Genomic DNA, 60,948 nt, shown 5'->3' on the forward strand with positions numbered 1-60,948 from the left:
TTTTCAAAAGGAAAGGTTGACACTACATTGTTTTTAAAGCATAAAGGTAAAGATTTATTAGTAGTTCAAATTTATGTTGATGATATAATATTTGGTTCTACTAATGATGTTCTTTGCCAAGAATTTTCTAAGCTAATGCAAAGTGAGTTTGAGATGAGCATGATGGGGGAGCTCTCATTTTTCTTGGGACTCCAAATCAAGCAAAGAAAAGATGACATCTTCATTAATCAAGCTAAGTACGTCAAAGATATGCTCAAGAAGTTTGGACTGGAAAATGGGAAACCTCATGACACTCCAATGAGCTCTTCAACAAAGCTTGACTTAGATGAAGGAGGTAAATGTGTAGATGTTAAATTATATAGGTCAATGATTGGCTCTTTGCTTTATCTAACTGTAAGTAGACCGGACATTATGTTTAGTGTTTGCTTATGTGCTAGATTTCAATCATGTCCTAAGGAATCACATTTACTAGCTGTTAAGAGAATCTTTAGATACCTTAAGGAAACTCCTAGTTTAGGACATTGGTATCCTAGAGACTCTAGCTTTAGCTTGCATGCCTTTTCTGATGCGGATTATGGAGGATGCAAATTAGATAGGAAAAGCACCTCCGGTACTTGTCAATTCCTTGGAAATATGCTGATTTCTTGGTTTTCAAAGAAGCAAAATTGTGTTGCATTATCTACCACTGAAGTGGAATACATTTCAGCCGGTAGTTGTTGTGCACAAGTTTTATGGATGAAACAACAACTTTTTGATTATGGAATTGAAGTAGGTACCCTTCCTATCAAGTGTGACAATACTAGTGCTATTTGTCTCACTAAAAATCCCATCCAACACTCTAGAACTAAGCACATTGAAATAAGACATCACTTCATTAGAGACCATGTCACTAAGGAAGATGTAGTTCTAGAATATGTTGATACTTTGCATCAATTAGCGGATATCTTTACAAAACCCTTATACAAGGAAAGGTTTTGGACACTTAGAAGAGAATTAGGTTTAACTGACCTATCTTCACTTAATGTTTAAAATAATTTAGCACTTTTAATAAAAACTGAAAAATGCTTATAATAATAATTTTTGATTGCATTATTGCTATTAGTTAGGGGGAGTTTATGATTCTTAGTGAAAATTAATTTTATGTTCAAATAATGTTTAAAGATTAATTTAATTGATTGAACATAATTAATTTTTGATATATGAGTTGCCAACACCACTAGAGCCTATTAATTTAGCATTTTTAAGCGTTTGAAACATAATTTTCTTTTGACATTTTTGTGCTTAATGCATTGATGCACTTAACAATGCATCGATACATCCCTTTGAATGTGCATCGATGCATCCGTATGATGCACCGATGCATGAATATGCATCGATGCATAAGACCATGCACCGATGCATCCGTCGGGTTTTAGGTTAAAATACTTCATCTTCTTCATTTTTCTCAAAACCTAAAACACTAAACACACGGCCGTTCGTCCCCCTCTCCCTCAAATCTCTATTTTTGCTCAAAATCTTCGGGAAATCATCGGATTCTTCAAGATTTTTATCCTACAAACCTGCTACAATCATTAAATCGCTCAAAACATCTCCACATTCCCCTCAATCCGAATTTTTCAAGGTAATTTTTCAAAAACTCTATTTTATTAATTTTTGAACTTAGGACTCGTTTAGATTAGTTCTAGTTTGAAATAATTATCGGGCATTGGTTATATGATGATTCTAAACTAGTTTCTACAACGAATTTCATCAAAAACACATAATTTTTCAAAATTAAAATTTCGAAAAATTAAAATTTCGAATTAAAAAAAAATTAAAATTAAGTGATAGTTTTGATTTAATTGTGTTGTTTTCATGAAAACTATACATATTATGATATTATTTTAAAATAGTTTTCAAAACTTTGCCCATTAGGATTATGTTAGAGAACCTTGAATTATTGAGGACTCATTTGAGTTTTGGGATTGATTTTTGTGCATACATGTGTTTTTAAATTGCAGGTGATATTTCTTTTCCGATTTCCCTAACCATGTCTAATCCCAAACGCCCTAGGTCATCCTCGAGTCGGTCTCACCAAAACCGTCCTCCCGCTCCTAGACCTCAAAATCCATCCAATATTCCTTCATCCCTCATTAGTACTTGTTTTAACATGCCTGAAAATCGTAGGGATGAATTGTACTCTAGGTACATGAACTCATTCCAATCCTATTGTATTAGGAAAGAGCGTATTCCTTCTCTACAAGCTATGATAAAACTTGAATTTGAATACCTCTCAATTCTTCACCGATGGAAGTTTGATAAACTCTTTTCTCTTCAACCCATCGTCTTTCACCAACTTGTCCGTATCTTTTATTCCAATGCGGTTTGTATTCAGAACACAACTCAGTGCGGTACTATAGCGATTAGATCCTATCTTTTAGGACAATATATCACTATTACTTCTGAATCTATCGCATCTCATTTTGGTTTAGATGACGAGGGTTTATTTAATGAGAAGGAAGATGTGGAATATCCATATCTCCCTAATGCTAGTATCAGTACCTTTAGGTCTCACCACGATCTATTTCTTCACTTAATGATCTCTTGGTGGTTTAGACCATCCGCAGGTCGGTACTCCACACTATGTACTACAGACTTATGGTGGATGCACTGTATAAAGAACAAAAAGAAAATCAATTTTCCACATATTGTCTTTAGCGCGCTTGTCGATATCATAAACATCATTCCCTCAAAGCATGTAGAAACCCTACCTTATGGTTGTCTACTAACCAATTTGTTTATCAAACTCGGCCTAGATGTCTCCCTTGACAATCCTATCCCACTCCAAAACCCAATCAATATCACATCCTTAAAGAAATCGGATTGGAAATTGGATGAGAACACCGGACTATGGTCTTTTCGACCCGGTAAGCAAACCCCGGGAGCTAGTTCTTCATGAGCTGCTCCTAGTTCTTCTCGTGCTCCTCCTCCTCCTCCAGCTCCTGACGCTGATGATGATCCAGAGCTTCAAAGGCTTATGAGAGATATTGACGAGGAAGTACCAGCTCGGCAAGATGATCAAACGCCACCTTATTTTCGATCTTTTCTAGAGTCGTTTGATCTACGTTTTGCCTCCATTGAGTCTACGATTTCTGAGTTTCAGAGGGAGATGCTTGATCGTATGGATGCTCTGACTCTTGAAGTTCGAGCTCATTATCCTCCTCCTCCCGATCCTCCGATGAAGTAGACTTGCTTGTCATGTTTTCTTGTTTTTAAAACTTGGATTGATTTTGATTTTTGTGCTTTGTTAGTTTGAGGATGCTTGAACTTATTATATATATTTGGTTTGACATTTTAACACTTTTTGTTTATTAATTTTGCATCATTAGAAATTTATGACCAAATTATGCCATTTCACATTTTATTATGAATATTGTTAATGAAAACTAATGGCTAATCTCTCTTTTGATTGTGATCTTAGCAGCTTATTATTAATAAATCAATTGGCTAACGTTTTATAGAGTCTTTTTTATTTAACAAAAAGGGAGAGAAAATTTAAGATGTGCTATAGTAAGGGGGAGTAAGTTTTTCAAAATTAATTTCAAAAATATTTTCTTAAACAAATCTTAAAATTACTCAAATGTTTTGTTATATCAAAAAGGGGGAGATTGTTGAAAACATTTTTTTTGATATTTCGATATAACAAATTAAGTTAAATGAATTTTAAGATTTTACAAATGATTTTACAAATTATATTCGATTCAATTAATCGAATATCAAATTATTACTCCAAGTTTTTCAAGATCAATTTTAATCATTACTAAATGTGTAAAAATTGTGATTTGTACTTAAACTATTTTTGAAACAATTTTCACAAAGTATTTTGAACCAAAATCAAGCCTTAAATCAGTTTTTTCAAAGGCATGCACTGATGCATTCTCCATGCATCGATGCATCAGGCTATTTTTCAAACATCGAATGCATTTTATGCATCGATGCATCCTTAGTGCACCGATGCACTAAGTGTCCCAACGGTCAAAATATTTGAATTTTACACGAATGCTCCGATGCATCCTTGATCATGCATCGATGCATGAGACGCTCCACCTAGAAAAATTAATTGCTTTCACACTTAAACGGCTATATGATCTTCACTAATCATCCCCAACGTTCAGAAGTGATTCAAGGTGTATTTAAACAAGTTCTGAAGCCCTTGATCAACAAGAAATCATAGAGAAACAAGAGAGAAAGCATCAAACACCAAGTTTGTGCAAATCAAGCCAATTTTCCTTTCAATATTCATTTTGCTTTCAAGAACACCATTTGTGCTCATTTGTAATTATCTTTGAGTGTTCTTTTCTTGTTCTAGAATTGTGCAAACATCTTACCTTGTGAGGTTTTCCTTGTAAGTTTGCAAATTTGTAATCTTCTCTTTGGGAAAAGAGTGTTCTCAAGAATTGGGGTATATTCTTGAGGGTATTGTAAGGTTATCTCTTTGGCCTCAAAAGAAAGAACAAATTAGTGAATTTGTTGGAAAATCCTTAGTGTGGATAGCTAAGGTAGTGGACGTAGACTTTGATTGAGAAAGTCGAACCACTCTAAATCGCTGTGCAAATCTTTTCAATTTTCTGCAAAAGCTTCCACCGAATTTTTAATTGCCAATTCACCCCCCTCTTGGCTAATTCCGTCGATCGATTAACTCAACAGATATGATAAATAAATTTGACTAGCATGGAAGATAACAAAAGGTGTCTTAATCCTCAACTAACTTCTAAATTAGGCTTAATTTTGAATGCTAATCTAATAAGTTAATGAATAAAATACTTTAAAAAGATGTGAAGCGAATGTTATCTCAATGATATATATATGTTTACTGCAATAGAACAAGATAATGAAGCAACCAGACACTTATTGTAGGCTAACTAAGGTAAGTTAAAGCTAAAAACTTTGATCTGATATACATGTACATATATATATTTGGCAATGTTTACATTGGAGTTTAAAGATAGAGATGAGAGTTTTAGCCAAAAGTTTTCTCAATGCTGTAACACATGTAGAGAAACCCATCTTCATTTTTGAAAGAATTATAGACAGACCCCATGAGACTTGCTGCAAATGTTAATGGTCGAAATTATAAAACGAAAAAAGGGTCAACAAGTTCCGATTAATCGATCAATAAGCAAGAACCATCCATGAATACATATGTTCTTTTACCTGTTTGAGGCAATGTGTTGTTCACAAACACAAAGAGAGCTTTTCCAAGACTCAACTGCAGCCTCCTAGTTAAAATGTGAATGAACTGACCCACCGACATGTCTCAAGGAACCATGAACCTTGGTGTTCAAACTCTATTAACAAAGAAATGACAAGAAAAGAAGAATAAAATACTTATTATTCTCTATATCTGGGAGGTTTGTCCTTGAATATCTTTCAATCATCAACTGGAGATATAAACAAACACATGGCAGACAGGCAAAAGGTGATAAACAATCACTTTGGGTGTCATTGAGCCGAAGCGCAACTCTTTAGTAGTCAACGACATCCGAAGAGAACAATTCCTAGCTCGTGTGATGTTACATACACCAACAAACCATTTCCGGACCAAAATCTGTTCGATCAGAGATTCCAATAGACTTGACCATATTGCAGTTCATATGCTTATCTTAATTACACATAGTGTAATACTTTGGGATGAATTAAGACAAATATATAATTAAAACTTACAGGAACTCGATCTGGGTATTTGGTTAAAATAGTTTTTGATTCTTCTTGTCGTTGCTCTGCAAATATTAAAAAAACAATCAAAATGGTAAAAACCTAACAAAGTTTACCATTTTTTAACAGTCCAAAAGCTTGTTTTTCCATTTAAAAACACAGACCCACGATAAAAATCCGTGAACAGTGAAACATAAGCTATATAGACACAATGGGAGAAAGGTAAATTTTTGTTCAAAGTTTCCTCACGAATCATGGCTAAACGTTTAGTTTCCTCTTCAACGCAGTATAACTGAAGCTGAACTTTCTCTCGAACCTCCATCTAACATGCATTTTATATTCAACTCACTCACGCTTCTCTACCAATAAAAAGAATACAAAAATATTGTCAAATTCAAATAAAAACCAAAACCTCGCGAAATTTAAAACAAAAAAAAGGAAAAGAAGAGAAATTAAGCAGTGAAATGAAAGGCGAGAGAGAAAGGTTGGAAGGGAAGGGAATTGGAAAGGAATTGAAGAGAGTAAAAGGGTAAAAATGGTAGATCATAGTAAGTTCGAGAGAATTCTAAAGCAAGCAGAAGCAGAAAGCTGGAACTTTTAGGTGTTTCTTCTTCTTCTAGGGTTCAAACAGAGGAGAATGACGAAGCGAATAAAATTTCCCCCTTTTGTACCCCCTTCAGGTTTTTGAGGGTCCGTAGCTTGGCTTATTTCGCTGGATCTCGAGGTTTCATCTTCTTGGATTTGTATTCTAGGTCCATCTCTAGAAAAAAATGAAAAAGGGTTAAAAAGGGTGTGGGACTTAGAAACCGTAACCTTGCGTGGTTTGTATTTACAAAAGCCACTAATATACTGATAAATTGTGGCGTTTATTCAAAAAACGCCACTAAAGTATGAGTATTTGGCAGCGTTTGTATAAAAACGCACTAAAGTACGAGTTTTTGGCGGTGTTTGTATAGAAACACCTCTAAAGTACGAATCTTTGGCGGCGTTTGTGCTTAAAACGGCACTAAAGTATAGTATTTAGCGGCGTTTATACAAAAACACCGCTAAAGTACAAGCATTTAGCAGCGTTTGTGCTTAAAGCGCCACTAAAGTACAGTATTTAGCGGCGTTTATACAAAAATGCCACTAATGTACGAGCACTTTGCGGCATTTGTGCTTAAAACGCCACTAAAGTACAATATTTAGCGGCGGTTATACAAAAACGCCACTAAAGAACGAGCACTTAGTGGCGTTTGTGCTTAAAACGCCACTAAAGTACAATATTTAGCGGCGTTTATGCTTGAAATGCTACTAAAGTACATTATTTAGCGGCGTTTATACAAAAATGCCACTAAAGTACATTATTTAACTGCGTTTATATAAAAGCGCCACTAAAGAACAAGTATTTACCGACGTTTTTTCAAAAAACGCCGCTAAAAACCCATTTTGCTAGTGATTTTGATTATTGAAAATCTTTTATCGATAACATTCTTCTAACTCAAACACAAATCTATTGATTTATATAAAAAAACATTTTGAACATTGAGCTTTAAAAGCTTAGTGGTACACATATACTCTACTATACTTCATATAGTTCATAAATATAAGCATGTAAGTCAAACATAAGCATAGAGACCTAATATATACCATCAAAATTCGACAAGATAATATTCATGTGCAGAGTCATATAAAAACTTATTTATCTATATCAATATATATACATACAAAGGGTACCATATTTATAATACTCAAACTACTGACTCAGAGAGTATCTCGAATTGACTAATTACACATATAGAAAAAGAAAAGTTGATGAGAATAGAAGTGAGCTCATGTGTTGATATTTTGGTCTGTAAAGACTAATGTAGAGATCGATGGAATGCAATCTTGTTTTTAAAACAAGGGCTAATTACTCCTTTAATTCTTCCTCCTTCGTTCTTAGCTTAAAAATCTCATTTTTTTTAATAATTGGAATCAGTTTCCATCCAATTTAGCCCTTTTTTAGACAAATGATTCCAATTACACTTACTAATTGATTCTTTCATGATTCGAATCAACATACGAGGGTCTACTGATAACTGTCATTTTCGATGTCAAATAAAATTCCTTCTTCTCGGATAATAAATAAGGAAATTCACAGTATAGAGAAGTAAGGGTCGATTCCATAGGGACTTAGAAAATTATAAACTTTTGTTCGGTTTGTTTACATTAGGCATGAAATTAATAAATAGGGGGTTTGATAATGAGATATTTAAATAATAAAAATGATTAAATAAATAAAAGCAATTTAAATAAAAATAAGAGAATAGAGTTTGTGAATAAATACAGTAAAATAGCCTCAAGTCTTGCTTTGACTTAATTTTCTTATGATCATCGAATAAGATTTTCTCTTCGGGATTCACGTCGGGTACTTTGTCTACGAGGGCAATCCCCGTGACTCTATCTTGTATACCGAATACCCAAGGCAATCTTTGATTCCGGCTTCGGGAATTGATTCTAACTACATCAATTATCGTAGATCAATTTCCGTTTAAGTTTGTGGCGACCGACTCGGATTGTTGCTTCAATAACCGTCTATTCCAATCTCAAATCCCTCTTGACGAAGCTATCTCGCCAAATGTGTTCCCAGGAAGTCGAATTGTTTTCTATAAGCCGAATCTTCCTCCCACACGTTTAATCGCAACAAACTCTTGACCAAAATCAATCTTTGATTTTGAAAACTGTTTTGATTTTGAAAACTGTTTTGATTTTGAAAAATAAGCGCAGAGATTGAGAAAGATATTATGAAGATATTGAGGGTTTGTTTCAATTCTCCCGTTGAAATTGAGTCATCGCGTCAGCTCTCAGCCCATGAAAAATTTAGCTAAGCATGACAAAAGTCATACTTAGCATTTTGAAAACAAAGCTTGAAAAATAAAAAAAAATAAAAAGAACTTGAAAAGTATAAAGAGAAAGCTTTTATAAAAACTAGAGAGAAAAGATAATTGTAATCTGAGTGATGAGTTTAGGCTTACCCCAAGTGGGTATTTATAGCCTCTCAAAGCCTAAGGATAAACAAGAAAATAAAATAAAATAATCCTAAGATAGTTGTTTTTCAAATTTAAATTCAAACTTAAACTAATCTCCTAATGCAACTTTGCTCGTCTATCTTCCAGAATGAGTGCGGAGAAAGTCTTCTAGAAACCGTCGCTGACTGGACCTTCTAGAAACTGTCACGTCACACCGCGTCGTGCCTAGAGTCGTGCCCATGTCTCCAGCCGTGACCAAATAATAAAAAAAATGCAGAATTCGCCCGTTTTGTCACTGATTCTGAAAAGTAAGGACATACACAAAAACAAACATAACACGACCAATTAAGTAGCAATAATTCCACAAAAACGAAGAAATAACGAGCAAATATTGACGGTTCTAAACACTCATCATCTACTTAAAAAAATTGGAACGATTCATTTTTTAAATTATTTGGAGGTGAATAGAAAATGTTGATAATGGAAGCTAAGATGAAATGTCAATGTCCCATCAAAAGTGTTTATGGATGAATTTAAGATCAATAATATCCGAGTCTCGAATATCATGATTAAATTTGAAATTGCGTGCAATGAGATGGTATACGGTCCCAAAATGAACTCAATAATTAACATAAAAGAGGTGGAGGAAGATCCTACCAAATTATAGAAGCATTTAGGAAAGGAAAAGATTCTCCAAATAAGTGATGAAAATTGAAGTGAAGATCCCCCTTCTTTACTTAACTTGTGATGAATAGTCAACTTCATAAAAAAGCATGGTGTGTAGTGGATTTCATTATATGAGTTTATTTTCATACCACTTGTTAGATGTAGTTAATGTTTTTGTGAGCTTTTTGCCTAAAACAAATTTTAAAAGGTCGTGGTAAGGTCAATCCCATCGGGCCCCCATTGTTCTAAAGGTTATTTGGATGAGCAATGAAAAACAAGTTGAATGCTCGTGTGTCTCTTGCATTTGACTTAACGTGGGTGTGTATATATATGATTAATAATCCCTTTAGAGATTATAATTAGGGATGAATTGAGTGGCGGGTGGGAACAATCGTTCTTTTAAAATTTTCAAATTCTTTTATATTTTAAATATTTTTTTTATGTACTTTTTATTTATAATATATTTTTGCCCCTTAGAGTTTTATAGGTTCGCTCACAATATAATTTTTTATATTTTTAATCAAGTTTCATTCAACTATAAAATTGTTGAGTAAATGATGATTGAATTTAATTAAGTTGATATTACTATTTTTTTTATGAAAAAAGATTATAAACTAAAGCTTAAACATCTACTACCAAATCACAACCAGCAGAGTTCTAATGTAAGCGGTGGTGTGTAGAAGACCATGTCAACAGCCCCTCTTGTTGCTGCCATCGTCGCTAGTTTATCGGCCACCTAGTTAGCAGCCCGGTTAATATGACTCAAAGTAACATTTCATCCCCGATTTATCAGCTCTTTAACGCGGTCCATAAGAGTACTGATTGAGCCTCTATTAGAGCTTTTCTGTAGCATCCGAACAACCTCCAAACTATTGATACAATATATAAAGGAATATAGGATATGATAGAGATTGCATCAAATTATTCAATAAAAATTCAAAATAAATTTTAACTTGTTAATAATATTAAATTCATAATTATCTTAAAATTCTAGATTTAAGTCTCATTATATATAAATATCTTATATGAATTTTCAATTTATTTCAATTTAAAGTCTATTTGTATTATGTCTTAATTTTTTTATCTAATTTTTAATAATCGATATCTCAAATGATCATAATTAGAAAAGTTTTATGTTTGATTTTTTTTGTTATTTCGGTTTCAAGGTTTCGCTTTGACTAATCCGGATCGAATCGCGTCCAGGGACGGAGTTTCCTTAGGGCCCAAAGGGCCCCGACCCTTGTTAAAATTTATATATTCGATATAATTTTGGTTTAATAATATTTTACTTCATGTAAAAATAAATATTTAAATTTAAAAAATGTAAAAATTTATTAAATATTTAATCAAGTAGGGGTCGAACTAAAGAATGATAAGTCTATGTTCTCAAATTTTTGGTCTAATTACAATTTAAGTCATTGTAAGTTTAAATATTAGAGAAATTAGAAATTATCTTTTTAGTTTTGAGTTTTTTTTAATTTATGGTGAATACAATGTAATATTTGTACACAAGCTTTCAACTATTTGACAATGAACGCTCATACCCCTACATACGTGCTTGAACTCGGGACCTCAATGATAACAACAATGTCTAAATCATTAAGGCCGCTTGTTTCATGATGAATTTCAAGTTTAAATACCTAATAAGTCTTTATATTTTTCTTAAATAGTCTAATATTTCGGCCTCTACAATATTTAATTCTGGCTCCGTCCCTGCTCGCATCTCACACTTGACTTTGGTGGGTGAGTCTCTCAACAAGGATTTCTGCATACACAAACTCGAACTCGAGACTTTATTTAAACGATATCAAACTGTTTATTACTTGAATCTATCCCGTTGATGCCATAATTATGTTTAAATTGAAGAATATTTAAGTGAAGGGGATATATAATTAGATTTTAGAGTTGATGACACATTTTTTTTCTCAAAAAATCTTTTAAATAATAATTAAATCTCTGAAAATTTGATGTGAAGTGCTACAGAAATTTTAATATTCTTCTTATCCAAATCTTCTGATGTTGCCCAACACTTCCATTTTGGAGGCGATGCCAACAATTTTATCACTCACATGTTTCACATTCAAAACAAATTCTCAAAACATATATTTGAATAACCTTTTTTTTGTAAAAAGAAAAAACAAATAATAAATTAAGAATATTAATATAGCATAACGTGACGATATTTTTGTTCATCTTATTTTTTTGAAATAAAATAAAATACACTTATAAAATCAAATCAATTTAGACTATAAGTCGTCAAATTATTTATTTTGTCATTCTTAAGAAATATGAATGACTTGAAAGATTAATCTAAAACAATTTAAATTAACTTTTAATTAAAATTTCCTATTTAATAATTAAAATTAAAATTTCCAGGTCATCTAAATCTGATTGCACTTGATCCAATCTACGCAATTGTGATTTCTAAAAGATAAGTGTTAACTAGTAGCAACAAGCTGTGTATTCTCGATTTTTTTTAATGCGTAATATTCCTTTTTAAAGTATTATTATATTCATATTCATATTAACTATTACCGTTTCTTATTCTCAGTGGATAAGACTTTCCACAATTAGATTTCATTTTAGGGTTTTCTATCCAACATATCTTAAATGGATGCTTATCAAACCTTTCTTTTTTATTCTTTGTCACGTGATCAAATCTTAAAGAAAATAGAGCAGGAGATACGTGACCGATTGATTTTATTACATTCGTGAAGAACCTACTCCATTTTCATCTATGTATATGTATATAAATACGAACATAAAACAGGTTAAACAACAATTTCTAATTAAAATTTTTTTTTCACCAAATGAATCATATAATACAATTTTTAAACTAAATCAAATTACGTTTTTTATAAAACTATTTTACAACTTATTACAACCTGTTAAAAATTCAATCACCTTTTTCACACATTGTTTTGCTGTGAAAAGATATTTTTAAAAGTGGCAAAGGAATAGATAAGTTGAGGGGAGTGGTGCAAAATGATCCATCTTCACCTTAAACAGACACTGCACAGTAACATCCACGAATACAGAACTTGTTGAGAAACAAATAAAGTGGTGGCATGCTGTTTACATCTAATCTCAACACTGATCAACCTATAGATTAGATCGTGAATTTTGAATAGCATAAAAATCAATAATTTATCAGATAAAACTTTTGCTTCTTTCTCTCACCCAGTGCCAATGTCAAGCATATCACCAAAGCATGCTGACAAGACAGCTCTTCAACTTTAATCACCACTTAGCTGATTAAGATGAGCATTAATAATGCTACATTAAGCCAATAAATGTTCTGCTCTCCAAGATAATTAACAAAGTTTATCCATCCACTGTGGAAACACATGCAAAATGTATATGAAAAAAGTGATGATTATTTGTGGCAGCAAGAAGATACAAATAGAGGGGCATCAGGGCAGACAAAACGAACCCTTGAATGCCATTGGATCTGTGTTACCATATCAGACAGAAATTCAACCCAAGCATTAAGACAGACAGCGTGCCATAAAAATAAGCACGAGTTGCGAACCTTTATACGGTATGAATCCAGAACCAATCACATGCCAACTTTCTGATAAAGACAGGCAGTGCAACCACCACACAGTCATCACATCAATGAATAAGAATGAGCATATATGCAGTGACAGTAACTTATCCCCCTCCGAGTTCCGCCTCTATTACCAAACGTATACTGCAAAAAAACAGTGACTGAAGAAGACATTATGACAAGAACAACATTAATTATAGTCACCAATTGGAGATACATTATAGGGGCTCTGACTGTTGAATGAGCAGCGCACGTTAGAGCACACGAGGTGCAGTGCAAGTTTGCCCAATTACCAGCAAAACCATAATAATTTCTTCGTGGAGGAAGAGTATCAAGATAAGAGTAGTTCCAGTCCAACTATCAAGGAACTAGCCTGCATTAGTGAAATCCCATCTATTAACAATGCATCATGGTTAGTGCTAAACTGAAATCATATCTGAATTGAAAGTTTATTAGTGGTATAGTCAAGGTTGCAATTATGTTCTATATTTGACACTCCAATCTGCAAATCTTGGGTAGGTAAGAGTTGCATTAAAGCCGTAACATATTCAATACCGGGTTAGTGACTAAATTGTAAAATTTCAGAATTTGGGGATAAAAGTAGAATAGTTCAATAGTTCAATGATTTATGTGGAGATATTTCTTGAAAGTTGTTAGTAATTATTAAAAGAATGAAAGGGAAAAATGGTCATTTGACTTGGAAATGATAAAAAATGATATATATGTAGGTGGAGATAAGGATGAGGAGATATTTTCTCCACTTCATCTTCTTCTTCATGTATGAGAGAAAGAGAGAGCCAAGCTTGCAAAGGTAAGTTTTATAATTAGTTGATTATTTGTTGATTTAAAGGTTGGGTTTTGATCATTAGATGATAACTAAGCTTAAGGAAAGCTTAAGTTATCTTAAAATCAAAAGATGAAGAAGTTATGAAAGATTAAAGAAAATGAGTTTTTAAGTGAATTTTTGGAAAAGAGTTGATAAGTTGAATTTGAAACTAAATTTGACTTGTCATCAACTTAATTAAGAGATTTATGAAGTTAGAAAGGATTTATAACAAAGTTGAAAGTTTAGTAAGATTCTTAATTTTAAGAATCATGAAGAGATATGGAAGATAAAGATGGTTTATATGGATATAAGTTGGTTTAAGTAATGGTAGTTGAGTTTAATGGTATGATATGGGGCTTAAAATAGAATAATTGAGTGAATAGATGATGATTTTCGGGTTTAAACAGTAAATTCTGGGTTTTAACAGATTATGCAGGGGGTACCGATACCCTATGGGGGGTACTGATACTACCCTAAGAGAAAATAGAATTGAGTTGTTCTTTTACTCTAAGAAATGAAGGATCGAATCATAGTAATTGAAATGTTGATTTGAATATTATATGTATAGATATCAAGCACAAGCAAATTCAGGAAGAACCGTAAAGTTAGGATCGATTCAAAGAGAGAAAATCATAGAAGTGGATTTGGTAATTAAGCAAGGCTAAAGTGAGTGCAATTTAATTTGTGCTTATGTTATAGAACGGACATTGGCTTGCGATGAACCAGTGATGGAGTTACTATGGTAAGAAGTAACTCTTAAAATGTTATGATATGTTTGACATGTTGTTCTATGTGTTGTGTGATATATATATATATATATATATATATATATATATATGAACATAAGTAAACAAGACATGACATATGTGTTTACATAAGAACATGAGAAATAAAATAAGTTATGTGATAAGGATATAGAGAATGAAATGAATGACATGAAATGTATGTATGCTTGATTATATGAGTGGATATGTTATTGTAAATGCTATGTGGCTTATGTAAATAAATGGAAAGGTGAGATAAAATAAGTAGTATTTACTGATAAGGTAAAAGGAGATTATATGAACATATACTATTGATAGGGCACATAAGACTATATGTCTATCTTTTAATGTAATAAAGTGAAATAAGTCAAATGATATTGAAGTATGTGAATATAGTATAGGTGATATGAGATTATGTGACAATAAGTTATATGAGGTGAATGATATAATAAGAAACTATGTGATAAGAAGATATGAGTTTATGTGATATAAAAGTGTATATGTGAAATAACATGATAGGTGATAAAACCATGAGCCTATATGATTATGTGATATATGTTACATGATATGACATGCGAGTTTACATAAACAAAAGAGAAATGGTATAAGCCATATGAAACGATCTACGTGAATACATGCACTTGTTATACATGTGATATGACATTAGATATATGATTACACATACATGTGGTATGTGACATAAGAGAAAGAACAAGTGATATGAAATGTTATAAATGATAATGCCCATGTTATGTAATATGAAAGCTAGTGGTATAGTTGGCATGCCAAGAGTTGAGGGTTTACCTATGTTCTACGGAACATATGGACAGAATTACCTATGTCTTTCGGGACATATGGACAATATATCTATGTTCTAAGGAACATATGGAAAGTTTACCTAGGTTCTTCGGGACCTATGGACAGTTGTCGAGGTTCTTTATGACCTCTGGATAGGTCCTTCGGGACGTTTATACGAGCTGTAGTGACAGCATAGTGGTGCACAACCTCAATGTACTCACATACCTTAAGTTCTTAAAAGTATACATGGGATTTAAAGAGAGTATAAATCAATTGATATGATACTATGTGTGCTTTGTTGTGAAATGATATATGTGTTCCATGATGTGTATAGAAATGCTTAGTATATGCTTTTGGTGATATGAAATGTTACATGAATTATATGATGTTATGTGTGTTATATGATATACAAAAATGATAAGTACAAAATCATATGATAAATAGAGATTATGATGATGAAGGTATATGTATATGTATGCATTTTGTTACATGAAATGTTCTATAGTTTTATTATATGTTTTATATGTCTCACTAAGTCAACGACTTAGCGTGTGATTGTTTCACACGTACGTTCCGAGAATAGGAAGATTGATAAAAGTTATGCAAGACAGATCAGTTTCTCCTTTCCAAAGATCAAATCAGAAAATAAATGTATAGTATGTATTTTGTAATAATGATAGTGATTGACATGTAAACAAAGATTTGGATCCGATATGCTCTAATCGGTTTTGTAAAATTATATGATTGAATTTTGTAATGTTTTTAAAGTATATATGTACATGGTAAATGTATAGTAATGAACGGTTAAATTTTTACGAGTTTTATGAACGTTTTACGAAAGTTACTGTAGCAGAGTATCGGTACCTGTAGCAGAGTAGGTACCTGTAGCAGGGGTATCGATACCCCTACAGCATTCTTGAAAAATTTTAGCATTAGGCACTGTTCACGGTACTGTTCATACCATATATTACTATTCATAAAAACGTATATTTTCTTAAAATGGTTATAACGAACACAATTCAACAATATATTATCATATTTTCTTAATATAAGTCCAAATGATCTGTATTTTATTAAAAATATTATTTTAAAAAGTCAATGTGACATCTCGGACTCGTATCCGGATCGGGTACGGATTGGGGTGTTACAAAAGCCCTTCAGTCTTGTGAAATGAGGGAACCAAAACCTGAAAGCCCCAACTCAGGATCATTACGAATAGTGCATATGCATAGGCACAAGCAATTCAACAGTCCTAAGAAATATCAGTATACCAGTTCTACCATTGAAAATCATCCACATAGATCGAACATTATTGTCATGTCATGTTATTTAGATTAACATATTCATGTAGTCTTTTCATGTTCGTGTACTTTTTCATGTCTTGTCGTGCTGTATGTCCTATATTAGTTATTTATTTTCCTGTGGTACCAAAAATTGCTAGATCTAGTTTCAAACCCTTTGTGCAATGAATGTAACCGAGTTCAAGAGATGAGGAACGGTGCTAAAGATAGAACAGTAGAAGTTAAACAGATATCCACTAACACCTAGTCAACCTACCAGTCAAGAGCACTAACAGATATCAGCAATGGGGGGCTACCATTTATCATAAACTTTCTCAACTGATAAGGAAGCATTTCCCCCTTTTCCTGTTGGATTTATTGTTCTCCCTCCAAACAAATGCTTTAAAAGTTTCTAGAAAGAATATGATATAGGCAATTAGAATAAAGAGTTTGGTCCAATTTAATTTAATATAATGGACAGAAAAACCTCGATGGTAGGAAGAGTGGTTTATTTGCTGAAGTGCTCGACAGTACTTCTAGTGGCTTCCCTCAGCTTCAGGTGGATCAAAGACAGAGAGACCATGTTAGCTTAATCACATTAGGCCAACATATATATGTGATAATAACCAAGTTAATCACAAGAGTTCCTAAAGAACATTATGCTTCGACAAATCCTGTGAATCTTAACTGCTGCTACGAAATAAAAAGATTTTTCATTAAATGCTAAGGAATGCAATTAAACCCGGGATTCATGCTTCAATATATTCTTTGTTCCCATGTACAAGGGCATGCATAGAGGGACCATTTTCCTAACATCATAAGTGAGTTCAAGTTTCAAAATCAGAAAAAGTTGCACTACAAAGAATGAATTTCTCATTTAGCAAAAGAATGATTACCTTGTATCAAATTTAACAGTCTGAACTTGCTCGACTTATCTAACTCTTTCACTGGAATCATGTATAAATATAATTATGCTCGACTTATGCAACTGATTAAACTTAGATCACCTACTACCAAGCTCCCTGATGAAATAGAACAAGCTATATGGCCAGCCTGAGGCTATATGTTCAATTTTTCAAATCACAAAGGATTATGCGAGGAAGATGACGGCATCTCAAAAAGATCAATTTCATAAAATAAAATAAAAATGCCCTGCAGATTTTGGAGAAGCATTAGGATCAAAGATAAACAACATGAGTGAATTTGGGGTTTTAAACAAAGGAGGCTTCATATATGGAATTAGATTAAAGTTGAATGTAGAAAATTCAGGAATTCACTGATTGTTTTTTCCAGGATGGGGCTGTTTGTTGAATAGTTCATGATATGCAACTAATAGTCCTTTTTCAACACTAGCTGGAGAAGAAAATATAGTTCCTTCTTCAAGAACCAATTCTTGCATGAATTTCAAGACAAGAACTGCTTATTATACTGCACAAGTAGCAAATCATATCAATCAATATCCTAAGTATGATCAGTAAAAGTTTTAGTAATGATCTGCTGGAAAATAAAATTAGCTATATATTAAATGCATTTCAGCTCTATATGTCACCAGCAGAAACTTTTAGTACACTCAGAAAACTTTATGCAGGTCCATTATGCTTTTAGGATCAGGTTCAGTATTACCAACTAGCCATAAAATCTGAAGCCTTTCTCTCTTTTTCTTGCCACTTATATTATTATATTATTCCGTAATCACTATCATAGAAGCAAAGAAATTTTAAGAACACTGCAATATCAATTTATAAAGTCGAGATAACATCCAATAAGCCTTCATAATAGCTGCTAGAGACGATAACATCCCCAAAATGTCAAAGATCAACAATTCAAAACAAACAATAAACGAGACTATTGTGGTATAAAACCATTATGATACAAGCATAAGCAGTAAAGTGTAAGTAATATAAAAACCGAATGAAGCGTCTGGTCAAGAAAACCAGCAAGGAAGCTAATGAAGTTGCATTTTATGAGGGATCTAGATTTAGGGAGACAGTGCATTAAAAACAATGTGGCCTAGCAATCTATCATTTTGGACATCTTGCCTGAGGAATCTTGCTCATAATGGCAGAGTTGGTGTAGTAGATATGATAAGAGACATTACACTTGCTCACTCAAATATATATTTAGTAATAAATACGTTATTTTTTGTAAAAAAAATAAATTTTAAATAACTTAATTAAAATATTATTATAAATATGTTAGTGATAGTTAATTATCGATGAAATAACGATATAACTTGACATAATAATAATTTTAATTCTAAAAATTTATATAATCTATTAGTTTGGTTATAATTTAAAATAATTTAATAAATCTATTTTTCATTTTTAAAAATTATAATCACTTTAGTCTTTATTCTTCTCTTAACTTGTTTATTTTTCATTTATTTTTTAATATAATAATTATTTAACAATAATTTATTATTTTTTTCTGATAAAATCTAATTATACAATTACTATTTTGATTTGATGGACTCACTCGATTAAATAGTATTGTAAAAAAATGAAATTGATAAAACGTACAAATGAATGTTTCAATTTATAAATTATTTCGAATTTTGAAGAAATTAAAAAATATATATAAATTTTAAAATTAAAAATACCATTATAGTATACTACATTAGACGTATACTTTAATTTTAATGATATAATAATTTATTTATAATAACAATTTAGTTGAGTAATATGTTTAAAGAAAAAGAATTGGTTCGCTTGTTATCAAATATAATTAAGATTTTAATTGTAATTTACCCGTACCATAATGGGTGGAAATGTCATTTTCAAACCGGAAAACAGTGTACACATTCTTGCAAAGTCCTTAAATTATAGAAAGATATTTGAACAGCAGTTAGACAAACATAAAATTTCCATAATACCATCATCATCAACTCCTCAGCTCACTGTTTATCTAACTATATTTACCCAACAGATGGCACCATAAATATGTTTTCAAGTTTTTCACTTCAATTAGCCACCCCTAAAGAAAGCTATCTAAATGCCATTATCACCCTTAGAAAGCATCATGTCAACAACCTATCTAACGACAGTGACCAACTTACAATTTTTTTTCCGGTGACCATCCATGTGGTTTATCCTAAAATATAAAATTCAGTTCCTCAAACGTGGTTGTATTTTTTTGAAGGGCAAGCTGGGTGGTAAAGTAAGTCCCTTGACCTAATTCTGATCGTATTATGAACAAGAATTTAGAACTGAATCCTAACATTTTCCTTTAGAAACACACAAACACATGATTCAAGATTCACACAAACAATGACATAAACCAGAAAATTTTTGAATGTATATCAAAAGAGAGAACTCTTGGACCATCATGTCTCCTATTAGTTCCTATTGGTTCAGCTCTTTGCTTCTTCCACAGTTACTCCAGAAAAGATTAGATCCCAATTAGTTGATCACAATCTATGTTCATTCAGGCTTCTCACACGCACCTTATCAACACTTTAATGTTCCGATTTGCAATTGTGATGCTAGAAGCAGAGCTTTTGAGAGAAATGCAACGGAGTTAAGAATAAGTATACTTATATGAGTAGTCATCGTTTCAGCCTTCTATGATCCTCTCGTAGAAAAGTAAGCTGGCTTCTGCAGCTAAAACATCCTTCTCTGAAACACTACATACTTGAGAATCTGAAATGCAGAACCACTTGGTTGTAGCAGGATCGGGGCATTCAGCAGAACCCTCCTCATCAGGTTTAGTTCTCATACTTCTGTAAACAGTATAATGACCACCTCCAGATCTCCCAAAGTGCTCCACAACTGACACAAGCCGGTATAATTTAGTTTCTGGAGGAGGTAACTTGCCAGCCGAACTTACCTGCATCAAGAAATTAGATGCACATCCAAGATAGACAGCCGTCAGCCCTCAATCCATTAAAAAACCAAACATGTGCCCAAATTATGAATCCCAAATCTACGGTAGTGTAGATATCAAGTTGGTAAAAGTTCTGAAATTTAATCTAAGAAACAGATGCATTTATAAGGAATGGGTTATAACTTTTCAAAAAAACAGGTTTAGAGTGCTAGACTGGGAATCTTGGTCCATGTAACTGTTAATAAATTGCCATTCGTGATCACAAGCAGCAAAAGATATCTGAGAAATTGTTCTCTTGGCACTTCCTTTATGCACCAATAATCAAATTTGATAACAATTTCACAGTTTTTCAATGATGAAAAGCGCAAACATGCACAAAAATAGCAGAGCAAGCAATGCCAAAAAAGAAGGGTGGAAGACATGAGGAAACTGCTAGTTTAGCATTCATCACACAAATGCCAAACGCAGAAAGGCACAAGAGGACCAAGGCAAGAAGCTTATAAAGCTCTGCCACCTTAACACAATTCACAAGACGTGCTCTAAAAACATTAAAACTAACCATTTAGTGGAATAACAAAAATAGTAATTAATATATTTTGCTCGAAATTACGTAACAGCCTACATATGTCCAGATTAGAAATTGTTCAACCAACCTTGTCATCACGCTGCTCATGCGATTTGGAGGCCTTTGAACAGCAATCAGTTGGGTACAGCTTACTCTTCTTAGGAAAAGAATCTCCAAGGGAAGTAGTACATTGAGAGTCATCAGCAACTAATATTTCCGAAGAAACCTTTTCTCCCATTGGTTTTCTAATGTGATTGAAAATGGTTTCATATTGCACATTGATAAGGTTGAGATGAGGCCTTGGCTTTTGATTTTGCAGCTTCCGTTGCCCTTTACGGACCCCTTCCCAGTTTGTTATTTCCACCTCAGTAGTCATGAATGGTGACAGGTCTAAAATCAATGGAAAAGAAATATGACCCTGCATCCATTAACAGATAATTTACTATTATGACAACCATTCTCATAAAACTTCCAGCAAAGAAGACGTACAAGCAAGAAATACTTTTCTTAGAGAACTACCTGAAGTTTGATTAGTTCCCCGAATTCATTCATTGAAGCACGTTGTAGATGAAGGCATAGAATCTGCAAGTGTACAATTGAAAAATAAGCATCATAGGAAACAAAATTCTCGTGCAGATAGTCTACAAGTATAGTCTTTACCATGACCCTAAACAGCATACATATACTTTAAAAGCAATTTGGACTTTGGTACAAGTAATTGATACATTAATATTAATACCTTTGGACAACGAGCAATACGTAGCTGCTTTAGAGTATTGGAGAAGTTATTTGACCAGGGTAGACTTTCTAGACAACTTAAATTTCGACAATCACAGGAGTCTTCTGCGCTGCATCTCATCAACTTTTCAATCTCAATCTGAGACAAAGTTTATAACATTTTTGTCATCAAGTAAATAGAAAACAAGCTAAAGTTTACATTATTGTACTAAAAAAGTCACTACCTCGTTTTCTACTTTCCAAGATAAGTACTTTATTGCAGCACTGTGCCAACAATGGCTGCAGTAGTAATTCTCGAGCTTTTCAGCAAGGACAAACTGCCATAAGCAATCCTCCAAGGTACATCCATCCATCTAATGTTGCATTGAAGAAATTTGCACTAGAGTTAAGAGGAGGGTCCACAATTTATAAAAGAAATTTTCAAATAAGTTACAAGCTTAACCATCCATGATAAAACATTATGAAAGGGCAAAACCTTTAATTAACATACAATGGTAGAAGCACCATAAAGCACCGGGAAAAGGGGCAAGCTGTGAAAAAATTGAAAATCCAAAGAAATCTGAGTGGGAAACACCAAAATGAAAATGAGAGGTTAGATAAAAGTTTCATATATTTGAAAATGTTCAAACGTAGCTGAACAATGGTTTTGCTTACATGAACAAAAGCAAAGGAAGATAAATTGTTAAGATGCGTTCTATAAGGGAATAAGAACCTGATATGAGCAACTCTGACATGTTAAAATGCTTCCAATAATGCCATCAAATGGTCCAAGATAGTGTTGCTGCCATCTTTTCTGCTCATTCTGATCCTCCTTCCTTTCTGGAGTCAGAATCCTACAACTTTGAGAAGCAAAAATATCTGCTAGAGTGCTTTGACTGGGAAGATAGACATCAGAAAATTCTTCTCTTAAAGAAGACAAAAGATGGAGAAATGCTTCAGCTGCATCCTGCATGTAGAAGTGACGTAAGAAATAAATTACACTCTAGATGGTGTTAACTTTATTGATAAAATATAAAAAACACAAATGCACCTGCTGACTTGTTAAATCAAAATTTTGAATATAAAGCGTCAATGCACGCATGACTTTATGCGGGCTTAATGCAACTCTGCTTTCTCCAGTCATGCCTAATTCTGCAAAATTGGAATATACTCAAGCAGTGATGACCACATTGAATACAGGCTCTAAGGAGGTTGACAAGGTCAAAAGTGTATTTCTGATCCTCAACTAAACTAATCATTGGAGACACAGCTGAGGTAGCATATTATATACCTTGGTCATTGGAGAAATAAAAAAACACACTTACAGACAACATTTGAGTGCATTAAAATACCAGTGATGTGGGAAATTTAGGGAAAGCAAAACACTTCACAAAGTTCTGATGTTACCTTCTAAGAGATCAGATAAAGTAATCGTAAGTGGCAAGCTTTCACACTGTCCCTCAACTAGTGTGGACTCGCATTTTTCCAGTATCTTCTGAAGAAAAGGCTGAAAATGTGAGCAGCTAGCCAGAGCCTGAAATATTGCAGATTCAAGAACCCAAAATGAACAACGTTTTCCCCATAATTCTCCTTAATGAAAAATGAGCATCAACTAACTAATAAAAGCAAAAGGAAACAAGACTCGAGACATAACTAATTTTCATTGTCCTATTTTTTCTTCTCTTTTTCTTGGCAACCACAGAGTCTAAACATAAACAGAAATACCCACTTGCTTAAAGGAACCAAACCTGCAAAATAACATTCAAGAAGCAGTTGTTGCCAAGATTTTGCAACCCAGGAACCAAGCATATTTTCTCCAAATGTTTCTTTCTCTTCTTCCTCAATTTATCGTCTCTTATTATAGCCAATACGATGCCAACAACTCCCACTAAACCAACCACTGATAAATGGAACCCAAAAGCAGCCGCCCATCTCATATGCAACAAAGCTCTATAACCATGTTTCCAATTGCGGATTGTTTCCCTTATACTTGTTTCTTGTTCCATTTTCATTATGCTGCTGACAATAAATCCTGCAAGAAAAGGTTGAAAAGAAAAAAAGAAAAAAAGAAAAAAAACTCGATGAATAAATGGATGAAAAACAAATTTCAACAGAAACTGCTCCATAAACTCCAATAATAAGATTCTAAGCTATGCATAATCGAGGAAACAATTTTAGAATTATCATAGGGATCTGAATTCAGATATGAAAACATATACATAAAGATGCCTGCAAATCATGGATTGATTGCAACTTTGCTAGTTACATCGAGAACTAAAAGAACCTGCAAACTTTGTTAAACAAATCTGGAATTGCTCAAATTCAACAATAAAAAGAAACAAATTTGTTTAACCAAGTACAGCTAAATCCCTTACTTTCCTCCACTTCCCTACAAGTATTCGGTATCACTTCAATCAGTAAATTAATAGCAAAGAAAGAAACCCTTTTGCAAAATAAAAAGGAAAGAATGATAAAGAAGAAGAAACAGTTTTAAGCCAAAACAATTCCATCAAATCAGTTTTAAGTCAAAACCATCAACCAAAACTATAATAAAGTAGAAGATTTTTTCTTGCATTTAATGAGGAAAGGTTCAATCAAACAGGAAAGAGACTGTACCAGTAGTTCATCAATCACCAAATTGGATACTTTGGGAATTGAGTTCTTGTAACGAATAAAAAACAGAGCTTTGAAATACAGTGTGGGGCAACGATTACAAAACAAAAAAAAAAGGAATCAAAGAAGGAAAAAAATTAAAGCGAAATAAAATAGTTATAGAAGCTTTGGTAATGGCGACCGAAACGGAAACATCGGGTCCCGATTGAGCGGGAAGTAAGACCGTCGTCAAGCAACGAGTTTTGGCTGTTGGGTAAACAGTAGGGTGAAAAATCATTTCCTTTTAGGTGAAAGTACCTATAGAACCCTCTATTATAGTGACGTACTCAAATTAGTTCCTTTGTTATTAAATGGATCAGATTAGCCCTTTTATTATATGGATCGGTTCAATTTAGTCCTTTTATTTTATGGATCGGTTCAATTTAGTCCTTTTATTATATGGAATGATTCAATTTATTTTCATCTGAAGAAACAAAATCACAATTTTTAAATATAAAAAATAAAAGCTTATCCAATTTCACAATTAAATATTCCAAAAGATAAAAAAAAGTCTACTTTTTTATAATAAAAGATTAAAAAATAAAAAGTCCTACTGATTTTAGTTGTCGAGTAAGGAAGACAAACTGGTAGATAGGACGAGGCAGCTTCATCTATCTGATCCCACCACTCATAAAAACCAAAACTCCTAACATCAAAGTAATCATTTTTCCCTTTTTCTAGTTGATCCATAAGCATATCCAGATCCCAATCAAAACTCTCTAAAAGAAAGAGGAAAAAAAATGAGCAGTGACGAGAAAAACACAGCTGTAGTTGTAGATCACCAGCATAATCAATATGGAACTTTCCAAGGAGTGGCCAACTACCCTCCTCCACCTCCTCCTCAGCACCATGGCCCAGCTATTGGGTTTCCCCAGCCTGTTCCGCCGCCTGGCCTCCATGGGCCCTCTGCTCCTCCTCCTCAGTATTATTCCCAAGGTTATCAAACCGTTCCAGGTAGTCTTTGTCTACAAATAAGAGTGAAAAGAATTTTGAGATTTGGGTTTTTGTTCGTTTGAAATGTTAACATGTTTTTTAAGATGAAAGATCTATTATTGTTTTAGTGTTTTAGAAGATTGATAGGTGTGTTTATATAACAGCAGGGGTTTTATAATTATAGCAGAGAAGATATGGAAATGACTGCCTAGTGCCTAGATATATAAGCTGCTTTGTTCTGTTTTTAATGCAATAGAAAGACTTTCCGATATTTGATGGATAGAAGAGAAAGAGGGTTTTGAAGGGGTGGGGGAGTCTTGCTATTATAGTTGACATATTTTGTTATATATTTCATAATAGTTTTAAGAAGAAATGAAGTAGATTTCAGAGAAAGATGAGAAATAAAGACAAAACATGTATAAAGCCTTTCAGGAAATTGTGAAAATCTTGAGATTTGACCAAGCTGATCTTGTTGCAAGAACAAGTGTTGTGATGGAAAATCTTAGGTTGCTAAAGCTCTTGCGAAGAAATAGAGTGTTTTGACTCATGGATACGTATTGTACAATCAATGATATTTTGGTATTTTTGTAATTTGAGTGTCCGAGTTTCTTTTCTCTTATATAATTCCGTTGAAAACAATTTTTCAGCAAATTAGATTTTTGTTCCTTAGGTACAACAAATCCTGCATTGTTTTAATGAAAATTTTATGTTCTTGATATGCTTTGTCCTTGACACCTTTGATGTCTAGGTTATGCTGTTGCCGAAGGAAGACCTGTAAGAGAGCGTCGCCTACCGTGCTGTGGCTGTGGCCTTGGGTGGTTCCTGTAAGTCGTGCATTATTTTGTTGTTCTAAGATTTTTTAAAATATAATGTCAAACAAATAACAACTTAATGAATATGTTATACTCTACTCTGATTGTTGTGGGTTAATAAAAAAAAATCTCACATCTAAGAGAACAAAAGAACAAGGAGGGAAGGACAGGTTGGACAAATGGAAAATTAATATTTCTGTAATATTCAATTGGAGATCTCCTATCATATTGGGAGGAAAATTCTGTAGCTTGTAAGAAAGCTTTGAGGATAGCTATGACTTCTAGAATTGAGCTTTGGGGGACTAGGAGGAAACATTTTAATAATGAGATCAGTACGGTGGATGCTTGTAATTTCAAGAAAATTACAGGATAAGAAATGCAATGCACAGCCTGCATCTATTGAACCTTACTTGAGGATCATGTCTTAGATGATTTTTTCATGTGCAGCTATGATTCTGTTGAGACATTTTTTAACTATATAATGTTAACATGAATGCTTGAATGGACCAAATTTGATACCATTCCATTTTAGCAGCCTAGTACTATCATGAAATGTGTAGCACTTTGTCTCCGTAAAGTTCCTGTTTCCGTGAAACAACGTTTTTAAGTTCATTTACTCGGATTCAGGGCTGAGTATCGGATATGGGTAAGTTTCTAACACAGGAATGCTAGACTGTTCCCGGTACCTATGTCAAGGAAAATGAAGAATCAGAGCAATAATTCATGACATAGTCTACTAGACCCCATAAACAAATATCTTCTAAAACAAATTTGACCGACACTTGGATATGTACTCAAAACCCGAATCCGGAGCACAATCCACATAATATTTATTATTGTAGTGGTTCTTGTTTTCTTTTTTTGAAATCATAGCTACCATTTAAATAGCTTATGGTTCTTGATCACCTAAGAGGGGTATACTTGTTTGAAGGTTCATCATTGGTTTTTTCCTTGGGGCCATCCCCTGGTACATTGGATTGTTTATGCTACTTTGTGCGAGGGAGAGGATGGACCACCGAGAGAAACCAGGATATATTGCTTGCACAATTGCTGTGAGTATCATTTCTGTCGAGTATTTTCCAATTTTATGAAACCCATGCTGCTTTTGAACCCTTTTGCCCCCTTTTCCTTGAGATAGGTTCTTAGAAAACCGTTTAATTAAGCTGTGACCCGTGCAGGCTGTTCTTGCTACAATTGCAATTGTCCTCGGTGTAACAAAGGGAATCGACGATTGATAAGTTCTTCCTAGCTGTGTATATTTGGGAGAATAATGTATACACCTTTTCTTGTAAGTTATCATTGTGAGAATCTGGTAGAAGAATCAGTGTGAACTACATGTATGATCCATTAGTGATGTTTGTTAAATTAGAACTTTTACATGGATTTATATTAAGCCAAATAGAAAGTGCACATTGTGTTAAGTTGTGATTGAATTGCATGGTTTGCGATAAATGATCTTATATCGAATAGGGAAAACAACTACTATTTTATGTTGTTGGTGCATCAGTCCGACTGTTGATCCGGTCAGATAGTTTGAACTGTTAAATTGGTATAAAATTTGATTGAACTGTTGATCCGGCAATGAAACTTTATTTAAAATTAACATCATTTAAAATGTGACCAACATAACAATCACCAACATCATTTGAAACTAGCACAAGGAAAGACCGCTCTCCGTAGATCAGAACGAAGTTTTTCTTTCATTTGTCAGTCGAACATTGTCACATGTCTGTATCTTAAAAGCACGAACAGCAAACTGTATACCTTGATTGCATACTCTCATTGACCCAATAAACCCAAAGCTGCTATGTGGCCTTACCTAATGAACAAGACATCAGAAACCAGCTTTAAGCAATTTCAAAATTTTGAGCAATTATGCGAAACGTGTAAAATAAATAGAAAAACTGGGTACGCATTGGAAATCATAAACCATTGGAGCGACAATTTTAAGTGATACATGTCAAATATAGCAATATTGATGCCTGTGTTCGGAGATCGTGCATGTTGATCCAGTATAACCTTCATTATTGCACGCATGCCCATTTTCTAAACCTCTTCACATGCACGACTATCAAGCCTTATAAGCCATATGCACGACAATCGAAAAATTGTTTCTTTGGAGACAAGTTAGTGTCGTCAAGGCACAAGGTGTACTCCGTGCGCCAGATCCCTTATATTGCCTTAGGCACAAGATGCAACAAACGCGCTAGCCTGAGTGAAGTAAAATGCAATATGTAGCATGTGAGGTTTTGTGCCGCGCACAGACGTGTATAAAGATATAAAAACTCTTTAAAGTGTGCTCTAGTTTATCTACAAAGCCTGTAATTCTTTTACTGGTCAGTATGCATGATTTCTTTATGGTCAATGTTTGATGTTCTCAAATAATAAGTACTAAGTTTAGTATTATACTTTTCTTACTAGTAAAGGGTTACGGTATGTCAAATGAGAGAGTGAAAACAAAAAATTAAGATATTTCCAATAGGCAGCTTTATTATGCTTATCATTGGCTTAACAAAAATGCTCACCTAGGCAGACCAAGCGTTCACCTGATCAAATGGCGCTCACTTGAATGGGTCTGAGGAGCTTTTGTTGTACAATGCTAAGGCGCAGGCACACATATGTGTACGCCTAGACAACATTTAGTTGTATACCAATCTTATACAGATAAGCTTAAGAGCAACTTTTCAAACCAATGCTACCAAGAAGACCATGTTTACTATTTTAACTTGAATCTAAGTTGCTTGTTTCAAGACATTAACAGCAAAAGGTTCCACCAAAGTAGTTCAAGTCTCAACCAAAAAGAAAAATCTAAATCATTTAAAACAGGCTAAGTTCACAAATAAGACAAGTAAAACCAATTGATTTGAGTCAGTTAAGCATGCTCTTTGCTTATTAAGCATTAAAAGTTTCTTCTCCAAATTCACTGAAAAAATGTTTTATGACATGCAAGAACTAAATGGGACTCGGAACGGATTACTGGCAAAAGTATAAATGTAAAATGCCAAAGAAATCGTACACCAAATGACTTCATGTTTATCATATGACCTATACTACTAATTCCAACAAATAAGTTCAACTCATTCTGTGAACAAATCCAGAAACAATAGATTTAGCATTGCTTACCCCCATAAACACTTTTCCTTCAATAAGCCCATAAGGAAGAGGACCAAAATGCCGTGAATCACGCGAAACATACAAGTTATCCCCTTGAATCCAAACATGCCCCTTTGGGACCTATCCATTTAAACCCAAAGTAAAATATCAGGAAAAATGATCATTCAAGAATCTAAATTTTATGCTACATGTTTCTGCAAGGATCCAAGCTTTTACTTTTTTCCCAACCAATTAAAAGTTCCATTCAATTGTTATTTTCACTACTTTATGTAGTTATGAACAATCATATTCATAAAATTCAAATAGGAAAAAAAGCCAAATTTCTCATCATTCAGCTATATCTAAGCCAACAACTTCAATTAAACTGCAATACTCAACAATATGAAAAAAACGAGAGCCGTGGCTCCGAGTGGGGTCTAACGAGTAGGTAACTTTATCACCTTCCATGGCTACAACGCGCTTAGTCAGGGTCTTATTAGGATCGAGCGGCGACCGAACCCGGACCAAATCACCCGAACCCAGTTTACCTAACCGATGAGACAAGCGTTCGACAAGTACGACGTCGCCGGTTATGCTTAACGTTGGGAGCATACTGGGACCCAGAACCTGCGTAAATTCAATTAATTCCTCAAAAACAGTAAAAGAGAAGGAAAGAAGAGGGGAAATGAAAAAGTTACAGACATGGTTGGACGATAGTACGTAGGCATCGGTGACGTGTAGCACGCAAAGGAAATAGAAGCTCGAGCCATGGCCTCTCTACCATGATTTTCCATTATCTCATTTTCTCACTCTTTCCTTTCTCTAGGGGTTTGTTGGGTTTAAGTAAGTTCCGTAAATTAATATAACATCCCTAGTTTAGTACTTGTTTACCAATCTGACTCAGAAGTTTTGGTTTTCTCCAAACTGGTTCCTTTAAATTAGGAGTGTAAATGAACAAAACGTTCAACGAACTATTCATGAATCGTTGATATGACATTTGTTTATGTTCTCTTATTAATATTCTTGAAGATAGAAATTAAATTGAACATAAGGTGAACTTTAGAATTCAAATTATGAAACCCAAAAAAATAAGGACTAGTAGTGTAATTTCATCATTATTCTTTGACTTGCAAATTAAAAGATAATGTGTCTGCCTAACATTATCGGAACGTTAAACAAATATGTTCGTGAACTTTAAATGAATACTTTCGCGAACACATTTGCAAACGCTAAACAAATAAACACGATACTAAAAATTTTAATGAACATAAATTGATCATGAACACCTTCAAAAATAAATAAACAAATACGAATATAACTTTGGGTAAACTACACGGGAGATCACCAAACTATGCTCATTAATCAATCTTGCCACCGAACTATTTTTTGTCTCAATTCGACCACCAAACTTTTTAATTGCTTCAATCAGACCACTCTCCGTTAAAAAAAATGGAGAGTCCGACGTGGCTGCTGAGTAAGCTGGTTGTTTTCAAGTTTGACATGCAAGACGCCACGTTATCGACATGCAAGACGCTACCTCAATAAAAACATAAGAAAAAAGAACCCTATTTAAAGGGCACCCAAAGTTTAAAATTCAAATGTTTTATCATTCTAAAAACCCTAACATAGCTGTTGGCAATTGAAGAAAGAAAGAGTGAAGAAAGAAGAAGAGAAGAATGCTTCAAAACATGGATGAAGAAAATGAGAATCAGATGTACTTATGTGGAGTTCGTTCGACGCTAACAATCGGATGGACCGACGAAAATCCTGGTATGAGATTTTGGGGTTGTGGAAATTATGGAAAAGGGGATCGGGTTTGCAAGTTTTTTTGCTGGTATGATCCACCAGTAAGTTATCGGTTAAAAGCTATTATTGTTGGTCTTCTAAGAAAGATTGGATCTATAGAGGAGGAACAAAGGAAACGAAAATCTGCTTGGATTTTGACTTCTGTTCTTGTTTTCTTTGCGGGAGTGATAGTGGGAATTATAATCTCTTAAGTCTTGTTTTTTTGTCTTCTTTGTTGGAGTAATTTCTGGTAAGTGTTGTTAACTACATTGTGTGGGTTAATAGACGTGTGTTAGAATTGAAGATGCAAGACTTATGTTAGAATTGAAGATGCAATGTATGTAACCGGTTATTTTCAGTGTAATGCTTTAAGTATTAATGAAATGTTAAATTTGAGAGATAGATTTGTCTTAAGGAAATGCTTCAAATATAAGGATATAAAACATACAAAAATTTTCATTGAATTCATTTTCAAGCCAATATATGGCATACATCGAATGTTTGACCAATACACATAAGCAAATACATAAAAGATTTAGAGAACAATTATTTGGACATACATAAGCTACTGTCAATTGTCACCACAAAACCTAACAATATCAGCTGATCAAAGCACTATAATGTGTATGGTCAATTGCACTACTCAAAATATCAAACAAAAGGTCTAGTTTTGTGGAGATGGTTGGTTGCCAGAAGTATCACTTTTATGCCTCTTTGGAGATGACTGACTGAAATAAGTTTACTGCCTAATATGGACAGTGAGGGTAAGCATACATCTAATAGTATAGCCTTGTGAAGGTGATTGTGCCCTTGGACTAGTTCTTTGATTTTGCATCGCAGCTTGGTTTGGTGTTGGAGCTTGTTGATGGGGAGACGATTGAGTGACACAACTATCTTGACTCAATGGTACAATGGGAGTGGGTATGCATCTAATAGTATGGACCCTTGCAGGTTGTTGTGGCCTTGAACTACTTGTTTGATTTTGCATGACAGCTTCATTTGATATTCTAAACTGTAATAAAAAACAAATACAATCAATAAGCTCCAATCAATCTAAAACAAATGCAAGCTAAAACAAAGTCAATATATAACATACTGACAGTTTTGATCTTCTTGCAGCAGATGTTTGTTGGAGGGGCCTTGTATTGCGACCAACCTGACCCTTGCATGTTCTGACATTATGTCCAGAACCCCCACACTTTCTACATAATATTTTAACTCCCCTCTTTGTCACCCTACAAGTATAAGGGGGTGCTTCATCAGCCTCCATTCTTCTATTCTTGTGTGGTCTTCCCGGTGGCCTTCTCAAGGTAGGTGGTAAGATATGCTCCATTGTTTCAATAGGAGTCCACTGATTAGGACCTCTTACCGGGTTGATATAATTTGAGTATATGTCCATTTGGGTTTTCACTAAGTAGCATTGGTGTATAAAGTTTTCTGGGTTTTCATGATTCATGATTATGACAGAAATTGCATGTATACAAGGAATACCTAGATTAAAAAACAATTAGTTATTATAAAAATAAAAAAAATTAACATTATATTAATAAAACATTAAGTTACATGTTACTTCCCATGAATAAGTTATAGTTTCAATGTTGACACAATGCTGATTTGAAGGACCACATGGAACTTGGTATGTTGGTCCACCAGCATGAATGGGCCAACAACTGTATGCATGAATAATATGCAATAACATTATGCAGTAACAATATGTAATAACATTATGATGAAGAATATGTATTACCAAGTTAACCAAAAGCATACATAAGCATTACCAATATGCAATCAAAACAAATGGAAAAAATATAAAAAGTTATACCTATTTGCTTGTGATATTGCATTGCATAGTTTCTTCTGAATTTTAGGGCATACAGGCCCAACAAACTTATTAGCTTGATCCTTTTTTTTGCAATTATTTGCATCAACATTGTTCTAATGGACTCCAACATTGTAATAATTGGTTTGTCTCTAGCTTCAAGTATCAACTAATCACAAAATGAAAAAAAAACATCTTAGATTACATAATAACAATTTTTTTAAAACTTGTATGAATTGGTTTGTCATATTCACCTTATTGAAACACTCGCAAAATTTGTTTAACATCATGTCTGACTTGGCTCTGGAAGAGAAGTGTGACTTTGACCACTGTTTAGGATCCTTCTCTGACAACCACTTGTGTGCTATCCCTGATAAAAGTTGCATGAAATAATTTATTTTTAATATACTCTTCATTAACATGAACACATGTAAAATAACAAGTTTACCAAAAATATATATACCTTCATTCATTCCATGTCATATTCAAACTCCCTAAGATATGTTGCCCTAGCAGTCATCCACAGTTGGTCCTTCAATGCTTTCCCCTTGTGATGACCATTGCTCTTAAAATTTGAATATAAGAGTCTCACACATGTTCTATGTTCTGCATTGGGGAACAATTATGCCACAGCTTCTACCAGCCCCTACACACAACAAAATAAAAGATTAGAAATCAATATTAGATTGATTTAAACTAAATAAAAATTTAAAAGTATGGGAATAAATACCTCCTGTCTATCAGTCATGAATGTCAATATGTGAGAATTATTCAACTCCAAATCATTACCCAATAATTCTAAAAACCAGAACCAGGATGATTGATTCTCACTCTCTACAACTGCAAAGGCTAATGGATAAATAGAGTCATTTGCATCAACTCCAACAGCTTCTAGCAGATGACCCCCAAAAAATCCCTTTAGGTGACACCCATCCAAACATATAATCGGCCTACACCCTGATTTGAACCAATCCTTCGTTGCTGGTATACAAATATAAACCCTCTTGAAAACTCTCTCATCCAAATGACAAACGGTGGTTGTGCCTGGATTTGTATACCTAAGCTCACTTAGGTAATCATACAATTTGGTGTATTGTTATGTGTGGTTACCATGCAGCTTTTCAAGAGCTATGCACTTAGCTCTAGAACACTTAGATGCAGAAACCATGATGCCATAACCATTACGCACATCTTGCTTAAGGGATTTAACAGAATAATTGGGATCAACACGGAATGATTGAAAATATTGTTTTGCTATCCAATTAACAGTTATATTAGGATTTTCAAACCCCTTAAGACATGTATGTTCATTATTCAGTGACTTAATTTGCCAAGTACTATCACTAGGATCTTTAGGGGTAAGTGGAGAGGCTCATAAAACCCAAGGACAACCTGCCTTACATCTTACTTGGATTCTTTTGTTGACATTTCTTCTAAACTTCACATTATACCTATTTTTAATTGCATACATTCTGATTGCCGCCCTTAATATTTTCTTGTTAGCAAAGATTAGTCCAGCTTTTAATTTAGGGTTTACAATATCTGTAGCAGTATTAAATTCAGGGTGTTTAGGATTCCTATGTGAACCATCACCATCTGACTCATCTGCACTGTATAATAAGTCAGAATTTCCATCTTCAGAGTCACTAACAATTATCATTTCATCATTTTCCACCCCAGTATTCAAATCACTTAATTCAACTTCTGAATTTTCAAAGTCATTATCACTAGCATAAAAGTCAGATTCGTCACTACTTTTCTGTGGGGCTTCATACTCATAATTTATCCTCACCTCATCAGGTTCTGGTTCATCAATTTCAGGTTCATTAATTTTTGGCTCAACTGGTTTTGGTTCATTAATTTCAGGTTCATTAATTTCTGGCTCAGCTTGTTCTGGTTCATTAATTTCTGGCTCGGCTGGTTCATTAATTTCGGGTTCAGTAATTTCTAATTGAACTGGTTCTGCTTCATCAATTTCAGGTTCATTATGTTCAGACCAGTGTTGATTATGTTCATTAAGTCTTTCAATGCCTTCCAAATATATGTGAATGTTATGGTCACTAGGTAAAACCCTAAGCATTTCAAGGATATCACTATCAGTTAAGAGTGGTTTGACCTCTAGTGGAATGTTTGACACTTGCCAAAATATATTAAGTGAATAACTAATTCCTAATTTGGTTATCATATCAATAATTACAAAGATGTACATCTCATCAGTATCACAATTGTCAAAGTATTCCACTAGTATGCCAGTGTATTCCAGCATTGTTCTCTTAACAAAAAACCACATGATGTACTACAGTTGTAAATTTTCGAGAATTCAAATATGTTAATGAAAAAATTTCATTATTATTCAAATAATTAAAGAATATTTAACTACAACTGAATATACTAACAATATATCAAAAGAGACAAAAAATAACTTTTCAAATAATAGATTCTAGCACATAACATGTGGGGATCACATTCAAAATACTATACTAATATCAACACATAACATGTGGGGACCACAAAAATTGTAAAGTTACATGTTTGTACATGTGCACTGCATATATTCATGCAAAAGTCAACTTCTAAAATTCACTAAACACATATATTCATACACAACATATACATGCAGAACATATACACGCAATACTCACATTAATTGATTTCATGCAAAAACATATATATGCATGCAAACAAATAATTCTATCACTACATATAAACTCATGTATTCTATAAAACAGTAAGCATATATAACAGTAAACCCATGTATACTAACAACAAACCAATTCGTGCAATCAGTAAGCATAAGAAAAAACCATATAATCTCATATATATTATTTTCATTCGTGTAATTAGTAAGCATGAAAACCATTAATACTAACAGTAAACCCACTAAACTCATATAATCTCAGTAAGTAGAAATATTAACATATATACTAACATTAAGCAGTACACCCAAATAAACTCCCTAACATATATAGCATTTTAACAGAAGAAAGTTTTCAAATTTAACATAATAAAATAAGAGTTTTCAAATTTATTTTGAGGAGCTTTAAAATTATTTTTTAAACAGAAGAAGACCCATTTTTTCAGCGCTTAACATATCTCGCGTTTAAGTCTTTTTCCAAACGATGATATCTACTACCCATTGTTAAACAGGGAGGTTGAAGGCGAATGGGTTTTCTGCGATGAAGGCTAATGGGTTTTCTGCGATGAAGGCGAATGGGTTTTCAGACGAAATCTTTCGAAATCTCTCTAAAGTGCGAAGGATTTTTAGATGAGGAGGTTGAAGGCGAATGAGTTTTCAGACGAAATCTCTCTAAAGTGCGAATGATTTTCAGACGATGAGGTTGAAGGCGAATGGATTTTCAGACGAAATCTCTCTAAAGTGCGAAGGATTTTCAGACGAGGAGGTTGAAGGCAAATGGGTTTTCTGCGATGAAGGCGAATGTGTTTTCACTCTTTCAACGAGTGTATTGCAAAAGTGCGAAGGCGAAGGCGAATGGGTTTAGTTTTAAAAAACCCATTGGTTTTCCACGTATGTACTCAGTTGGCATTAATTATAATTAAAAAATATCGTCGTTAGTTTATAACAGCCACGTCGGACTCTCCTTTTTTTTAAACGGAGAGTGGTCTGATTGAAGCAATTAAAAAGTTTGGTGGTCGAATTGAGACAAAAAATAGTTCGGTGGCAAGATTGATTAATTAGCATAATTTGGTGATCTCCTGTGTAGTTTACCCTATAACTTTATTGTTCAAACACTATTCATTTACACCCTTTCTTCAAATTCATATGTCAAACACTTTAGAAAAGAGTTGGATGATCATGTACTTGGAAATGAAAGTTTATTAGCTTAATATTGATGACCTCAAATACTTCATTGTTCAATAATTCGATTCAACAGAATTATTTTTTCTGTTTCTCAGACAAATGTATAATTTGAAGAAACTGATACTTGGAGCTCAAGTCAAAGCTCAAAGCCTTGTATGAATATACAACCAGTGAGAGTCCTAAGAAAAGTTGTTCTATATGGGTACAGGCTTCAACTTCATGCCTTGTTTTCTGTCATGTCTGAGGCTGTTTGTTTTGGATTATCTAAACTAATCGATCCTTTCAAGATTAAACACCACCATATCTTGAAGAGCGAACCGAAAATTGCTTTTAGGAAGACATTGGAGATTCTTGATTGCGAGGTCGGCTTTCTCTTTTGCTAGCTCTTGTGCCCTTTCGATTCCCCCACACTGCTTTACCAGTTCAATTGCTTTGTCGAGGGAACCGGTCTCACAGAACTCAGATTCGATGATTTCTCTAAGTTTTGGCTCTTTTTCAAGCGCGAAAATTACGGGTGCTGTGAGGTTGCCTTTTGCTAGATCACTACCAGCTGGCTTCCCCAGCTGCTCTGCTGATTGTGTAAAATCCAATATGTCATCAACAACTTGGAATGATAGGCCAAGATTCTTTCCAAACTCATACATTTGCTCAGTGACACCACGATCTGCCCCACTGAAAATAGCGGCTCCTTTGGTACTAGCTGCAATCAGTGAAGCTGTTTTGTAGTAACTCTTTAGCAAATACTCCTCGAGTTCGACATCACAGTCGAACAAACTTGATGCCTGCTTAATCTCTCCACTTGCAAAATCCTTAATAACCTGCAGTATCATGTAAGGATAAGATTCAGAGTAATTTAACTGAAACTATCTCCATAGCCAGATCACATTTCCAATCCTACAGGTGGAAACTTTTGAGTCGAATATCGTGCTACTTGGGTTTACATCCGAAAAAGAAGGAACATTATGCATAGGTCATACGTACCTGGCTGATAAGCTTGATGACTTCAATGTTCTCAAGATTTGCAAGGTACCATGACGACTGAGCAAACATGAAGTCCCCAGCCAGTATAGCTACTCTCGTGCCATACTGTTGGTGAACAGTCTCTTTTCCTACAATTAAGTAAACAGACAGTTTCAACTTTCAAATCATCAGTCTCCCAAGAGATGAAAGACTAGGAGGAAAAGGATATGGAAGAAATTCAAGCTCCCCATGATTTTCTTCTATTATTACTATCATCATTACCATTGCAAGTTAAAACCGAGCAGTCGCAACCATTCTATGGAATGGTAGATGCAGTAGTTTCTCTCCTTAACATGCCCAGACAAGAAAACTGGCCAGAGTCTAGCCTCTCAACCACCCCACAACTACCAAAATTTGTACAGAGGTATACAATGAACATAGATGCCCACAAGTCGTATGTGATTGTTGAATATACTGAAATAGAAACTTTTTCTCTGCCCTTAGACAAGGGTATTGAAGACTCGAACCATAGCCTCATTTAGTACGAACTGCGAAGAACATGTAGTTTTACCTGACTCTTTAACAGCTAAGAAATAATAAAGATTAAAGACTCTAAAAAACCACAGAAAAAGCATAGTATTTTTTTTAAAAACTCTGGCAATTTCATTCTTAAAACTTTTCTTTTCCCTTTTTCTGCTGCAGAAGCTCACCTTCAAGTATGATATAGAGTTAGCCTAGAGTAACTCGTGCACCAAGATGATCCATCAACTGGAATGATCAATGTCATGATAAGAACAAAACCACTGATCACTCATTTCTTAGTTCACTTGAATAGAAGAACTAATACCTCTTCTGATTTTAGATTGTTGCTATTAAACTTGGGAGAGTTGAAAATAAGAACAACACATTGAACATATTAAGAGAAGATTTTAATTTACGGGCTAACCTCTTCGCATATCACTTTCATCTAATACATCATCATGTATCAAGCTTGCAGTATGAATCATCTCAATGATCTCAGCCAAACGTCGATGCTCTGTTGTAAGGCCCCTGGAAAGGAAGCAATACAAAATGGAGGTTTGCCTAATATTATAACTAGAATGTTTTGAATATGTTAGAGAGTCCCAAAATATTACTTCAATCCGGCTAACTCAGCTGTAGCTCTTGAAACTAAGAACACCAGGGCAGGTCTCATTCTCTTACCACCAGCACCAAAGATCTGCTCGGCTGCAGACATTAGAACAGGGTTCTCTGCACCAACAATCTAGCAGACCATCGTCATCAGATACATGCTAACATCAATAACTTTAAAAAACTAAACCAATCAGAAGCAGATCAAAAAGTTGATCCTAAGCAAACAAATTAAAAGAACAATACATATTTATCAAGCAAACATTAGGTTCAAATAACAAGGAAGCATCATATATACTATAATTCAATTCATCTGGACTCAAATGGTGAACCAAAACTTGCAAAACCTTAGGAGCAACTATAGAAGTTTTTTTTTTTTTTGAAAAACAACTATAGAAGTTGAAACAAAATCATGGGGAAAATTTTATATATGACAATAGAACTCTGGATGGATAAGACTTAAACTCAATAAGCACTCACTGAATGGAGATTTTGATTTAGAGTCTGGAGGTCATCAGCAACCACTTCAAACAAGTTAGCCAGTGAAATGGGCATTTTAGCCTCTTTCTTCGAATCCAACACTGGTGCAGTTCGTTCACCAACTCCTACATTTGATGTCAAAATGAGACAAAATTAATTCCAAATAGTGAACTCAAATCTATAACAGCAAGTCCAAAAACCAAAATATAATATGAAAATTGAACTATTAATTCTTTCGTATTTAACAAGGCACCAACAAGCAAAATCTAAAGAAACCAAAATTGCTTCCATGTATATGAACTCCAATAGTAACAACAAAAGTATAGAACCACTTACTTAGATATAGCCAGATTAAAGATACTATGCCAAAGCATAAAACAACCAAGTATAAAATTGAACTTGAATCCAAAATAATAATAATAATAATAATAATAATAATAATGAATTTGAATAACTTACAACCAAAAGCAAGATTGAAACTTGAATGGTATTCAGATAGCAAAACATTACCATCAAGCAGAGCCTCAGAAGTATTTGTGGAGAACACACGAGTTCTACTAATGTCCTGCCTGCTACAAATCATTCTTCTAGCTCCATAGAATTTACTAGTAAATGTTTTCCCGTGACTCTTCACCGAGTGCCTTTCAATTGAAGCATTAGAAGACGATCCAACAGCAACCAAATCAAGCACCCTTGTTCCAAAATCAATATTATGGCATGTCATTGACATCATTCTTAATACCAGCACCCAACAGAAAAAAAAAGAGAGCAAAAATGTCAAGTTTCACTCTTTGTGACAAAAACCCAGAAATAAAGACTCGACCTTTCTTGTCAAATCCCCATAAAACAATCACCAAAATGAAGAAAACGAGCTGAAACAAAAACTGGGTATTCAACAAAAGCTAGTTCAAAAGAGCTCGAAAGGTGTGTTGAAATTAGAAAAGGCTTCCATTTCTCTTACAAGAAAATAAAAGGACAATGGTGCTCCTAAGTTTAGTAAGTGTTCAAAAATTTTGGGTGGATGAAAAAATCCCACATAAAACTTTCTTGCAGTTTTGTCCTAAGCTGCTTATCAAGTGCTGTGAGTTTAAGAGGCTCTTGATGTTTTCTGGACCAGAAAGAGAGTTGGGGAGAGATTTGTTTCATACACAAGTAAAAAAGGGAATTTTTTATAGAAAAGAAAACGAAATTTATGGAAATTAAAGAAAGGCCTTATCTTTGGGTCAAAAATCAAGAGGCCTTATTGTAAAATCGGCCGTTGCTGGTCGAAACAAGAGCCATGTGCTACCTTTTTTATATCTCACACAATTGAGTGATCAAATATAAAATGGCCACGTGTTTGATTCTTCTTCGATATTCACATCCAAATCGACTATTTGAGGATTTTTTTTTGCAAAAATAAATAAAATTGACGAACAATATTCTTTTAATATTTATTTATTAAAATAATATTAAAAATGCTTAATTATTAAAATAATATTAAAAATTCTTAATTATTAAAATAACACTCGTAGTTGAATTTAAAACCTTCATAATAAAGAACTACTGCCAGTAAAAAATATGTCAACGCCTTCTGAAGATCCCCACTCCCCTCTTCCCAAAAAAGCAGTGCCCACGCGATGAGAATCCACAAGATGATCTAAGCCACCAGCCTGGCCCCCCGATCACCTCTATGGACTGCGATAACTCTTCCGCCCCTGACTCTAGTGATAATCCCACGAAGCCAATCATCTCCTATAAAGATATGGTAATTGGAAAATCGGAAAACCTCCCCCTCGAAGAAGATCTTCTTCCCCTTGACGATGATGATGATATCGATCTTCTAGAGGAAGATATCCGGGTAGGAGAATCTGACGGAATAACTTTCGTCGATTTTTCAGATCGTGTTCATGACCTTGCCCTAAAAAGCATGGAGTTTAACCTTGTTGTCAAAGTCCTTGGCAGACGATTCGGTTACAACATTCTTCAAAATCGTATATTGTCCATATGGAAGCCTTCACACCTTTCAAATTGATTGATCTTGAACATGACTACTTTTTCGTCAAATTTTCTTCGAGAATCGATTATATTCACGTGCTTTCAGATGGTCCGTGAACAATTTTGGGGCACTACTTCACTGTCGAACCATGGTCGACGGACTTCAATCCTTCGCAAGCACATCCGAGTAGAATCATGGTTTGGATCCGTCTCCCAGGGCTTCTTATTACTTGGTACAAACGAAATCTGATTGAAGTAATTGGAAACCGCATTGGTTCGGTTGTTAAAATTGATTATCAGACCGATAATGGACGTCGGGGCAAATTTACTAGGATGGCGATAAACATCAATCTGCCTAAACCTTTGGTTTCGAAAGTCTTAATTAATGGTCATATCCAATTTGTGGAATACGAGTCCCTTCTAATTGTTTGCTTCAATTGCGACATATATGGTCATGCAAGCGATTGTTGTCCTCAAAAAGTCAATCAAAATAGTGATAATCCTGCTGACACTGCTGCTGCTCAAACTGTTGTGTAACCCTCAAAATCGCGAGACTCATATATCCCCTGGATGCTTGCTGAAAAACGATAGAGGCGCCAGACCAAACAACAAATCAATCCAGAACCTAAAGGTACGCCCATTCCCATTGAGAAGTCCAGGTTTAATCCTATTTATGACGAAAACATGGATGTGAATGATTTAGCCAATATGACAAAAAATGATGTGGATGCAATTCCTGTTGAGTCACCCAACATAGCCCCTACAGTTCCTTCTTTATATCATGCCCCAAAAGGAGCTAAAGGAAAAGAAAACTCCCCCAACCATCTGATGAAGCAAAGAACAAAGGGAAGGTTGTTCTATTATCCCGAACACAACAGTCTACTCATCTTGGTCCAAAGAATCTGAATTTATCTATCTCCCGCAAATCAAACAAGGGTTCTACAAGTACTTCTCAAGCCACAAAGGGTCGTCCTTCTCTCCTCAATCCCTCAAAGCACTCTGTTATAGAACTCCAAACAAATACAGCAGCTACAAATGGTAAGGTCTCAAATTTATGCATCCCTCCAACCAAAGACCCTACAGCTTTCGTTACTCAAGAAATGCATAACCAATCGAGTGATGGGTGTGATAGTATTTTGCCAGCCTCTGTTCAGAATGATCCAAACCGGACATCAAACTTGTCCAGTGCTACTCCCTCCTCGGATATTCAAGAGATTCCCGTGCATGGTCCCACGGGCATGATTGAATAACTTTGATTTCTCTTGACTGTTTTATTTTCTTCCATTTTTTATGGATTTGAAGACCTTTTTATGGAATGCCCAAGGTTGTGGGCATAAAAATTTAATTCTAGTTACAAAGCAGTATATTCATGATCACCATCCTGATATATTTGTTTTTCTTGAACCTTAGATTAGTGGGAGCCATGCTGAATAAGTTATCGCTGCCCTTGGAATTTCTAATTCCCACAGACTTGAAGCTATTGGATTCTCCAGAGGTATTTGGCTTTGTTGGATTGATCATGTACATATTGATATTTTTTCATGCCATTTTCAATTCATCCATTTGAAAGATATTGCTGTGTCCATTTCCGAGATTTTAATGCTACTCTAACTTCTGATGAGCGCAACGGTTGTTCCAAGATTTCTCCAGACATTGATTTTCAGAACATGACTTTTGATTGTGGTCTTCTTGATCTCCGCTACAAAGGTTTTAATTTTACTTGGTACCGTGGGTTTTGTTCAGTTCGTCTTGACAGGTGTTTCGGGAATGATCTCTGGTTACAATGCTTTCTTGAATCTGTTTTGCAACATCTCCTTTGTATGAAATCTGACCATAGGCCTATTCTACTCTCAACTTCTGGTTTGTCTCGTCTTTCCAAGAACAGACCCTTTCGCTATCTCTCGGCTTGGAATTTTCATAAAAATTTTGATCGTATGGTTCGAGACAACTGGAACTCTAATCTTTCCCTTCCGAAATCTTTAACCAACTTCACCGTGGCTGCAACATCTTGGAATAGAGATGTTTTTGGTGTAATTGGTAAAAACAAGAGGCTCTTAAAGGCTCGCCTCCGTGGGGTCCAACGATGCTTGGATCAACGGCGAACACAAAGCATGGCTAAATTAGAATACAAATAGCTGCAAGACATTGAAACCATTCTTGACCAGGAGGAGCAGATTTGGAAGCAAAAATCACATATGGACTGGATAAATTTTGGTGATAGAAACACGAACTTTTTTCACTCTAAGGCTGTGTGTAAACAAAGAAGAAACACCATTCACATGCTTAAGATTAATGGCAAGGAATGGTGCGATGACACTGTTGCACTTAGGGATGCTGCCTCGGTTTACTTTGAAAGACTCTTTGATGATGATTAGGCTCTTCATGGTAATTATCCCAAATCTAGGTTGTTCCCTACCTAATCGGATTTTGATTTTAACTTCTTAAATTCCTATGTTTTGGATGATGAGATACGAAACGCTCTTTATTTCATGGCTCCTCTCAAGCCCCCGGGAGTTGATGGTATTCCCGCTTATTTCTATCAGAAGAATTGGCGTATTGTTGTGCCGTCGGTTTGCACTATGATTCGTTCAGTCTTTAATGGAGCAGTTTTGGATCCCATATTCAATCGAACGTCCATTGCTTTAATTCCTAAGACCAATAACTCGAAAACTTTTGCAGACTTTCATCCGATTAGCTTATTTTCTGTTCTATACAAGCTAATCACAAAGGTTGTTGTTCATTTGTTACATGTTCTTCCGAAACTCATAGGACCTCATCAAACCAGTTTCTTGAAGGGTCGAAGCATCTTCGAGAATACGATTATTAGTCAAGAAATTGTTCACTTCATGCATGAAAAAAAAGGGCTGCATGTTGGATGGGGATTAAGATCGACCTCCAAAAAGCTTTAGATCGCTTGAGGTGGAAGTTTATTGAAAATACTTTGGTAGATGTTGGACTGCCAGGTGATCTTATTATATTAATCTCTCACTGTATCTCCACTACTTGTTGCGGAAGACGGCTATCGGATAGAGCAAAATAACAACTGATAATTTGAGAAAATAAAAATGAAGATAAAGAAGACACAAAATTTACGTGGAAAACCCCTAAATAATATAGGGTAAAAACCACGGGCAACGGTAGAAGAATTTCACTATGAGAAAATAAGAATTACAACCTCTCTCGATCTACCAAGGAGAAAACAATGATAATTCTCTCTTGATAAAAAGGAGAAAACAACTCTCAAGAAACTCTCTAAATTCTCTCTAGTATTGGAAGAAAGCTAGAATGCTTTGGGATGATTTTGAAGTTAAATGAGCTAGGGTATTTATAGTTGAAACATAAGGACTAATTTGTAAATACCCTAAAGTACAATGACTAAATTGAATTATCCCATTTAATAAAAAATTTCCATGCACCTTTCGGTGCATTAATTCTTAAAAATAATTGCCAACTTGCTTGATACTTTCGGTGGTGCATGCATTTTCAACAATCTCCCACTTGAAGATTTGATTGGAACAATCATATCTTCACACCATTCTTTCTACCTTGTACCTTCATGTTGCTTACGTCTCTGACAGGCCACAAGAGGATCGACACCAGGTAAATTTATCAGCATTGATCGTCTTCGTCATGAAATCTGCTATATTGTCTTTGGTATGGATCTTCTGCATATCTACTGTCCCTTCTTCCACCTTTTCACGAATGAAATTGTACTGAACTCGTATGTGCTTTGTCCTTGAATGAAATGTTGGATTCCTTGCTAGATGCAAGGCGCTTTGACTTTCACAGAACATAGAGAAATACTCTTGATTGTGCCCAAGCTCTTCTAATAGCATCTTCAACCAAATTGTTTCTTTACTGCTTGTGTAGCTGCTACATATTCTGCCTCTGTTGTAGATGTAGCCACAACTGACTGCAATTTTGAAACCCAACTTACAGCTCCACCAGCAATTTTAAACACATATCCTGTAGTAGATTTGCTTTTATCCAAATCCCCTGCATAGTCAGAATCAACATACCCATTAATAAGTAAATTTGATCCTCCGTAACATAATGCAACATTTGAGGTCCCTTTGATGTATCTCAAGATCCTCTTTACTGTATTACAATGCTCTTTGCCTGGATTCGTCATGTACCGACTAACCACTCCCACTGTATGTGAAATGTCTGGTCTTGTGCATATCATAGCGAACATTAAACTTCCCACTACTGATGCATACGGTACTCGAGACATCTTCATCCTCTCTTCTTCACTGCTAGGACTCATACTGGAGGATAATTTGAAGTTAATAGGAAGAGGGGTAGAAATTGGCTTACAATCTTGCATGTTGAATCGTGACAATATCTTCTTCAAGTAATTCTTTTGTGAAAGCCAAATCTTCCTATTACTTCTGTCTCGGTGAATTTGCATCCCTAGAATCTTGTTTGCTGATCCCAAGTGCTTCATTTCAAATTCATCAATATGATCTTTATTGGGTCCTGCAACCAACATGTCATCCACATACAACATCAATATAACAAAATCGTTATCACCAGACCTTTTGAAATAAGCACAATGGTATGCATTAAGTCTGTTGCATCCAAGGCACATAATGAAGGAATCAAATCTCTTATACCAACACCTCGACGCCTAATTTAGACCGTACAGAGATTTGTTCAACTTGCAAACCAAGTTCTTCTTTTCTTTTTCTTCAAAACCTTCAGGTTGAAGCATGTAAATCTCTTCTTCAAGATTTCCATGAAGAAAAGCTGTTTTAACATCTAGTTGCTCTAGATGTAAATTCAATGTAGCACACATTACCAAGACTACTCGAACTGTTGTTAGTTGAACCACAGGAGAAAAAATTTCATTGAAATCAATACCTTCTTTCTGAGCATATCCTTTGACCACCAGTCTTGAACGATACCTATCCACTTGATCATCACCATTTCGTTTGATTTTAAAGACCCATTTGTTACCAATTTACTTTCTTCCTTGTGGTAGTGGCACAAGGTCCCATGTATTATTTTTATGAAGGGCTTCCATTTCTTCTTACATCGCCATCATCCACAGTGAAGCACCTGAGTTGTTTATTGCCTCCTGATATGTTGATGGCTCACCGTCCTCTGTTAAAAGGTAGTATGCAATATTACCTTCTATAACATAATCTGAGTGCCAATTGGGACGTCTTCTCACACGATCTGATTGACAAGTTATTGGAGCTTCAGAACTCTCTGGTTCTTGTTCATCATGTGCTGGTTCTGCTTCAGAAGAATCTCCTTGTTCAACTTCATTTCCCACATGTATCTGTGTAGTCTCTGACTTTTCAGTGCTATCACCGTCTTCTTTTCTTTGTAGTTTATCCTCTACAAAGATAACATCTCTGTTGATGATCACTTTACTGGCAGTGGGATCCCACAAGCGATACCCCTTTACACCATCAGCATACCCCAAGAATTTGCATTTCCTGGATTTTGGATCCAACTTTGAAATTTCTTGGGAGTTGTACATCGCGTACACAATACTTCCAAATACATGGAGGTTTGAATAATCAGATGGTTTACCAGTCCACATCTCCATTGGTGTCCTTAGCTCTATTGCAGTTGATGGAGCTCGATTCACCAAATAACAGACGGTATTGACTGCTTCTGCCCAGAATGATTTTTCTAGGCATGCATCCCTCAACATTGCTCGTGTTCTTTCTAATAAGGTTTTGTTCATCCGCTCTGCCACTCCATTTTGTTGAGGAGTGTTCGCCACTGTGAACTGCCTTTTGATGCATTCCTTCATGCAAAAGTCATCAAATTCTTCACTTGTGTATTCTCCTCCATTATCTGTTCTGAAAGACTTGATCTTATTTCCAGAATCAAGTTCCACCTGCACTTTGAAGTTTTTGAAAGTTGAAAACACGTCCGACTTCTTTTTAATAGGGTACACCCAACATCTCCTGGAGTAGTCATCAATAATTGAGACAAAATATTTTGCTCCGCCTAGGGATGTAACTGGTGCTTGCCATACATCAGAGTGAACCAATTCTATAACACTTTTTCCTCTAGAATTTGACGTGTTGAATTTCAACTGGTGCTGCTTACTTGTTATACAATGCTCACACAAAGGAAGTGATACCTTTGTTAAGCCGGGAAGTAGCTTTTGCTCCACAAGGACTTTCATTCCTTGTTCTGACATGTGTCCAAGTTTCTGATGCCATAGCATTGTAGAATCTGAACTACATGAGGCAACAGAGGCTTCTGCTTCTAGCAAAGTCTCTCCCTTCAGCATGTATAAGTTTGATGCTATCTTTTCGCCTTTCAGCACCACAAGCGCTCCACAAAACACCTTCATGATTCCTTTCCGTGTTTCAATCTTGCTTGCATTATTATCCAACAATCCGTAGGATAATAAATTTTTCTTCAGGCCTTTCACGTGCTGCACATCTCAAACAACTTTAATTGTTCCATCATACATCTTCAATTTGATGGTTCCAACGCCAACGATCTCTAAGGCATGATCATTACAACTATACACAGATCCTCCTGAGACAGGTTCATAATGATGGAACCATTCTCTTCTTGAGGTCATGTGATATGTTGCTCCCGAATCAATGAGCCATTTATCTGCAAATCGTTTTCTTCCTTCCACGGTGGTTGACGCTTTATAGCATAGAGCATCTCCATCATCTGAAGTGTTTGCGGTATTGCCTTGTGGATTGGAGTTTTTATTGAGACTCCAACAATCCTTCTTCAAGTGACCCTTCTTTCCACAGTGGTAGCACTTTAAATTCTTTTTGCTTCTGGACTTCGATCTACCATGTTTGTGACTGCTGCTTTGGCCATGTTCTGTTGATCTCCCTCTCGTCGTTGTCAACGCTTCTGCTTGTTGCAGATTTACTTGTCTGTCTTCCTTGTTCTTGCGTCGATTTTCTTCTTGTAGAATAGCAGCTGCAACGTCATCGAAGACTAGACTGGTGACATTACTATTTGTCAAGTTGATGATGAGTTGATCATACGAATCCGATAGACTTTGAAGTAGAAGTTCAGCACGTTCTTGTTCTCCTATTTTACAGCTTAAGGATGTAAGCTGAGAAAATAAGGTGTTCAGTGTATTTAAGTGCTCCGTCACTAAAGTAGATTCTGACATACGGAGAGTGTACAATTTCCTCTTAAGGAAAATTTTATTGTGCAATGATGTGGCCTCGTACAATTTGGTGAGATGATCTCATATCTCCTTAGTTGTTTTCTTCTCCTCGATGCTTGACAATACTTCATCTGCTAATGCTAGATGAAAGTTTGCCATAACATTCCCGTCCATCTCGTTCCATTTGCTATTATCTGCGAAATCCACCGGCCTTTCATTGATAGCCGCTAGACACCTGTCTTTCCTCAGGATGGTCTTCATCTTCAATTTCCACAATGAGAAATTTCTCCCATTGAACTTTTCAATGTCAAATTTTGTTGCCATAACTTCTATTATTGATAGCTCCCACTATTTCACTATCGTGAATAGTTCTCTAGAACCTCAAAGAATGGGTAATACCTTCTTATTTTCTTATGTTGGATGATCTACCTTTTGGTGGCAACCACAAAGACAATAAGCAGATATTACATACTCAAATCTGGCTCGGATACCAATTGTTGCGGAAGACGGCTATCGGATAGAGCAAAATAGCAACTGATAATTTGAGAAAATAAAAATGAAGATAAAGAAGACACAAATTTTACTTGGGAAACCCCTAAATAATATAGGGTAAAAACCACGGGCAACGGTAGAAGAATTTCACTATGAGAAAATAAGAATTACAACCTCTCTTGATCTACCAAGGAGAAAACAATGATAATTCTCTCTTGATAAAAAGGAGAAAACAACTCTCAAGAAACTCTCTAAATTCTCTCTAGTATTGGAAGAAAGCTAGAATGTTTTGGGATGATTTTGAAGCTAAATGAACTAGGGTATTTATAGTTGAAACATAAGGACTAATTTATAAATACCCTAAAGTACAATGACTAAATTGAATTATCCCATTTAATAAAAAATTTCCATGCACCTTTCGATGCATTAATTCTTGAAAATAATTGCCAACTTGCTTGGCACTTTCGGTGGTGCATGCATTTTCAACACTACTTCCATGCAAATCCAATGGAATGACAAGCTAAGTCGGGAATTTAAACCTCGTAGAGGTATCCAATTCGTTTTCTATTTCTTCTGGACAATGGACAACTTTCAAGCTTGCTAGACATGGCCTCCCTATCTCGCGTTTATTTTTTGCTGATGACATGATGCTTTACGCTAAGGCTGACATGGTTAATGCTGTGAATATTGATTCTATTCTTTCGACCTTTGGCCATTATTCGGGTCATACTATGAACAAGCACAAAACAAAGATTTTTTTCTCTCCTAATACTTGTGATGAAGTGCGCTTTGAAATAATCTTGGGGTCCCAACTCGACACATTGGTTCTCCGAAGATTCTTTATAATTCTTTGATTGATAAGATCCAGAGGAAACTTGATGGGTGGTCGGCTAGGACCTTGTCCTTCACTGGTCGGATCACTTTAGCCAACTTCTGAATATCCCATCATATTTTATGCAATCATGTAAATTACCTCCCAGTATTTGCGACAGAATTGAGAAACTAGTTTGTAGTTTTATTTGGGGAGGAAGCTCCGATGCAAATCGTATCGTCTTGGTCAAATGGTCTTCTCTCTGCCAACCTCTTTAGAATGGTGGTCTGGGTATTCGTAATATAGCAGGTACTAATACTGCTTTTCTTATGAAAATATGTAATGCTCTTGTTCAATCTCCAGATGCACTGGGTTCGGCTACTTCGCGAGAAGTATAGAATGCAGTCTCATTGTCTGTCTTCTATTGCTCACGCCAATAGCTCTCCTTTTTGGCGTACCCTTACTAGAATCTGGCCTACTTTTCATGCCAACTTAGCTTGGTCTGTAGGGAACGACAAGTCTAGTAATTTTTGGCAGGACAATTGGATTCCTGAAATTGGCCCTCTCAACGGTTATGCTAATTCTCGAATCAACACTGATGAAGATCTTCTGGTATGCAATTTTGTTTCTAGTAATGGTTCATGGAATTGGTCGGCTCTACACCATGCTCTCTCTCCGATTGTTGTCCCTTATTTTTGCAATAATCAGCCTCCCAATCATTCTCTCGGACCAGACTGCTATTATTGGAAGGATGGCTCAAAGCGAAAATTCTCCACAAAAGGTGCTTATAATCTCCTTTGCTCCCCTATTTGGAATGAAAACAACCATAGCTGGAAGCTCATCTGGAAACTTTCGGAGCCTGAAAGAGTTTGAGGCTTCCTACTTGTTGTGAAAGATAAAATCCTCTCAAACCACAATAGATGTCGCCTTGGTTTGAGTCAGAATCCAATTTGCACCAGCTGCAAAGCCCTGGCCGAAACCACCTTGCACATTCTCCGTAATTGCATGCTGGTTCGTAGCCTTTGGTCTTCTTTCACTCAGTTTCTCCCTTGTGAGGACTTTTTTTTTACCTTGCCTTAGCAGATTGGGTCTTTGCCAACTTAAGCTGTTCGAGATTCATTGCATCTTATGATTACCCTTGGCACACCATCTTCTCATCTATTGTTTGGCAAACTTGGAAAAGGCGTAATATCAAGCTTTTTCAGGATATTTACATTGATCTTCCGTCCTTAGTTCACACTAGCCTCACCTGGGCAAAATTCTATGCAACCGTAACCGACTCTTCCACCCTTGGTTCCTCCCCAGCTGAGGAAATAGTTCAATGGTCACCCCCGGACAATGGAGAGATTTGTATTAACACGGATGCAGCTGTTTCTCTTTCGTCAAATTTAGGATCAACGAAACCATGAAGGGATTTTTTTATTGGCTTGCAATAAACAGCTGGGCTACTCTTCTGTCATTCAAGCGGAACTCTGGGGGTCTTTGAAGGATTAAAATTATCTTGGGCAAACGGTTTTGAAAGAGTTGTTTTCCATATGGATAGTGAAGATGTTTTCAAATTGTTATCTCCTCCCTCTGTTGCAAGCTCTCATAACTTGATTGCCAACCTCTGTAATAATGCTTGGAGCGTTCATTTCCAGCTCATCCGTCGAGAGGCAAATTTTGCAGCAGAATTCATGGCCAAATATAAGATCGATCATGATGGCTCCTACGCGGTGTTTGATTCTCCACATGCTCTCTTGGTTCATGTTTTACTTAGAGACTTAAATGGCCCTCCCCACTTACGTATAAGGGGATGATGGTTTTACTGGCGTTGGCCTCACTTCAACATTAAAAAAAAATAACACTCATTTTTGTCACATAAGAAGAATACATGTTCATTTCACAACGCCTTTTGAAAGATCATTCTCCAAAGAAATACCTTTGGTTACGTGATTGACCATCTAGATTTGTTTTTCCAATGTTGACGTCATCCAATACTTGTGGCCGATTCAAATAACGGCCGATTAGAGGTATCGAGATCGATATATCACTGTTGCAGCGGTGTCCAAAATCACTATTACGAAAAATAACGGTGTGAAGCGAGATCACACCAATAGCGACATATCGCGGCTGTAATTTAATGAATCATGGCAAATTGCGGCAATAGCATACCGTTATTTCGATATTATTTCATTATTTTAATTTTTTTTAAAAATAGCTTTTTATTTTTAAAAAATCAACTCTTTTAAAAAAATATTCATGACCCGATATCCGCAATGCCCACAGTAACATCCGATATATCTACAACAGCGGTAAAAACAATATGACCGATTTAAATCCCTACTTGTGGCTTAAATAAATGTTCTTCCTTGAGGAAGCAAGGAAGAGCCTTCATCTTATGTGATAGAAATTAATCGTATTTTAAGAATAAAAGTTTTTAAGGTGTTATTTGATAAAAAATTTAAAAGGTATTATTTTAATAATTTAATTTAATTCGTTGTTATGTTTATTAGAGTAGTAAATGAGACGAGACAAATCACGAGCTACTCGAGATTAATTCGATTAAAATGCGGCCAACTCTCAAATCGAATAGACTCGAGCTCGAACTTGACTTGAATTCTTAATAAAATTTAGCGAGTTACTTGATACCTAACTTGAAAAGCTCGAGAACAACTCAAAAAAATAATATATTAATTTATTATATATTTTTAATTAAAATATCATTAATATTAACATTTATATATTGTTCTTTTTTAAAATATAAGGTTTCATGTACTTAAGGTTTAAGCTCGAGGTTGAGTTTAAACCTCAATCGAGCTAAATATAAGAATATTTCGAGTTTATATTCTTTTCAAGCTCGAGTCAAACTTGAAAATTTTAAGCTCGTGAGCTTTCGAGTTGAATTGAGCTTCAATTTTTATTTCAAATTTGAATCGAACTTGATAATTTTAAGCTCATGAATTTTTGAGTCTAGCCAAACTCAACACTACTCAAAACCCAACTCGACTCGTTTACAACCCTAAATTTCTTATGACCTAATAAATTTGTATACAACTTCAATTAGGGGATATTTCTATAGGTAACTTGAATCTAATCGAAATAGTCGTATAATTATTGATTTGTTAAAATATTAATTGATATAAAATTTTAAATTAAACAAAAGTAAATTATTTTATTTTAATAATAAATAAATTATTCATAAAGAATAATATTTCATATATTATTAATTAAAACAAAAATTAGTATATCATATACTATTAGTTAAAATTATCATACTATATAATTTATCTTAAAAATTAACTCAACCTAATTTAAAATTAAATTTCATAAAAATGATTTTATCAAATCAAATTGATTTAAAATTCGTCGAGTACGAATTTTTTTTACTCTCTTACTACAAGCTACAAGCAAACAAACTAGCCAACAATACCCCAACCCTTAGAATTTCAATCGAAACAAATCCATGGATTTGGTTCCATAATTTAAAGGGCAAAGTAAATGGTATCTCTATTATAAGACATTGTATTGTTGAGTCTTCCGATTATTAAAAGTTATGAACTGGTCACCTAATTATTCATATGTTTTAAACTTGTTTTTTCTGTTTAAAAATTGATGGCAGTCTGAGCTGGACGTTAACATGTTAGATGTGATATGGTAAAAATATAATCAAAGAATCTCAAACAACTATACAACTTAAACGGTTTTGGATCGAATTTTATCATATTTAGATCAATATGTTAACGTCTAACTTAGATGATCATCAATTTTTAACAAAAAAATGATGAATTTAGAACATATGAATAGTCAAATAATAATTTTATAACTTTTAATAGTCTATGGACTAAACAAAGTAATGTCTCATAGTTGATGAATCATTTTATAATTTTTAATAGTCCAAAAACTCAACAAATCAATACACAGAGGACTATTTGTGTACTTTACCCTAAAGGTACAAATTTATTTTCCCAACGAAATCAAACAGTTGCTTAAATCAGTGCTGCTGCCAGGCTTGTCAATCACAAAGACACATTTAACCCATCACATAACGGTCCAGTAAAGCAGTAAGCAAGTTTCAACAATTTCTTTTACTATATTTAGTATTTGTTTAATAAAAAAAATATTTGATACATAAAATAGATTAAATTATTAAAATAATATTTTTTTATTAAAATAGCACTAAAAAATCTTTAATTCCCAAAATAATACCTATTTTTGTCACATAAGAAGAAAGACTCTTCTTCAAAGAAACCCTTTACTTGCGTGGTAAGTCACCTGGATTGTTTCTCCAACGTTGACGTCATCCAAGACCTGTCCCGTAAGTAAATTGGTGTTGAGGTTTATGGTGCGGGACTATATGTGGATCAATCCCTCTTAGTAAATTGGATGCCTGGAAGGGACGATGGGCTACTCAGCTTGAAGATGACATGTCCTTGTTTAAGTCGATATTTTAGGGTAAATATGAAAAACTGATATGAATTACTTTCCTCAAGTTTTCAACCTTTTAATGATTAGAAGTCAGATCTTGTGTAACCACCAAATTTGTATACGATGTAAACTTTTCATGGTTCCTGATTCAAAGAGAGGAAAAACATGATCAAAATGGTTTCTGGACGAGAGTCCTTGATGATTAGACTAAGATTAACGTTATTGTGTTAATATTTGGTTCGTGTTCATTTAATTCTTTTATATTTATGTTCGTTTAATTTTTGAAGGTGTTCTTTATCCAATTCATTTAGCATTCGTTAATATGTTCGTTAACGTTCGCTTAACATGTTCGTTTAGTATTCACGAATATGTTCACTTATATAGTTAGAGTCTCTCGATAACTAACACTTTTTTACCATTCTATTTGCAAGTCAAAGAAAAAAGATGAGATCACGTTACTAGTCTCCAAGTTCTTTAGACTTCACAGTTTGAACTTCAAAATTTATTATGTGTTCAATTTATTCTCCATCTTCACCAATATTTAAAATATAAAAAATAAAAGCAAAATGAGAACCGAATAAATAAGCTTATTAATGAGTAGATAAACGAGATTATAAACTAGTAGATAAACGAGTTTATAAACAAGCAAATAAATGAGATCCTTTATGAACATAAACAAACCGCATGCTCCTCTGTTCGTGTTCGTTAATTTATTAAATAAATATAACAAAAATTGTTTATACTTGTTTATTTAACTTAATAAACGAACGTTACACGAACAATTTGTTTTGTAGCTTACAACAAAGCACTAGAAGAAATCATTATCAAGGAAATAATTTCACAAGGCAGTGAAATATACTTGCATCCTTTGCATTAAAAATTTGTTTTTATAGCTTGTTTGTTATTGTGTTCAGCTGGCCGGTCCGGTCCAATTAGGAGGAAGCCGATCAGATGCCATCGGAGGCATGCTACAGACGTTAATGTCCATTGGATATAAGCGGTATTTGATATCCAAGTCGTTGAAAATCTTAACCATCTCTTCCACCAACAGAGCCCTTCTTGCAAACCTCTCTCCCATGTCTTGATGATTCATTCTGTGTGTGAGCCACACAGCTATCCTTACTCTGTTCAACTCTTCAAGTTCCCTGAATACGATCATCGGATCTGGGTACCAATGATCACTCTTGTGCTCAATATAACTGCAGTATGAAACGATCAATTCGATCAGACACGTTAAAGTGTAATATGATTGATGCATGCGGCAAGCATACCAAGATATACAAAATCATCATCGATAAACTGTCATACAGAGACGACCAAAACGTCTGTAAATGATAGCATGCAGGGAAGAACAATTGTATCTTTCTAACTCACCTCAATATCCTCTTCTTCATTAGACCAATCTTTTCTGCAGGAGTTTTCACATGGATGCAGAACTCGACTGCATCACCCATATCGGGACTACGATAGTAGTTATGGATGGCCTTAGTAGCCAGGACACTGTTCGGGATTATGATCTTCTGGTTGTCGTATCGTAGGAAAACGGTAGTCAAGATGTTCATTTCCTCCACTACCACCTGAAATTCATTGGAATGTCGTTGAGAAACAGGATCTATAGTACCATATAGATAAAAAGAAAAAGCAAAATCATATTTGCTTATATAAGTACCTGAATACCATCGATTTCGCACCTGTCACCCACATCGAATGGGTGCATAACAAATAAGAATATAATAGCTTCAAATACCGTCTTGCAGGTGTTTCCAAATACGAATGCAACTAGAAGCAGTTGAGAGCTAATGAAAACAAGAACTTTGCTGGAGGCGATTTCGAGTATGAGAAACCATATAACCGCTATGATGATGCCAACCAAAACGTCCACCATCCGATGAAGCCTGTTCACAGCTGTTTTGGTATCATTCAATGTCAAGGCAATTGCCCTTCGTTCTCTAAAGGCATTGACCTAAGATATTGAAGTACAAAGCATTATAGAAAGCCTTGAACTTGTACATGCAACTTCTATTATAGAAAGCCTTGCTTTAGCCAGTATGTATAATACAAATATATATACACACTCTAACGAATGCAATGCATGGTTTGCCGATTCTTACCACCCAATTCTTGAGGGCCTTCTTGCTGATTCTCCGGTTTTCCGGTGCTCCTTCGAAGAGACTCATAGTTTTCAAAGCCTCATCATCCGGGAGAAATCGTTCAATGTCCTCCAAGAAGATGAATCTGAGAACAATGTTAATGTTGACTTTAAAGGCACAGATAATACAGACATAATATATTGCATAACTATAGCAGTGATGGACATACTTGGATCCTGGCTTGGAAACATTCTGGAAGATTTTCCTTGCTGCAACTTTCGCCTCGTATTCACTTCTAATCTGTGTTGCAGACTCATCTTCTTGAGCTGAACCTTGTATCTGCTCATCTAAAGTGGAAAGAGCTCCATGGCGGATAATATTCATCAACCTTTTCATATTCCAAGCAGAGACATTAGTAGGATTCAATCTGTGCAAGTGATCAACTGTTATCCCCTTATCATCCTTTTCTCCCTTGTCAGCAGAAAGCAAACCTGAAATCATAGGGCTTTTCCCTCTAGGGCTTTTCTGAACCAGTCCGCTCCCTATAAGCCTCGGGGATGAAAGGGTCGACGTCTTGAGGCCAGGAGGAATTGTAGCACCGGCTTTCTGTAGGTTGGCGACTTCATTTGCAAGTCTCTGTTCCTCCTCTTCGGCCTTTTGAATCTCAACCAATGGAGGACCGGAAAGAGTCTGGATCACGTATTGATTGAACAACGAATCCTGGATTCGATCAAAATAAGTACTCACATGGAAAGAAGATGCCAGTACCTTCACCAGAAGGGTCTTCACTAGCCACAACATCACACCCACCACAAGGCAGATCAAAATTTTAGTCACAAACCTAAGAACTTTACTCTTAGTCTCCCTTTGAACCTTCTTATCAAATAAGTAATGCCAAGCAATCAAAACCAACCCCAACCACAAACAATTCTGAACAGCTTTCCTCACTCCATAAACAAAATACAATACCCTTTTCCTCAAAAGGAAATTTCTCTCTATAAAAAACACAATTATCCTTATAATCCACCCTGAAACCAATCTACCACATATTAGAACCAAAACCAATACTTCCCATTTCCACAACATAAGATCCCACAAACGTTTCTTTCTTAAAAATGGAATTGTGAGACTACAAACTAAAGCAGCAATTATCAATATCAAACTTAGCCACTCAAGCAATATCAAAACACTTAACCTGTCTTTCTTGTACTCCTCAAGCAAGTCCTCTTCCAGCAATGAATCATCATCTTCTTCCTCCGTGTTTTTCCCTAGAAACCCAGATTTTGCCTGTCCAGACTTCCCGGTTCCGGTTTTCGCCGACTTCGGCGTCCCTCTTTCCGGTGTAGGAGGGTCCATCAACCTGGATTTTGTCTTGGTTGCTAACAAACTAGACTTCCTTTGAACAGAAGAATTGGAACTGCACTTCACAACCCCATCACTCTCCTTAGAGTCCCTACTGTCTTCTTTCCCTTTACTTTGTCTTCTTCTTAGAGGGCTGTTTTCAAAGGGCACTCTGTGATGAAGAGAAGCTGCTGAAGGTGAAGGTGTTTCGGCAACCGTAGGCAGTGAAATGCCATCACGGGGTTGCTCTTGCTGAAGTTCATCCATTTCCAAATCCATGTCCAATGAAATATCTCCTGAAGCTTTTTGTTTATGCAAAAACTGGCCGATCAGCTTTGATGGTGGATCTTCCATGGCGGATTGTTTGCTGTGCATGAATTCGAACTCTTCACTTTCCCTATTCTCAACACCTCCAGTACTGCTGCCGGTACCATTTAAGTTGCCGTTCTCTTTTTTCCCATTACTGTTGATTTTCTCACTGTCCTTCCAAAAATCATATTTTGATTCAGCCCAAATCTTCCCTCCACCACTAGAGATTGCTCCAGCGGCAGGAGTAGAAAGATTACCGTCGTCGTTGCCTTTATCATCAATCTTCAAAATGATTTCTTTCCTGTCAGCCGAATCAACGGCCATGGTTTTGCTCAATCTTAAACCCGATATTGCCCAGACAAAGAGTCGTATAATGTGAACCAAGAAAAGAAGGGTTGGGAGGAATTTGAATGATGAAGATGGTTAGAGTAAAAAAGATGCAAACTTTTTCCTTGGGGTGGTGGAAAGATGAGAATAACGCAGTGTTTGGTTCCTAAGAAAGTGTGAGAAAATCAAACTATCTCCTGTTGACGCGTGTAACGAGTATGTGAATGAGTGGCAAAGGTTGGAAATTTCTAAAACTCTGAACAGAGTCTGAAAGACTAAAGGAGAGATGGACACTTGAAAGAGAAAGAAGATACGAGACCAAGTGGACAACCAAAAAGCTTCAGTTGCATGTTAGCAGTGTTTAAAGTTTAAAATATTCAATTAATTTACCCCTAATCTTCTTCTATAATTATTATATTCCCATACCTTGTTTTGTTTCTGTTCACAAGAACTATCTAGATTCTGGACTTATTAGCTACTGCTGCAATGATTCATAGTGCACATTTTTCCTTTTTGGATTTTTGACATCATTTTCTTGTCATAAATACTGATGATTCTTCTACCAACTTTTTGGTACAACAAATTAATAATGTAATTATTAAAAGAATGGGAGATGGTTAATAAGTAAATTATCAAAAACGAGTATTTTACCAAAGGAGAATGAATGATGAGACATTTAAGCAACTAATGGGGCCAATGAATGAAGACGGTCCCTCATTACTTTATCCTTAACAACAATATCATACCTTCTTTTTTATATGCTTTGATTTTCAATCAGCTCATCATATTATTTGCCTTTTATATATGTGTCTAATTCTTTTTTTTAATTCATGTATTATAAATAAATTATGAATTTGATATATTTATATTCAAATTTTAATGCTAAATTAAACAGTAATAATTAAGCTAATAAATCAAATTACATTATTGATTCATTGTAATGATGTCAATGACGGTTCCAGTACTATTGTTTTGAGAGATTTAATTAAGTTTTTTTTTAAAAAGGATTCGAAATGTGGAGGCTTAATAAAAAAAAAGAGATTTAATGATTTCTTTAAAATAGGGTCAATTTAAAAATATTTAAATTCTTAATATATTTTCGTTAATAAAAACAAAATTAAATTTAAGAATTTAAAACTTTTTAAAGGACTTAAAAAATTTTCTTCTAAACTTGGGTGCCAAGGTCTCCTCGAACTCCCATCGTCATCCACGTCTGAATATATATAAATTATAGATTTAATTTGATAATTATTGTAATTTAATTATATTGATATTATACCATTCAAATTTTAAATATACATAAATTTAAATTAATCTAATTATAATATAAAAATAAATGTTAAAATTTTAAACCTTATTTTCTCTTTAATTGTAAAATTCGTACATATAAATACAATATATATTTAAAACAAAACATACGAAATAAAATTGTGCAATGACAAATTCAAATATATCAGATGAAAAAGGACATAAAAGCCTTAATGTCCATTAGAAAAAAAGGAATAATGAAAGACTCCCGCCGTCACGATCTAACTGTCTAACAGCCAATCCTGAATCTTCCCCCGCGTAAATTTAAAGCATATCGTTAACACTCCAATGAAGGCGTTAATATAACGACGAAAATTATTGGTCGAATCTCTTACGTGGTGTCATATTAGTGGCTGTGACATTCCAAACTGATGTGGCGGATTGAAAGAGAACTGTCAAAGAAAAAACATACTACAAGCAATCATGCAGAACCGGTCGTACGAGTCAAGCTATAGATTATTTCGAGATGATTTGATACCGAATTTAAATTTAATTATAAAATACAAATTATAATATAAAAATATTTTTGTATTTTATATAATTTGATGAACGAAAATAGTGACTGTGATCTGCTGCGGGAGAAGTGACGGAGAGGGTAACAGTAGACCGAATCAAAGGCGGTTATGGAACCATCGGCGGAGCTGGTGAGGGCTGGGGAGGGACTCAAAATTGTGAATTGTGAGGTTAAGAGGGAAATCCGGGGTGGTGGGCGTTGAAAACAGTGTGCTTTTAAAGCAAGTTTGTTACGTGGTTAATTGATAAAATCATTCCTCTAACATTTGTACATGTAGTAACTTTTATTATTTTTAAATTATTTTAATCTCTTACGTTTAAAATTTTAATCAAAATATATAATGTTGAATATAAATTATTAGTCAACAAATGGACAATACATATTACTGACGTGATATTTTTATATATTTTTAATTATTGACATAGTGTTGAAAACATTTTTGATATTTCGATATAACAAATTAAGTTAAATGGATTTTAAGATTTTCCAAATGATTTTCTAAGTATATTCGAATATCAAAACATTACTCCAAATATTTCAAAAATCATTTTTAATCCTTACTTAAGTGTAAAATTAAGTTTTAATTATAAAACAATTTCAAAATAATTTTACAAAGTATTTCGAACCAATTCAAAGCCAAAAATTACAGATTGCTCAGAGGGAATCGATTCCCCCCCATAGGAGGAACCGATTCCCCCCTAAATGGTTTTGGCCCCGAGATTTCTAGAATGCTCGGAGGGAACCGATTCCCCCCATAGGAGGAACCGATTCCCCCTAAACAGTTTTGCTCCGAGAATTCCAGTATGCTCGGAGGGAACCGATCCCCCCCAAGGGGGTACCGATTCCCCCCTTGTACAACGGTCAAAATATTTGAATTTTACACTTAGGAACCGATTCCCTTCAAGGGGGAACCGATTCCCCCCACGCTCCAAGCTGTTTTATTAAATGTTTTCACACTAAAACGGCTATAATATCTTCTCTAATCATCCCCAACGTTCAGAAGTGATCCAAGGTGTATTTAAGCAAGCTTAGAAGTCATTGATCAATAACAAGAAACATCAATCAACTAGAATCAAGAGAGAATCAAAGAGAAAGCATCAA

At 34.8% G+C, this 60,948-nt stretch overlaps 4 protein-coding genes across 6 annotated transcripts; 1 reads left to right on the plus strand and 3 right to left on the minus strand.

The window, feature by feature from the left end:
• Positions 1-19,766: 19,766 nt before the first annotated feature.
• On the minus strand, positions 19,767-24,482 carry LOC120161990 (ubiquitin carboxyl-terminal hydrolase 27). 2 transcript variants are annotated; one of them, XM_039172188.1, is made up of 11 exons: positions 24,289-24,482; positions 23,421-23,704; positions 23,080-23,206; positions 22,724-22,824; positions 22,406-22,639; positions 22,184-22,252; positions 21,918-22,046; positions 21,695-21,832; positions 21,475-21,537; positions 21,044-21,373; positions 19,767-20,393 (listed from the first exon to the last, which is right to left on the minus strand). In XM_039172188.1, the coding sequence occupies exons 2-11, from the start codon at positions 23,682-23,684 to the stop codon at positions 20,121-20,123; spliced, it is 1,728 nt and encodes a 575-aa protein (XP_039028119.1). In that variant the 5' UTR covers positions 23,685-23,704; positions 24,289-24,482; the 3' UTR covers positions 19,767-20,120. The 2 variants fall into 2 exon arrangements, with proteins under 2 accessions (XP_039028119.1, XP_039028120.1); XM_039172189.1 differs by lacking the exon at positions 24,289-24,482 and adding an exon at positions 23,902-23,978.
• A 440-nt stretch (positions 24,483-24,922) lies between these two features.
• Positions 24,923-27,534, plus strand: LOC120161991 (60S ribosomal protein L18a-like protein). Of its 2 annotated transcripts, none has more exons than XM_039172191.1 (4): positions 24,923-25,260; positions 26,006-26,081; positions 27,001-27,121; positions 27,248-27,534. In XM_039172191.1, exons 1-4 carry the CDS (start codon positions 25,065-25,067, stop codon positions 27,302-27,304), a joined length of 450 nt encoding a protein of 149 aa, XP_039028122.1. In that variant the 5' UTR covers positions 24,923-25,064; the 3' UTR covers positions 27,305-27,534. The 2 variants fall into 2 exon arrangements, with proteins under 2 accessions (XP_039028122.1, XP_039028121.1); XM_039172190.1 differs by having other exon boundaries at positions 24,926-25,278.
• Positions 27,535-36,605: 9,071 nt separating this feature from the next.
• LOC120162503 (solanesyl diphosphate synthase 1, chloroplastic-like) lies at positions 36,606-40,239 on the minus strand. The gene is made up of 6 exons (XM_039172641.1): positions 39,668-40,239; positions 39,158-39,282; positions 38,683-38,810; positions 38,493-38,596; positions 37,568-37,695; positions 36,606-37,404 (listed from the first exon to the last, which is right to left on the minus strand). Exons 1-6 carry the CDS (start codon positions 39,888-39,890, stop codon positions 36,856-36,858), a joined length of 1,257 nt encoding a protein of 418 aa, XP_039028572.1. The 5' UTR covers positions 39,891-40,239; the 3' UTR covers positions 36,606-36,855.
• Positions 40,240-54,695: 14,456 nt separating this feature from the next.
• Positions 54,696-58,295, minus strand: LOC120162492 (mechanosensitive ion channel protein 6-like). Its single transcript, XM_039172630.1, has 5 exons — positions 56,278-58,295; positions 56,070-56,193; positions 55,628-55,921; positions 55,333-55,535; positions 54,696-55,157 (listed from the first exon to the last, which is right to left on the minus strand). Exons 1-5 carry the CDS (start codon positions 58,020-58,022, stop codon positions 54,869-54,871), a joined length of 2,655 nt encoding a protein of 884 aa, XP_039028561.1. The 5' UTR covers positions 58,023-58,295; the 3' UTR covers positions 54,696-54,868.
• Between the last annotated feature and the right edge of the window lie 2,653 nt (positions 58,296-60,948).

The sequence above is a fragment of the Hibiscus syriacus genome, unplaced genomic scaffold (assembly GCF_006381635.1).
Source record: "Hibiscus syriacus cultivar Baekdansim isolate YM2019G1 unplaced genomic scaffold, ASM638163v2 tig00111402_pilon, whole genome shotgun sequence".
Taxonomy (NCBI): Eukaryota; Viridiplantae; Streptophyta; class Magnoliopsida; order Malvales; family Malvaceae; genus Hibiscus; species Hibiscus syriacus.

Bases quoted from the DNA above. Each gene is read 5' to 3' on its own strand.
- LOC120161990 (XM_039172188.1), bottom strand. From the start codon at position 23,684: ATGAAAATGGAACAAGAAACAAGTATAAGGGAAACAATCCGCAATTGG. The intron at 22,640-22,723 runs GTGCATTTGTGT...TTCTACATGCAG, and splicing joins TTGATTTAACAAGTCAGCAG to GATGCAGCTGAAGCATTTCT. The intron at 21,374-21,474 runs GTAGTTCTCTAA...TAATGGATGCAG, and splicing joins GGGAACTAATCAAACTTCAG to GGTCATATTTCTTTTCCATT.
- LOC120161991 (XM_039172190.1), top strand. From the start codon at position 25,065: ATGAGCAGTGACGAGAAAAACACAGCTGTAGTTGTAGATCACCAGCAT. The intron at 25,279-26,005 runs GTAGTCTTTGTC...TTTGATGTCTAG, and splicing joins AGGTTATCAAACCGTTCCAG to GTTATGCTGTTGCCGAAGGA. The intron at 27,122-27,247 runs GTGAGTATCATT...TGACCCGTGCAG, and splicing joins ATATTGCTTGCACAATTGCT to GCTGTTCTTGCTACAATTGC.
- LOC120162503 (XM_039172641.1), bottom strand. From the start codon at position 39,890: ATGATGTCAATGACATGCCATAATATTGATTTTGGAACAAGGGTGCTT. The intron at 38,597-38,682 runs GTAATATTTTGG...CTTCCTTTCCAG, and splicing joins GCTGAGTTAGCCGGATTGAA to GGGCCTTACAACAGAGCATC. The intron at 37,405-37,567 runs GTACGTATGACC...ATGATACTGCAG, and splicing joins TCATCAAGCTTATCAGCCAG to GTTATTAAGGATTTTGCAAG.
- LOC120162492 (XM_039172630.1), bottom strand. From the start codon at position 58,022: ATGGCCGTTGATTCGGCTGACAGGAAAGAAATCATTTTGAAGATTGAT. The intron at 56,194-56,277 runs GTATGTCCATCA...CATTGTTCTCAG, and splicing joins GTTTCCAAGCCAGGATCCAA to ATTCATCTTCTTGGAGGACA. The intron at 55,158-55,332 runs GTGAGTTAGAAA...TTCATACTGCAG, and splicing joins ATGAAGAAGAGGATATTGAG to TTATATTGAGCACAAGAGTG.